The sequence below is a fragment of the Hyperolius riggenbachi genome, chromosome 2 (assembly GCF_040937935.1).
Source record: "Hyperolius riggenbachi isolate aHypRig1 chromosome 2, aHypRig1.pri, whole genome shotgun sequence".
Lineage (NCBI taxonomy): Eukaryota > Metazoa > Chordata > Amphibia > Anura > Hyperoliidae > Hyperolius > Hyperolius riggenbachi.
In genome coordinates this window covers 170,256,854-170,328,942 of record NC_090647.1, presented here as the reverse complement: position 1 = coordinate 170,328,942, position 72,089 = coordinate 170,256,854, and the positions used below count along the sequence as shown (strand labels likewise).

General features: G+C 42.9%; 1 long non-coding RNA gene across 1 annotated transcript; it reads left to right on the top strand.

Annotated features, from left to right (window-relative positions):
- The first annotated feature begins 11,876 nt into the window (after window positions 1-11,876).
- Window positions 11,877-57,321, top strand: LOC137544159 (uncharacterized). Its single transcript, XR_011025745.1, has 4 exons — window positions 11,877-11,985; window positions 20,378-20,475; window positions 44,084-44,295; window positions 57,041-57,321. It is a non-coding gene; the product is annotated as an uncharacterized lncRNA (long non-coding RNA).
- Window positions 57,322-72,089: the final 14,768 nt, after the last annotated feature.

Sequence of the window (72,089 nt, the reverse complement as noted above, 5' to 3'; positions counted from 1 at the left end):
CTTGTAATTAGGGATGGACGCAAAAATGAAAAAAATGCACCTTTATTTCCAAATAAAATATTGGCGCCAAACATTGTGATAGGGACATAATTTAAATGGTTTTATAACCGGGACAAAAGGGCAAATACGTTTCATGGGTTTTAATTACAGTAGCATGCATTATTTAAAAACTATAATGGCCGAAAACTGAAAAATAATTATTTTTTTCCCCACATTTTTCCTATTTTCCCATTAACACACATTTAGAAAAAAATAATTCTTGGCATAATGTCCCACCTAAAGAAAGCCTAATTGGTGGCGGAAAAAACAAGATATAGTTCATTTCATTGCGATAAGTAATGATAAAGTTATAGATGAATGAATGGAAGGAGCGCTGAAAGGTGAAAATTGCTCTGGTGCTCAGGGGGTAAAACCCCTCAGTGGTGAAGTGGTTAAGGCCTAGGTGACAGTCAAGCAGACAAGCATGCAGATCAGATGTCTCTTACTCAAACTGACTGGATTAGCTGCATGCTTGTTTCAGGTGTATGATTTAGACACTAGTTATCCAAAAGATGAGGAGGACTGCCAGGCAACTGGTATTGTTTAAAAGTGAATAAGTGTGTCAAGTCATGCCAGGCAACTGGTATTAAAAGCGAAGACGTGTGTCAACCTCCATATGTCTCTCACCCCGGGTTCCTTTTAAGACTACCTAGCAAAATGTATACTACCACACTATTAATTCAGTATTAATCTGCTATAGAACTACCCAAAGATCTGGTGCTTGTCTGCGTATTATCGGGCTGCCGGTGAGCTTGGGCGCAGGGTGAGCCAAGTGATTGCCCACCCTGCTGCCGCTAAAATCCCTTGGCGGTGTTAAATACTATTCCCCCCTCCCCCCTTTTTTGCAAAGCTTCAGCAATACTTACCGGATTAATTCTCCATTTCAGTATTGTCTATATAACACACCTGAAACGGAGGCAGATGGGCAGCCAGGCAAGCATTGTTTAAAATAAACATGACAGCCTCTATATCCCTCTCACTTCAGGTGTCCTTTAAATTTACCACATATGACGGCAGTTTTACTACTAGCAAGGTACATCACTGTGGAATGTTTGTTGTTAAAGGGAGCCCGAGGTGGGTTAAAAAAAAAATAGACTACCTGATCCAGGGGGCAGAGCGGAGCAGGCAGCCGCAAAAACTGCTGCTCCTGTGGGCCGCAATGACCCTCTTTCACTTTTGTGACCTATAGGTTATGACGTTGCTAGGAAAGACTTTGTGTCTCTTGCAGTGTGCAGGGAGACAGGGGAGCAGCAGGGGGCGTGGCCAGGGAGAGAGAGCTGCCTAATGGCAGCTCTGGAAATCCTGAAGGAACACCCCTGGTGGGCATTATGAACAGGGAATCCCTCTCCCTGTGTTTACCTCCAAGATAGCGACAAATATTGTCTCTAATCTTGGAGGGCTATAGCGTGGTGGAGGTGGGGGGGGGGCAGAGAGCGGCAGTGTGGGGACACAAAGGCATGTTATGAAGCAGAGAACATGCCTCTGTGTCCCATCTGCCCCCTCCTCGGGTTCTGTTTAAGTGAGCAGAAACACCTGGTCTCCCAGAGTCCTCTGGGTTAGATGCTGCCACTGGGAGGATGATGCTACATACCAATATACAGCAATATAAACAGAAGAAGTGCTTCTGATTCCAAGGACAGGATAATTAATGTAAAACTGGGTCTCTTGAATAATGTATTACATTCTACTATATGTCATTACAGTGCCATTATTGCTTCCTGTGAGTTTGAAAAAAAAAAAGCTGTTTTATCGATAATGAGTGAAAAGAATAGTAAATGTAATCATTATGTGCTTAAGTGTTATAAGGAGTTTTAGTGATATTGTTTACACAGAAAAACCGACTGGAATAGGGCAATTGTCTTATTTTCCAATGTGTGGGATGCATCCTGTTAAATAAATCATACTGGCTACATATGTGCATACGGCTCTGTCATGCTCAATGTACTCCTGCCATACATTATGTTGCCTTCTGCATGCTGGGAATGAACTGTACTTTGTAGTGCAGGAAATTGTTTTGCATTTTGTACAGTGTGTAGTATGGCTAAAGGCAAGATGTACAGATTTATTAAAAAAAAAACGGTTTTACTCCAGTTTAAATTGCTGCTTGGCTAAAACTCCTCTTCTGCTTTCCCTTTCGGGCTGGAAGGTAGTTATTGTGATTTCCACTCTTCCTTCAGTGGTCTGGTGACCTCCCAGCTCAGTATAATTGGCATGGCATGTTCCCGGGATTTGATAAGCCTGCACACTTCTGTTTAATACTTTTTGGTGAATATACAGATTAAAGTTTTATGTATAGCTTGATAGAACATCGTTTGTTAAATGAGTGGGCATTAGGCCACCCAACAAAAGCTATCGGACATCAATCATCACACTTCACAGCCTTGACTCCAGATGGGCTCTGGACTTTATTCAGGAAACGGACCAAATTGCCTGGCAGGATGACACAGATGAAAATGATATATCCATAGCTGAGTTGTCAATAGGCAAGGCCTTCTGCTACGAGTGCTGTATCCTTTCATCCATCACAAGCTCAGATCTCCAAACTAATTACCGAGTCAGCCAAGTTTGCTTTTTTATGCTATTTGTTATATATTTTTTTTCTTTAAGAGGACATAAGCCCTTCTATTTATATTAAGCACACTGCATATTTTCCAACTGGCAAGCCCCCCAGGCACGCTAGTAAGTAATGCGCTATTCATGCTTGGAGAGAAGAAGGAAGAAATTGAACTCATCTCCGCTCTCAAGTGCTGTAAATAAGAAATAAATATATAAGTATGGCACATTTTGTCCGTTGAGCCTGTCAGTGTGGGGGAAATGGCTCTAATTTACATGAGTTAGTGAAGTGTCAGTGCCATTGTCTCCTCTGTTAATCTCCCATGGGTTCCTATTATACAATATCACATTTGATCAGTTTTGGACGGCTCGATAGCATATGAAGCGCAGCACTTTAAATCACACGAGCTGGGTTTCGGCGTAGCCCTGATTAAACACTTTCTTAATAGGTAAGCAAATGTTGTTAGCTATAAAAAAGAGTGTTTAATGGATATGGCGCGTAGTAAATGGTTGAGATTGGTTGGCAGTAATATCTGGTAGCAGATAAGTTCACATTTAAGCTCAGTTGCAAATCTAATTTAAATTCAATATAGTTAATTACATTTCAGGTGTCATAAAGGATTTGGCTTGTGTCTATTAAGCTACAGTTTGCACAGAATGTTAACTTTATAAATGACTACAAACTAAGCTGGACATGTCTGCTGGAGGATTTTTGTAGTTATATTAAGCTGTTCTGGGTTTATATATACTGTGCACACACTAGAAACAGGTCATGGTGGCAATCAGGCCCTCTTCCATCTCCCCCTTCTTGTTTTGTAAACAGAGTGGCTGTAAATCGTCACATCATTTCTAGCTAAAATTGTAAATGTGTATTTTTTGTAAGTATTAGTTTAATCTTTATTTATACCTGAATGGCTCCTAATGACAGAACCATTTCATGTAATTTTGCTGCTCCAAGCAAGAACCCAATAACATTGTCCCTATATCCCTACAGTGGCTTGCAAAAGTATTCCGCCCCCTTGAAGTTTTCCACATTTTGTCACATTACTGCCACAAACTTGAATCAATTTTATTGGAATTCCACGTGAAAGACCAATACAAAGTGGTGTACATGTGAGAAGTGGAACAAAAATCATTCAGGATTCCAAACATTTTTTAAAAACCAATAACTGCAAAGTGGGGTGTGCATAATGATTCAGCCCCCTTTGGTCTGAGTACAGTCAGTTGCCCATAGACATTGCCTGATGAGTGCTAATGACTAAATAGAGTACACCTGTGTGTAATCTAATGTCAGTACAAATACAGCTGCTCTGTGACGGCCTCGGAGGTTGTCTAAGAGAATATTGGGAGCAACAACACCATGAAGTCCAAAGAACACACCAGACAGGTCAGGGATAAAGTTATTGAGAAATTTAAAGCAGGCTTAGGCTACAAAAAGATTTCCAAAGCCTTGAACATCCCACGGAGCACTGTTCAAGCGATCATTCAGAAATGGAAGGAGTATGGCACAACTGTAAACCTACCAAGACAAGGCCGTCCACCTAAACTCACAGGCCAAACAAGAAGAACGCTGATCAGAAATGCAGTCAAGAGGCCCGTGGTGAGTCTGGACGAGCTGCAGAGATCTACAGCTCAGGTGGGGGAATCTGTCCATAGGACAATTATTAGTCGTGCACTGCACAAAGTTGGCCTTTATGGAAGGGTGGCAAGAAGAAAGCCATTGTAAACAGAAAAGCATAGGAAATCCCGTTTGCAGTTTGCCACAAGATATGCGGAGGACACAGCAAACATGTGGAAGAAGGCTCTCTGGTCAGATGAGACCAAAATGCAAAACGCTATGTGTGATGGAAAACTAACACTGCACATCACACTGAACACACCATCCCCACTGTCAAATATGGTGGTAGCAGCATCATGCTCTGGGGGTGCTTCTTTTCAGCAGGGACAGGGAAGCTGGTCAGAGTTGATGTGAATATGTATGTAGCCAAATACAGGGCAATCTTGGAAAACCTCTTGGAGTCTGCAAAAGACTTGAGACTGGGGTGGAGGTTCACCTTCCAGCAGGACAACGACCCTAAACATAAAGCCAGGGCAACAATGGAATGGTTTAAAACAAAACATATCCATGTGTTAGAATGGCCCAGTCAAAGTCCAGATCTAAACCCAATCGAGAATCTGTGGCAAGATCTGAAAACTGCTGTTCACAAACGCTGTCCATCTAATCTGACTGAGCTGGAGCTGTTTTGCAAAGAAGAATGGGCAAGGATTTCAGTCTCTAGATGTGCAAAGCTGGTAGAGACATACCCTAAAAGACTGGCAGCTGTAATTGCAGCAAAAGGTGGTTCTACAAAGTATTGACTCGGGGGCTGAATAATTATGCACACCCCACTTTGCAGTTATTTATTTGTAAAAAATGTTTGGAATTATGTATGATTTTCGTTCCTCTTCTCACGTGTACACCACTTTGTATTGGTCTTTCACGTGGAATTCCAATAAAATTGATTCATGTTTGTGGCAGCAATGTGACAAAATGTGGAAAACTTCAAGGAGGCCGAATACTTTTGCAAGCCACTGTATATCCATGCTAATTTACCTATTTATGGAAATAATAATGGTCATCTTGTGGTCGGTAGCCTCCTGTGCACTACCACTGCACAGGCGCAGAATGCTCCCAGCTATGGGAGTGCAATGGGTATGCGCATGCGTGACTGACAGAAGTATCGAGCCATTTAGTGGGGGAGGGGGGGGGGGGGGAAGAGACGATGATGGAGCCCACGGCCTGAAGGGGGCTGGAGGAAGCCCCAGGTAAACAGAAATGTTTATTATTCATCTCAGGTACACTTGAGGGCCCTTTTACACTTGCGACAATTTGTTTTGCATTGCATCCCATTTGCTAAAAAAGGACGCAATTAATGGAGCCCTTAATGTTCACAACAGGTGTCCTATATAAGTATTCAGTGGAGGGCACAGCCGACAGTTGGCCCTGTGAAACTGACCTCTTCCTAACCTACTTTACCCCTTTACACATGAACCACACCACTTACAATAATAATCAAGTAGGCTGTAGATAAATATAACAATATCAATAACAATAATATTTATATAGCGCTTTTCTCCCTGGGGACTCAAAGCGCTGTGACACTGCATTATGCAGTCTCAAAGGCTAGGGAAAAGAGATGAGTTTTTAGCCTTTTTTTAAGCTGTCCAGAGAGGGAGCCTCTCGTACTGATTGTGGAAGTGAGTTCCATAGATGAGGGGCTGCGTAGGAAAAGGCCCGAGCACCAAATGTTAAGTGTATCCTGGGAATAATCAGCTTAATCTTGTTGGCAGAGCGGAGGGTGCGTGGAGGGGAATAAAGTTCCAATAGATCCGCTATGTATTTGGGTCCCATGTGGTGTAGAGCCTTGAATGTCAGCAGGCAGATCTTAAAATTGATTCTCCATTTTACTGGCAACCAGTGAAGAGTTTGCAGTACTGGGGTTATGTGTGAGCTGCGGGGGGCATTGGCTAGGAGTCTGGCTGCAGCATTCTCTACTAGCTGTAAGGGGCGCAGAACCTTTTCTGTAGATCCGATGAACAGGGCATTGCAGTAGTCTAGGCGGGAGGATACAAATGCATGAACCAGGGCAGGTAGGTCTTCAGCTGGGATAAGGTGTTTGATTTTCGCTATATTTCTTAGATGGAAGAAGGAAGACTTGACGACAGCTGATATCTGCTGTTTGAGTTTTAGATTTCCATCCAGGATCACCCCAAGGTTTCGCACAGAATCTTTATACTGTACAGTATCTCCCCCAATTGCTAGTTTGAGGTGGTGAACGTTTTGAACTTTATCCATCATGTGTCGACCACCTACCACCAACACCTCTGTTTTGTCAGAGTTCAGCCTCAGCCAGCTGGTGTTCATCCAATTTTGTAAATCCACTAGACAGGCATTTATGGATGCTGATGGGTCTTGGGTGCCAGGCTTGAAGGACAGATACAGTTGTGTGTCATCTGCATAACAATGGTATCCTAGGCCATAGTTCTGGATTATTTTGCCCAGTGGGAGCATGTAGACTGCAAAGAGTAATGGTGATAGTACAGAACCCTGTGGAACTCCATAAGGAAGTGGCACTGGATTAGAGTAGTGTGTGCCCAGACATACTTGCTGTGTCCTGCCAGATAGGAAGGTCTGAAACCAGCTAAGAACAGTACCCTTTAGGCCACAGTAATTCTTCAGTCGCTGGATTAGTATTTCATGATCCACAGTATCAAATGCTGCAGACAAGTCAAGAAGAATCAAAATTGAGCAATCACCCTTGTCCCTTGCAGTAAGTAGATCATTCATTACTCGGACTAATGCCGTTTCAGTGCTGTGCCTTTTCCTGAATCCTGACTAAAAAGTATCAAAGATGTTGTTATCTGTAAGCCTGGCTTCCAGCTGGTTGGCGACTACTTTCTCGATAACTTTTGATAGGAATGGTAAGTTTGCCACAGGTCTGTAGTTGGTTACAGAATCAGGATCTAGTGATGGTTTCTTCAAGAGGGGTTTTATGATTGCTTTCTTTAGTTCTTCTGGGAAAAGTCCACTTTGCAAGGAGCACTGAGTGATTTTGTGAAGTGCTGGCCTGATCAGCTCTGGGCACTGCATTAAGGATCCAGTTGGGCCAGGATCCAGGTCGCAGGTAGTGGGGCGGAGACTTTGAATGAGAATTCCAAAATCTTCTTCACTCAGAGTGTCAAAGAATTGCCATGGTGGTACGGTAGTAGGCAGATGCAAAGTCCAGTGGCCAATTGATGTTGGTAGATGATGGTAGACACCTTGTTTGTGAAGAAGGCAGAGAATTCTTCACACCTTTCCCTGGAGAATGTGGTTGGGGCTTTTAGGCAGGAAGGGTTGCAGAGTGATTCCACTGTGTGGAAGAGTTGACCAGATCTGTTGTTGGCTGTAGATATTTTGTGCGAGATAAAGTCTGATTTTTTCTTGGTTATTGCTTGTTGGTATTGTCTGAGGTGTTGAATTAGGCTAGATTTGTGCTCCTCAGACCCTGATTTACGCCACTGTCTTTCAAGTCTGCGCCCTTTCTTTTTTAGATCCATGATGGTTTTGTCAAACCAATTAGCGTTCTGCTTTTTGATTGCTGATTTGGTGCGCCATGGGGCAATACTGTCAAGTGTTTCATATATCGTGTTGTTGTACTGGGTTACTAGAGTGTTTGGGTCCATTTGACTGTGGAGCAGATTTGTAAAATCCAGGTTGGCAGTTATCCTCTCTGGTGTTAATTTATTCAGGGGACGGATTTTGATTGTTTCTTTAGGAAGCTGCTTGATAGGGTGATGTTCAATAGTAAACTGTATTATGTGATGGTCTGACCACACCACTGGGGTTACTGTTATGTTACTAATGTCCATTCCAAGGTGGAACAGTAAGTCTAGCGAATGCCCTCCTCTGTGGGTAGCAAATTTTACAACTTGTGTGAAGCCTAGTCCACCCATGTGATTTATTAGTTCATTTGCATTTTGTGGTTGAGTGTTATCAGCCCAGACGTTGAAGTCACCAAGGATGATCCATCTCGGATAAGACAGAGTTAGCATTGCCAGAAGTTCTGAGAATTCCTGTAGGAATGGGGGACAATAAACCACTAAAATTTTGAAGCCTTTACCAGCTGAGATCTGGGCACCTATACATTCAAAGGACTTTGTTGAGCCAACATTCAGGGCTTTGAGCTGCAGAGTTGTTTTGCCACAAATTGCTACACCCCCTCCTCTGCGGTCTCGTCTTCCCTCACTTAGGACTGAATGTAATTAACTATTTTTTTCTTTTCTTTTTCTTTTTTTTCTTTTTTTGCTCAAACTTAGAGACTCTGAAGCGAGAATAAATCTCGCTTCAGAGCTCATAGTTAGCGGGGGCATGTGTGCCCCTGCTAAACCGCCGCTATTGCGCCGCTAAACAGGCGTCCCTTACCTCACAAATCCCCTCCGAGCAGCCGGGGTTCTCTTCCTGGTTGAGGCAGGGCTAACCGCCGCAGCCCTGCCCCACGCGCGTCTGTCAGCGCGTATCTCCGCCTCTCCCCCGCCCCTCTGTCTACCTTCACTGAGAGGGGCGGGGGAGAGGTGGCGATGCGCCGCTGATAGACGCGACTAGAGGCAGGGCTGCAGCCGTTAGCCCTGCCTCTAGGAGCAGCAAAATCTACGACCAATTGGGTCGTTGATTTTGCGGGGGGGGGGGGTTTGGGGGTGAAGGGACCCCCGTTTAGCCGCGGGATAGCGGCGTTTTAGCAGGGGCACACGTGCCTCTGCTAACTATGAGCTCTGAAGTGAGAATTATTCACGCTTCAGTGTCTCTTTAATACTGTGACTGCTGAAAAAAACTGATTTTCCTTAGTGTTTACTCTGGAGTCCTGAATCATTCAGCTGCTCTCAGCAAAAGCCAGCAAGCATGTTTCAATTGATGATAAATCCTTTCAATAACTCATAAACAAGTCTTCAAACTGAGGATGTGTTGTGCTTTTTCCTAGTGAATGCCAGATTCCTCTGCTAGTTTGTATTGCCTAGTTACAGGCAAAAGGTGAAACTTGAAAGTATAAAAGGCTTGTGTTGTCAGAGTACTGAGGAAATAACAAGGAAGGAGTGGATTCATATCACTGCCATAGAAATATTTTGACCTGTAGCAGCAGTCTTGGCTTTATCAGAGACTCAGACACCACTGGACTTTTAAAAAAGTTACATTGATTCATGTGGGCCTCAGAATACCGTATTATGTAAAATAGCTGGATAGTTGTCTATTACTAAATCAGAGTAAAGTACAGAGAGGCTGTCATTAGTGATTATTGATCTAGTTGTGCTCCAATTTATCAAGGCACCTTTAACCAAAGTAACATATCAATCTCCAGTAGTTGAGTGCGTTAACTAAATTAGTGTTTTTATTAAAGGGATACTTAAGTGTATAAACAGCCAGTTTTACTTACCTGGGGGTTCTACCAGCCCCCTGCAGTCGAACAGTGCCTGCGCCAGTACTCTTTAAACCTCTGTTCCCCGCCGTAGCTCAGTTTTGGTTTCGGCGACTGAGCATGGCGCCGGCCACTGTGCATGCGCGGCCCTGGTAATGCGTATCTTCGTCCGTGTTCACATTGGCGAGAGGCGCAGTAAGAGGAAATCCTGTCTGCGCAGGACACTTTGGCCAATGATGATAAATCCTTTCAATAACTCATAAATAAGTCTTCAAACTGAGGATGTGTTGTGCTTTTTCCTAGTGAATGCCAGATTCCTCTGCTAGTTTGTATTGCCTAGTTACAGGCAAAAGGTGAAACTTGAAAGTATAAAAGGCTTGTGTTGTCAGAGTACTGAGGAAATAACAAGGAAGGAGTGGATTCATATCACTGCCATAGAAATATTTTGACCTGTAGCAGCAGTCTTGGCTTTATCAGAGACTCAGACACCACTGGACTTTTAAAACAGTTACATTGATTCATGTGGGCCTCAGAATACCGTATTATGTAAAATAGCTGGATAGTTGTCTATTAATAAATCAGAGTAAAGTACAGAGAGGCTGTCATTAGTGATTATTGATCTAGTTGTGCTCCAATTTATCAAGGCACCTTTAACCAAAGTAACATATCAATCTCCAGTAGTTGAGTGCGTTAACTAAATTAGTGTTTTTATTAAAGGGATACTTAAGTGTATAAACAGCCAGTTTTACTTACCTGGGGGTTCTACCAGCCCCCTGCAGTCGAACAGTGCCTGCGCCAGTACTCTTTAAACCTCTGTTCCCCGCCGTAGCTCAGTTTTGGTTTCGGCGACTGAGCATGGCGCCGGCCACTGTGCCTGCGCGGCCCTGGTAATGCGTATCTTCGTCCGTGTTCACATTGGCGAGAGGCGCAGTAAGAGGAAATCCTGTCTGCGCAGGACGCTTTGGCCAATGGGAACACGAACAATGATATACTTGACCATGGCTGCGCAGGTGCAGTGGCCGGCGACAGGCTCAGTCGACAAAACTGAATCACGGTGGGGCATCGAAGAGTACTGGCGCAGGCACAGGTCGACTGCAGGGGGCTGGTAGAACACCCAGATAACTAAAACTGGCTTTTTTTGATACACTTAAGTATCCCTTTAACTTTATGGGCTTTATGCACTAACTTGCAGTAATATTTCCGTGCAGAGACCGTGCACCGCAATATTACCCCTACTACTGCAGCAGTGCACCAGGAGTTACACTATTAGGATGACCCACAGTATTTGAGCCGAACTTGTGGTGCACTCCTGTCCTGTGACAGTACCAATAATTTTGCTCACTCTGTCGCTCTGTACTGCGCCTGTGCGATCTGCTCTGTCAATCACTGCCACGTGGGCCGAAGCGGACTGCGCTGAGGTATAACCGAATATGTTCTAATTCAGAGGACAGAGACAAAGACAGACAACTTATGTCACTACGTAATATATTCATAGATCAGGGATATCATCCACAATTCGTTGATGATCAAATACACAGAGCAACTTTAAAATCAAGAGAGGAACTGTTGAAGTACACCCCAAAGACTGAAAACAACAAAATCACAATTGTGGTAACTTACAACCCAAAATTAAAGACACTGAGGAAGATATAGAAAGCCCTACCACCGATACTCCACAAAGACAAACGCCTGAAGGAAGTTTTTCCTGATTTACCACTGCTTGCTTTCAGACAACCTCCCAATTTGAGACATGATTATCAAAAGTGCATTATCTACACCAGAAACTCCAGGCACATTACCTTGCAATAATACAAGATGTGAGACCTGCCCTTATATTTGGGGCACAAGACAAATACAAACAAACTCACAGAAATCTCGTCAAATACAAGACCAATTTTCCTGTGAATCATCCAATCTTGTACACATGATACGCTGCATGAAATGCCCCTCAAAAGGAATCTATACAGGAGAAACAGGACAAAAACTGCGCACAAGAATGAACCATCACCGCTTTAAAATCAATGAGAGTAAAATGGACACACCAGTGGGCCAACACTTCTGTGAACCAGGACACAGCACGCAAGATCTAAAAGTACTTGTTCTTAAGGGTAACTTCGAAAATGAACAATTAAGAAAAATTACAGTACACATTTATGAAAATGTTCAAGACATTAACAGAAGGTTTAAACTGTGGAAATGGATTTATAACTCCTTATATAACATGATTGATTTGGCTTCATGAGCTACAGAAACCTGCTGGATTTCATGTATGGTTGCACTAACTCGCTGGCTCCAGCCTGCTGATCACCTGACACCTAACGGATAAACAGTAACCAGCACAACTGTCATCTTCATGTTTACTATCAGTGTTTTACTTCAGCTAACATCTGGAAATATGCCTGAATAAGGGGACTAGATCCCAGAAAGCTTGCATAATTTAACTCTATCAGTTGGCCATTAAAAGGTATTATTTTTTACAAAATGTTGTTTTTTTCTACCTATCTACTTTCCATTAACTGACATTACATGTGAATAACACACAGGAAAAAGCAACACTGACACACGATTTTAAAAATGCAGAAAATCGCAAAATGCACAAAAAATAAGAAGCTTATCAGTTGTGATGCCATAGAAATACAATAAACAAAACAGAGACACTTGGGGAGAGCACTTCTTAAAAACAACCACAATACTGATAGTCAGACAAAGTCCTCCTCTCTGTATTGTCTGTGCTGTCCTCCTCCTGTGGTCTTCAATCCAAGTTCCCTCAAATACAAGCATGGAAATGTATCAAAGTGCAGCTTCTAAGTGTCAGGGGGATCCACCACCTCATTTTTTTATCCGCCATGATCTTTACAGGTCTTACCTGCCTTCATCCTGTGTCAGACACTCTGCCAAATAGCACAATCATCCTCTGAGATAGCTGCCCATGCAAATTCTAATTATTGTGAACTGCTCCTTACCCTTTACTCCTGTTCATGTAATAAAATAAAATTGATGTAGTAATAATAAGAAAATGGTTTCTTCTTTTTGGGTACCCGGAGTGGGAGTCATCGTCGTACAAAAATGCACCAATGCCGACTCCTAATAAATTTAAACTGTAATTAAAAGAAAAAATGTGATAAAATGTTATATTTCTCAGATAGTGCTTAGTCCATGAAAATTAATAAACCAACCAAAAAACACTTACTTGTGCTGCTGCAATAAAGCAGTCACCGTATTATTATACATATCTAATTGTGACTGTATAACTGATTGAAACTCGGGAATCTTTTATATATGTTATGGCCAAAACCAGACATCAGCCAATTCTAGAATTGGCTGGCCATTTCTAGAACTGGCCGATTTGATATCGGCCAAAGTCCAAAATGCTGGGAATTTCTGACATTGGCCGGCCAGTTCTAGAAACGGCCAAAGTCAGTCGGCCAAAGTCCAAAACGCACAAATCTCAGAACATCCTGGGTCCTGTCTGGCAGCATGAATGGCATTCAGAACTTCTTCTGTGCTCTGAAATATACTCAAAAGCATAATAACCTTTACAGAAAAATCTCTTTGTTACAGCTGATACAAATCCTACAATCTGCAGTTTGTCTACTTCCTGCTTTCATGGAAGTAGACCTATTGTTAACAATCCTGTGTTTACCAATTTACTGATCTGCTGCCATGCCTGAGAGATCAAATTACAATTTGTGCTTAGTCACAGATTAGGGTGAATTAGACAGGATAAACTATCTAAATACATACAGGGTGCCTTTCAGGGTGACATGCACCTGGATGTAGAGGCACAGCCACATGGATCGGATTATATAATGATTATTGAGGAATAATTACCGCCCTTCACACACATATTGGAGGAATCGCAATCTGCCTTTCATAGTCAACAGCTCCACCAGGCAATGATGTGCGGGCATCACTTGTGACATCTGTGAAAGTTTTGGAGAAAATTGTGCTGTCGGCGCGCGGAAACGGAGACACTCGCTCATCAGGGAGGATACAGACTAAAGAGGTGCGCGATAATTGAAGGCACCGTGTGGCGGCGGGTGATACGAATTATCGGCACTTCAGCTCCAGCCACCGATAACTTTGCACGGTCTATTTGTGAGAATGAGCCAGTGGGGACCGCTGAAGTGCAGAAGACGGAATGCAGATGAGATGGAAGCAGAAGGTGGCAGAGATGCAGCCGGCAGCATTAAGGGCAGCCCTGGGTCCTGTGACGAAGACGGTGCTTTGGGATGGGAATGTCTGGGCGGTGGTGGCAGCTGTTCGCTCACTTTCGGCACATAACAGAAGCTGCGAGCAGGGACTTCGGGACTTGATGGGCCACATCTAGTCATAATGCGTTCTGGCCGGCCAAAGTCCGATATGAACCCTCATTTTTGCACACTGGCCGGATCAGCCGGCCACTTCTAGTTTTGACCGGCCAGAACCCGAAGTGGCCAGACCCCGAAGTGGCCAGACTTCGGGTTCCGGCCGTAACATATATAACAAATAACATCTATGCTGTAAGAATAAAGCCTGATGAGTAGTTGTGTCACTAGTAGGGATGGCTTATAAACATTTTGTATGCAAATTTATGAAGCTTGAAAACAGACTAATCCAATTCCACCATTGCAGTAGTTGATTTAAGCAGCATTCATTTTCATACAAAATTTGCATGATCCTGCGTCAACTCAGAATTATTTGCATCTCAATGACATTTCATAGTCACTACTGCAACATCCAGGTGAGCTATTTTGCAAACTGACATTCATATACAATTTTAACATGTACAGTATATTAGTACATTACAAAAAAAGTAATAATTTTTATATAAATAAAGGCACTTTATTTATAATGGGAAACTATAACCTAGTAGACAACTTAGGAGAAAAAGTGAATTGTATCAGGCCCATTGTCTGTTTGATAAGATTTACTGAAACTCTGTCACGGTATCATTGAAAAGGGCTCCAAAGCAGACTGTGTAAAAGGGCTCTACCGTAGACTTCAACATTATTTGCTGTGAATCTTGTCTATAAGGAGGTGAGGGCTCCCGAGTTTTTTTTTCGGCTATAAAAGGGCATCAGATATAGCCCAGATTTTTTATGGTTATATAAATTTGGCTACAAGAAGAGCGTCTTTTGGGGGGGGGGGGGGGGGGAGCTATAAAAAGCTACTGGATACAGCTGAGATTTTTTTTACGGCTATATAAATACAGCTACAAAGTCAGTTATATCAGCAGGTCACAGATTTGGTTATATTTTAAAATAACGTATGTATTGAAATGCAGCTACAATGTTAATAAATGTGGTTATACCAGTTCAAAATAATGTATATACAGTGGCTTGCAAAAGTATTCGGCCACCTTGAAGTTTTCCACATTTTGTCACATTACTGCCACAAACATGAATCAATTTTATTGGAATTCCATGTGAAAGACCAATACAAAGTGGTGTACACGTGAGAAGTGGAACGAAAATCATACATGATTCCAAACATTTTTTACAAATAAATAACTGCAAAGTGAGGTGTGCGTAATTATTCAGCCCCTTTTGGTCTGAGTGCAGTCAGTTGCCCATAGACATTGCCTGATGAGTGCTAATGACTAAATAGAGTGCACCTGTGTGTAATCTAATGTCAGTACAAATATGGCTGCTCTGTGACGGCCTCAGAGTTTGACTAAGAGAATATTGGGGGGAGCAACAACACCATGAAGTCCAAAGAACACACCAGACAGCTCAGGGATATAGTTATTGAGAAATTTAAAGCAGGCTTAGCCTACAAAAGATTTCCAAAGCCTTGAACATCCCACAGAGCACTGTTCAGAAATGAAAGGAGTATGGTACAACTGTAAACCTACCAAGACAAGGCCGTCCACCTAAACTCACAGGCCAAACAAGGAGAGCGCTGATCAGAAATGCAATCAAGAGGCCCATGGTGAGTCTGGACGAGCTGCAGAGATCTACAGCTCAGGTGGGGGAATCTGTCCATAGGACAACTATTAGTCATGCACTGTACAAAGTTGGCCTCTATGGAAGAGTGGCAAGAAGAAAGCCATTGTTAACAGAAAAGCATAAGAAGTACCATTTGCAGTTTGCCACAAGCCATGTGGGGGACACAGCAAACATGTGGAAGAAGGTGCTCTGGTCAGATGAAACCAAAATGGAACTTTTTGACCAAAATGCAAAATGCTATGTGTGGCAGAAAACTAACACTGCACATTACTCTGAACACACCATCCCCACTGTCAAATATGGTGGTGGCAGCATCATGCTCTGGGGGTGCTTCTCTTCAGCAAGGACAGTTAAGCTGGTCAGAGTTGATGGGAAGATGAATGGAGCCAAATACAGGGCAATCTTGGAAGAAAACCACTTGGAGTCTGCAAAAGACTTGAGACTGGGGCGGAGGTTCACCTTCCAGCACGACAGCGACCCTAAACATTAAGCCAGGGCAGTAATGTGACAAAATGTGGAAAACTTCAAGGGGGCCTAATACTTTTGCAAGCCACTGTATATTTGACATGAACTGTGGCTACAATGAGCGCATCTAAAAATCTGTTATATTAGCAGGTGCCTAAATTCAGTTATATCAGTTAATTTGGTTATATCAGTGCAAAATAACATATATGTATGACATGTAATATGGCAAAGATTAGGCACCACTATGGAGGGCGCCATCAAGTGGAGTCTTAGGGTTAGGCACCACCAGGGGGGTCTTATGATTGGGCACCACCAGGGAAGGGTTCTGTGTGAGATAATGGAGAAGTTAGGTCATAGTAATCACTTTTCTCGACTATATCCAGCACCCTTTTATAACCGAATTTGTGTTTCTTGGCTATATCCAGCACCCTTTTATAATCGAATTTATATGTCTCGGCTATATCCAGCACCCCTTTATAACCGAATTTACATTACTCGGCTATATCCAGCACCCTTTTATACCCCAATTTACATTTATCGGCTATATTCAGCATCCTTTTATAACCATATTTATGTTTTTCCAGGAGCTCTTTTCAAATGAATGCCCATGTCACAGCTGGGTTTCAGTGCATATCTACACTCCCTTGCAGAAAATGGCCATGGCTTTTTCTATTTCAGATACAGTATAAAAAAAAGACAAAGGCCTTTTTCTGCCAGGTGGCAGGGCTACACACTGGAACCTGGATGATATACTGCTAGGTAAATCTTAGTTATACAGCCCAAGTGTTGGGGAATACACACAGGCACTGACAGGGTAGAGTGTCAGCTTCCTGGCCAGGAGAATTTTGTTCACAAAAGCACATACCATCTAATCTAGCTTTAAAATTCCTAGGTTTTGGAAGTGAAGAAGTGCCTTTTATTGTAATTTTTTTTCAATCAACAAGATTGTTATATGAAAATTAGAGGAGTCTGAGTCAAGGAGTCAGTCAGTGGAATCATAAGGGATTTTGAGAAATAACTTTGATAGCGACATCAGCCTATTTCTCTTAGGAATAACAATGGACAACAAAAGCACATCACAATATACAAACCTGTTTAAAGAGAACCCGAGGTGGGGATCTTAGAACGAAATCTATACACAGAGGCTGGGTCTGGCTATAGTGCCCAGCCTCTGTTGCTATTTGAATCCCCCCTAAGTCCCCCCTGCGCTCCGCTCTCCCCCATAAATTACAGCCGCGCTGGCGACACGCAGCGTGTCGCAGCGAGCTGTATTTACCTCCCTAGTGTCACTCACGCCGCTCCCCCGACCTCCTGCAGAGCGCCGGTCCCTGCCCACGTCCCTTCCCTCGTCGCTGATTGGAGGGAACGGACGCGGGCGGGGACCGGCGCTCTGCTGGAGGCGGGGGGAGCGGTGTGAGTGACATTAGCTAGGTAAACATTGTCCGACAGCGCGGCTGTAATTTATGGGCTAGAACAGAGCGCAGGGGGGACTTAGGGGGGATTCAAATAGCAACAGAGGCTGGGCACTATAGACAGATCCAGCCTCTGTGTATAGATTTAACTCTAAGATCCCCACCTCGGGTTCTCTTTAAAGGGGAACTTCAGCCTAAACAAACATACTGTCATTAAGTTATATTAGTTATGTTAATTAGAATAGATAGGTAATATAATCTCTTACCCACCCTGTTTTAAAAGAACAGGCAAATGTTTGTGATTCATGGGGACTGCCATCTTTGTCATGGGGGAAGCCATATTTTTGGTTTAAAGGAGGTGACAGGGAGCAGGAGACACAGTTCCAACTGTCCTGTGTCCTGATCACCCCTCCCAGCTGCACACACTAGGCTTCAAATGTCAAATTCAAAATGTAAAAAAAAAAAATTGCACCAAAACAGCAGAACGAGAACAACAACATCAGAAATCCCATCATGCTTTGCAGAGCATCAGGGGAAAAATGCCCGGGCAGTTTTTTTCTGTGCAGCTAAAAATGAGGCTTGTATAAGAGAAACAAAGTTCTAATGCTGTGAAACTGTTAAAGAAACACCAGGCCTTTTCAGTGCTGCTGAGTCGATTTTTACTCTAGAGTTTCACTTTAAGGCTGACCAAGCGGAGAATGATATGGATAAGCTACATCCAATTCTCAGTTCATTGTCAATTTAAAAAATGTTCTTCTGCGGAGTGGAGAAGTTGATACCATCATGGAGAGGATGCAATAAAGTGAGGGAGGTATCCAAGAAGGAAACTAGATGGATTCACGATTTAGAATCCGCAGCACCCAAAGGTCTTAATATAGACCTGGATATAAACTGCTTTATTAATAATGGATAATGGTGGGTTTGAGGATATCTGATATATGTATGGGTAGATCTATTGGGTATGAGCTTGGTTTCAAGGCAGGTTGTAAGCAATGGCATTGAAATATGTATGGGGGGTGGGGATCGATGTAGTATAGGAGTTGTTGTATTTGTATTAGATGAGGTTGCTATTATGTGAGGGGACGCTCAGAGGTTTGAACTGAGGATCCTACGGGTTTCCGCAATGCAAAATTCCTTTTTTTACCTTTTTTTTAATATAGCTTTGCAATACGCATAGGAGGGGAGGAGTTTAGTCAGTATAACTCAGCCAGTCACCCGTGCATCAACAGCCCCTGATGAGTCAACGTATTGACGAAATGCATAGGGCGGAGCTTTGATGCACGTGACTGGACCAGGAAGCAGTGCCGGCGGGGAGACGGAGCGAGCTTGGATCTGACGCTAAAGCAGCTGAGCGGTTCCCGGGGACCCTAACTGTTTTTGATACACGCTTGTTACCCTGCGAGGCTTGTGAGTGAATCCGTTTTTAACTTTTTTAATAAATTGGCAATATTACGCTATATCCGCTGTTTTTAAGTTTTAGTTGGATGGGCAGGCTGCAACCAGGGTCTTGAGACATCTCTGGAAAAAAAACCCCATATACCTTCAATCCTACCTCCGGAGATCTAGGAGGCCAGTGCGGTGAGTGCGGGCACTTGGGGGGTGTCCTGGCACTGCTACTGGTTTAGAGGTGTCTTTCTAGCATTTGGCACATTAAGGGATCCTGGTGACGGCCTTTTTCCTTTTTTATAAGGAGTCTGCGTACTCGCAGGATTACGCTATATTTGTCTTTCTTCTTTTTTACATGTGGAAGTGTTGGTCCAAGGATAAAGATTATTAGGACATTGTCTGACAGGACCTCCTGGAAATTTCCCCAGTGCTTGGAATTGTGAGACTTTTCTGATCTTATCCGGTTTGAGACATTTGTGCGCGTTTCTCCTCAATATACAATTTAAAAAGTCTGAAAGTCATCCTTGTCGAGAATAATACTGTAAAGAAATTCAACATCCAAGGTAACTACCTAGTAGTGAATTTGATGTTAAAGTGGACCTAAACGCTTGCACAGGACAGAAGGAAAACATAGAGAAATGCACCCTGTATGCACTAAGGCCTGGTTCACATTGCGTTTGGCTTTCATTAGTGTTTGCGTTAGGCGTTTTGTGACGCGGTTTTTTTCTAAAGCATGTTCCGGCTATTTCTGTGCGGTGGGCGTTTTTTTGAGGCATTTTTGTAAGTGTTTTTTGGGGTGTTTTGCGTTTTTTAAGAGTCCTTGGCCTTATTTTTAAAGGGGAAAGGTGTCAATTATTACAATTAATGGTAAGTAATTAATTAAGCATTCCATTAGTTAGGATATATAATGGGAGTGGTACCTGCAATGCCGTGTGTGTTTGTAGTAAGGAGTTAGTGATGGCAGAGGAGTTGGCGGTTTTGTTAGCAGCATTTGGCTTCATGAGCAGGAGATCCAGGCCTCAGAGGTTCTGGGTACATCCTTTGAATTTTAACCAAGATTGGAAGGGTCAATTCCAGTTGATATACCGAGACTTGAGGGCTCATCCTGACAAGTTCTTTGAATACACCAGGATGACTATAGCAAATTAAAGTGGTTTTTTTTATTACTTCTTTCTTCCTCAAAACATGTAATACTTTGCATGTTCTCCCTTGTCAATATAAAGATATAGTCGTGTGTTTGTATAGTACATTGTCAATCTCTCACACCTTTCTGACCTTTCAAACAGCAAAGGGCAAGTAATCTGCGCCCAATGTACCCAAGTAAGCAAGTGGATGTAGGGAACTTTGTTGGGTAATAGCAATGCTCCAACATTCTTATAATCACTATATATATATATATATATATATATAATGTATATATATATATATATATATATATATATATATATATATATATGTAAAGACAAAGTGTTTTCATCAATAGCTTTTATTAGCTCGCTTTGTTTTCTCCCACATAAAAGTGCTGTAGTAAACTTTACTTATTAAAGTAATATAGTATTTTTTATGAAAAATATAGTACTCAGAAACACAAATGTGTTTTTGCAATAAAGCTATTGACATGAACATCAGATACCTTTTAACATAAAATGTCTGTTCCACACAGTATCCCCTTTTGGCACGCTTATGGAACCGACTACTTCGGAAAACAACATCTTTTTGCGTTCCAATTGGTCCAACTCAACGCCTGCTGGTAACTTTAAGGTAAATATTGTCCTACATTATGCACACTATGTGTAATGTTTAAATTACCACACCACCATTGTGAAGATTTTAGCATCAGCGTGGAACTTTAATTTTAAATGTGTACTAACTGTTCCCATGGCGTGCTGGTGTTTGTGACACTAGTCTTTCAGAAGGCACAACATTCTGTCAGCTGGCAACAATGTACTGTGTGACATGCTATGACACATATACACTCCTTATATGTGTACATGTTGGTATTGTTGTGCATGTACTGATATACTGTATAGCAATAGTATGTTTGGTATACATACAACTGGTATATGACAGTCAATTTTTTAACTGCAACGAGCATCACCATAAGAAAAGGAACTTGAAAGCTCACGATGCATTAAAGGATTGTGAGAGCTACATTCTTCAATCACAAATGCAAATGTAGAGTGTACCTTGGTGTTCCTTTTCATGTGTAGATGTTATGTTTTGTGATAATTGTCAAAAACGCATATGTATTAGCTGCAGCCATAACCCTCTTGATATGTAGAAATTGAAACAATGCACATGTGTATGATGTTTATAGAATACATAGTACACTGCAATCGCCACACAACTAATGTGTGGTGGTGTATGCTACCATGAAGAAAAAGTTCCAACAAAGTGTTAATTCTCACACTTGAAGTTACTGCAGGAACTAAGAATACCTAAGTTACATAAACTCAACAAGTAGTCTGATCAGGTTCTTTTCATACTCAGCCACAATAATGCATGTAGGCCTCACTAATGTTAAAGGACAACTGGAGTGAAAAATATATGGAGGCTGCCATATTTAGTCCTTTTATACAATACCAGTTGCCTGGCAGCCCTGCTGGACTATTATGATGTAGTAGTGTCTGAATACAGTCAGAAACATCTGTTTGCCGGCATGCTTGTCCAGGGGCTATGGCCAAAAGTATTAGAGGCAGAGGATTAGCAGGATAGCCAGGCAACTGGTGTTGCTTAAAAGCCAATAATTATGGCTGCCTCCATATCTCTCTCGCTGCAGTTGGCCTTTCACTTTTATCTTGTCATGTGCTATGTTTGGGGCCTTCAATGGGATTTCAAAACTGTGTGAAACATTACCTAAAATAACCATATAATGGTAACATAAAATCTTTTTGCAAGTAAATAATCTTGGCAATGTGTTTGTTGCCTTAATAAAAATGTTCATTAACACAAACAATATTAACCCTTATATCATAAGGCTCCAGAAATGTCATTCATTAAAAATCAGGCGTAAGCAGAAACTGTGACATGCTTTGTGGGTCACTTGAGAAAGCGCTAGTTCCCCCACTCGGTTGTATGCTTAGGTCGGTTCAGGGGTCTTGTCTATTGGGCTAGGAGCTCTTTGACTTCTTGGTTGTGACATTTGTTCATAGTATTGGCTTTGGGGCCTATGAGGAGGGGGCTGTATTGGTGGCAATGAATAATTTTGGTGTTCATACAGATGGTTACTGTAATAGGTTTGCTGAACTAGGGGCCTATATGCATCCTGATATGATGGCATACGCTGGTAGAATGGGTCTGGGGGAGGAGGAGCTGTATCTTGCCTTTTAAATCTTTCAATCGTCTCAATGATACTACGCTGAAGAGCTGAATTGTTCTCTTCTGGAACTGTGCGTAAAGTAGGTAGTAAGCTCATAATGAACTGTACCCATGGCTCTTTCAATACCCCTGGGTCTCTATCCCTTTTTTCCATGTGAGAAACTGCCTTCTCAATGGAAGTCACCATCTTTTGGTCTCATTCTGCCCTTGATAAACCTCTACCTGCTCTTGCCTCTGCATCGGTATGACTCATTATGGTGAGATGATGGGTTAAACTGCATGGTAGGACTGTTTGGAGAGTGCAGTGGTACGTTTTCTTCTAATGCTGCAGCCGATGTTGAAGGTTTCTGCTCTGTTGCTTGGTCTGTAATGTCTGCCTTACATGGTGTTGATTGTGTATTTTCATCAGGAGGTAGATTATCTTCAGTACTGCGGTTGAAAAAAAAACCCAATATAAGACATATGTATACTAATTTAAAATCTCAGTTGAAAAGGAAAAAAGAGCTTCTGGGCACCAAAATGCATAAAGACGTCACCTTTAATTCATCCTCCCAACACCCTCAAAACATACATGCAATGGAAATCAGCCTCTTAGCCTTTAGGCTGATTTCCATTGCATGTATGTTTTACGCAGTTCTCCTTTTCAACTGATAATTTATCTACTGGAGGCACAACTTGCTTCATGCACCTGCATCCCCTGACCTGCCAGGACTGCATCTAGTGCCGATTTTTCTATTTTTGCTTGTGCACCAATACTAATTTAAAACCAGCCTAGAGCAATTGTGAAGTACAGTATAATCTACATGGTGTGCACCTTTCATTCATACATGAGGGATTTATAATGTAATGTTATTAAATTCAATTTATACACGCAACGTACTTAAAATATGTCTGATTTTCCAAACTTGTTTGGTGTGAGAGAACAATCTTTTGGAAGTTGTGCTTTTGAGTGAAAAGCATGCACCATGTATTCTCGTACAGCAAAATGAACACCCACATATGGTTTGTTATTATTGGATGCTGTGTTCTCATGACGACGACATTACATGTACATTAGAAAATATGTTTTTATACTTACATTCCTGTATCCGTATGTGGTTTGAGAAACGACATGATGTCTGTAAACTTATACTTTTTTCGGTTTCTGGCACTGGCAGCGGCACCACTTTGTTCCTCATTTCTCCGCTTCTCAAGCTCTTTCTTGTAATTGTCACAAACTGATTTCCACCTTCTTTTCAGTTGGTCACCTAGAAAAAAACAATGCATACATGATGTTCTTTTGTGTTTTTCAGATTTCTGGCGACAGGGCAAAGTTATGCTGCTTTGCATTATGAGTTTTGCCTGGGCGAGTCTACCATCCAGAATATTGTGCTGGATACCTGTTGGAGCATCTGGAGTGAGCTTCAGCAAGAATGTATGCCTTGTTCTGACCATGCCAAGTGGGAAAGGAACATTGCTTTATTTTGGAAGTTACACAATTTCCCTAATTGCATTGGGGCTGTGGACGGCAAGCATGTGAGGATGATCATGCCTGCCTTGTCTGGATCACAGTACTATAATTATAGGATTTTTTTTTTTTATAGTCCTGATGGCTGTGGTTGATCCTAAATATAAGTTTGATTATATAGACGTTTGGGCCTATGGCAGCAGTAGTGACTCTGCGGTGTTTCGCCACAGCTGCTTTGGCATGCGACTGCAACTGGGCCAACTCCACATTCCAGGACCACGGCCCAACACCACCTCACCTCCTTATCCCTGCAACTTCATTGGGGATGAGGCCTTTACCCTTTCCCCAAATGTGATGAGGCCTTTCTCCAGAAGGAGCTCCGCTGCAGACAGAAACATTTTTAATATCCACCTCAGCACAGCCAGGAAGGTGGTAGAGTGCGCCTTTGACATTCTCGCCAATAAGTGGCGCATATACCACACGGCTGTACAGATGCTGCTTGGAAATGCTGTGACAGTGGTGAAGGCCACATGCATTCTCCACAATTTTATCAGGCGCATGGAAGGCCATATTGTGCAGGAAGAGGAGGCTATCCCACCTACCTTGCCAGGGTGTATGCTAAGGGGCACCAACACTGCTCTGACCATCAGAGAGCAAATGGCTCGGTACTTTGAGGCCAGGGGGTTCAAACCAGCATTAATTTTATTTTTATGGCCTTTCCCTATGTTTCCAATGTTGTCTACTAGTTAACTTTGCTTCCCCTTTAAGAAATAAATGTGTCTGAGTTGATTTTTCAAAAGAATCTATGCTTTGTTGGCACTAAAGTATTAACATTCATATATGCTTGGGTACAAACTACTGCCATTGCTAAGCTTTTATCATTGCATTAATAACATGCACTAGATAAACACATATTCTAACTACACAGTACACACCATGCCATTCGATCATGTGCAGTGTCAGCATTATAGGCTACTTACATCTTTCTGCCTTTTCTCTGTCAGATAATTCAGCCCAACTTCTTCCAGAAACTCTTCTGCAATGCCAGCCCGGCCACAACACATCAGTTTTGCCGGTCTCTTTGTCCCCTGGATACCTCTTGTCATAGAACTCTGGGTGCTCCTGCACCTTGATGATGAGGTCTGCAGTGTTAAACCACTTTGCCCTGGCCATGCTGCCGGTTTTCTTTCACAATCTCCCTTCAAACAAACAGGCAGCAGCATCTAACCTGGAAACACTTCAGACTTAAATACTCCGGGGGAAAAAAACGCTCCAAAAACCGTGGAGAAAAGCACTTTTCAAAGCGTTTTGCACTTTTCCTATACCTCGCATTATAGCAAAAACACCCCAAAAACGGCTCATGCACCGCTTTTTAAACCTGACAGTGCATAGAACGCTTTAGTCTGAACTACACCATAGCGCAGCATGGTGTAACCGCTTTCTGTGCGTTTCGGAAAAACCGCCGGCGCTTCCATTTTTCAAAAAATGCCTCTAATGTGAACAAAGCCTCAGAGTGTTTAGCCTGTTTAATTCCTCCTCATGTGTGTAATCACAAGTTGTAATTTGATCTCTACCCTCTACCCACGGCAGAGATGGCAGATAAGCTCATTTGAAAGCACAGGATGTTAACAATATGTCTGCTTCCATAAATTAGGAAGTAGAAACAGTGCAGATTTATTTTAGGATTTGTATCAGTTGTAACAAAGAAATGTTTTTTATTTAAAAATTATTATGCTGTTGCGTATCGTTTACAGCAGAGAGGACGTTCTGAGTTCAGGTCCACTTTAACTTATAAATATTATGTAGATTGCCTAAAAATAATTTGTACCCTGCAGAAAATGAACAGTACATATCTCTGGCTAGTGGTTTCAAGATATTTTCTCCAAGACCAGATATTTGTTCCCTGGGAGCGGTCATACCTGTCATACTCGGCTTGCCTTTTTTTCTTTGGCTGTATATAGAAGCCACCAATTTAGGGGTTATTGGATAATGCACTGTTAAATTCTAAATTTATTTGGGCTGCTGATGTGTTGATAAAATCCTTGAAATGTTGAGAAAAATAATGGGTACAATGATAACACAGTTTAGTCTTGTATATTTGGTTATTGCATGTTCTGTGTTGCTTGGTGGATAATGCTGTAGTTGACTGTGTAAGCTGTTAATGTAAGTATCACGTTCTATGTTTTACCTTAACCGTTGAGTACTGTTGCTTTACTTTTTCTTTTCTTTTTTTTGTTTACATTGCTGCAGAGTACCTAGATAACCCTCCTGGCGGTCTATTAAAAACCGCCAGGGGGCAGTGCAGCAATTTATTTATTTATTTTTTAAATCATGTAGCGAGCCTAGGGCTCGCTACATGACAGCCGCTGTGCAGCAGCATCCCCCCACCCTCTTCGATCGTCTCCGGCGATCAAGGCCGTCAGGAAATCCTGTTCTGAACGGGATTTCCAGTAGGGCTTCCCCCGTCGCCATGGCAACAGGCGGGATGACGTCATCGATTTCGTGACGTCAAAGGGAGTCCCGATCCACCCCTCAGCGCTGCCTGGCACTGATTGGCCAGGCAGCGCACGGGGTCGGAGGGGGGGGGGGGGCGCGGAGCAGCGAATGGCGTCTAATCAGCGCAGAGCGGCGGCGATCAGAGTGCACACGCAGCCAGCAAAGTGCTAACTGCGTGTTGCAAAAAGAAAAATAGGCAAATCGGCACAGCAGGGCCTGAGAAATCCTCCTGCGCGGCTTACCCCTTACTCCCAGGAGGGTTAAGTCACATAACCAGAATCCCCAGGCCAAAAGGAACCAAAACATACCTCTACTGTAAAAGCTATACTAAGAACATTTTTGGCTTCTTAAAACTGAAGGTATTTGCAAATGCTTAGCTGCACATGAACAAGAACTTCCTTCCATAAACTAGTTTAGGAGATTGAGGGAATACGCAAAACCTACTTGGTCTCTGGTTCAAATCTGGGCCAGGACAGTATTCTCATGGAGTTTGTATGTTCTCCCCATGTCTGTGTGGGTTTCCTCTGTGTACACTAGTCACCTCCCACATCCCCAAAAGCTACAGATACATTAATTGCTTTCCTCCCCTAAAATGGCTTTAAATTAGTAGCAATTAGATGGTATACCACTTATATGCCGATGATACCCAAATCTATCTCCACACCCCCGATCTCTCCCCCTCCACTATGGACAAGGTCTCCTTCTGCCTCTCAACCATCTCCTTCTGGATGTCAGCTAGGTTCCTGAAGCTAAACTTGGATAAAACTGAGCTCCTCATTTTCCTGCTCCGTGCTGCACCGCCGCTCCTGGATATTCACGTCACTATTAACAGCACTACCATTCTCCCTACCTTCCAGGCCCGCTGCCTGGGCATCACTCTAGATTCTACCCTCTCCTTCAGTCCCCACATCCAAAATGTTACCAGAGCCTGCAATTTCCACCTTTGCAACATCTCAAAAATCTGCCCCTCTCTGACTCCAGACACTACCAAGCTTCTCATCCATGCCCTCATCATCTCCTGCCTTGACTACTGTAATCCCCTTGAAATGCATTGCACCCCTTCGTTCAGTCATGAATGCAGTAGCTAGACTCATCCATTCTTCCCACCGCTCTGCTTTCACTTCTCCCCCTGTGAAGCCCTATTATTAATATTATTTATTTATATAGCGCCGACATATTCCGCAGCGCTTTACAAAATGCAGTAAGACAACTCAGGGAACATACGTACAACCAAAAATATACAGCAGAGTCTCAAGCAGCACAAATATTGCAACAAAAACAGTAAATGTTAGGAGGATGACCCTGCCCTTGCGAGCTTACAATCTAAAGGGTAGTGGGAGACACACTAGGTAAGGAGACGTGTGGGGGCTGGGGGAATGGATGAGGCATTGAGCCTTTGCCTCTGATTACACTGTGAACAGATAAGTAAACAGGGGCTAAAAAAATGTTATAAGCTTGTCTGAAAAGGTGTGTTTTAAGAGTGCATTTAAAAATGTCCAGGTTTGGAGCATGACGTATAGGCTGTGGAAGAGAGTTCCAAATAAGGGGTGATGCCCTACACTGGCTCCCTACCTGCTTCAGGATCAGTATTAAGATTCAGTATTAAGATGCTGTGCCTTACCTACAAATTTATGCACAAGACCTGCCCAAGCTACATTTCTGAGCTCGTCCACAGATATATACCTGCCCGCCCCCTCCGGTCCTCCAATGAACTCTGCCTGACCCCCCATGCATTTTTAAATATTATGAGAACTAAGGGAAGAAATTACATCAGGATTTAGCTTCAGCTTGTGGGAAAAAGACACGGAGACTGCCAGGAACATAATTCTCTTCATTTACTATATACAATTCACTGAAATCAAAATGTGGACCGTTCAATACATCGGTTATGTAAGTAGATCAAGTATTTATCCACTTACAGTATATATGTGGACCCTCCTGCTTTAAAATAATGTGTAAGCAGAGCATAGGTCTTTTTTTAAAGGAACCCTGAGCAGTAGGGTAAATTTAAAATTGGTACTCACCTGGGGCTTCCTCCAGCCCACCGTAGCCTGCAAGGTCCCCCGGCATCCTCCTGGCTCCATTCTGGGTCCCTCTGGCGGCTCTGTTACCGGCGACACTCCCCTGGAGTGTCGGGCCCTGGCTTCCTGATTGGTGACGCCTATGGTGGGCGGGAGGAAGCCTCAGGTGAATACCAATTTTAAATGTATCCCACTGCTCAGGGTCCCTTTAAACACAGTGCCTTAGTGTCAAAACTACAAAATAGAATGATAAAATTGTACATATCTGTGGGAGGATAAAGCCTCTGTTGATGGCCTTGTTCAGAGAAGCTCCAGGGGATGAATAATGTTAATGTATTTTCTCAAGTTGTTGCTTAGAATCATTTTATCGTGATTATTTCTATGCATACATTTTGCACAATATAATCTAATTTCGTGAGAACTCTGACATGCAGTAACGTATGCTTCAAAAATATACTTGTTTAATATGGCTTATAAACCCCGGCATCTATGAAACATATATTATACATATTACGTTGTCTTAATTCTTTTCCTAATCAATACATAGCACTTATTTTCCTGGTCAGAGATAATTGGGCTAACAAGTCTTGGAGCATTGTATGCATGCAAGGTACATCCAGCCAATTGAATCCAACTCTCCTTGGGTGACCTAACCAACCTAACCAATCAAAGTGTGACCTTGGACACTGCCAGTTGTGCAAGCATTCATTTCTTTCCACTGAAATTGTCATAGAAAGTAATCATCTTTTCATAACATTATCCCATACGAAGCATTAGAATACACAGTTTTGATTAAATCTTGAATTTGTGATATCTGATATTTATTAGTCATGTTTTTTTCTATTTACCGTGTTGTGTGTTCAAATAAAATGCGTCATATGTCTGGAGATAGCTAATATAACCCCTAAGGAGCCTTTTTACATACCTGCAAATTGAAAGATGAGGCATACAGAAAAAAGTTGGCATGTTCATTAGTTTACTCTGCTATCCTAGATCCTAGAAATTATGTTGCAGATCATACCTGTCCAACTGGCATTTATACCACTTAGTAGTGACTGACTGAGTTTTATGAGTTTCTTTTAATGATCATCAAGTGCCATAACACTGAGGGCACATTCCAGGGTCCCCATCAAAACTGGAGGCACACTCTGTGGATTATCTCAATACAAGAGACAGCCCTGCAACTCTAAAGAGCTGGAGATAATGTATAGTTCAGCAAATAGGGAATGCACACTGCCCAGAAAGTAATTGAAGATCACACCATAACTCCACCTCATTTACTTCCACTTTCTTGTTCAAAGACCAAACAGGGATGGAGGAGAGGACTTTTTGTCCTTAACATTGTGAAAATTACTGTATGCTTTTCAAGGTGGGAACATTTTCTCCACCCCCTTCTACCTCCCCAGAACCAAACTAAACTGAGGTTCTGACAGGGTTCTGAAGTTAGCAGAATCCTTAAATGAAAATTTAAACAGTTGATGCCATATTGATAAATGTCCAGTTAGCTTTAGGGGAAGGCCACAGACTAGTAAAGATGGCCCGAACCTCAGATTTTCGGTTCGTGAACCGCGAACGCGAACTTCCGCGTACTGCAATAGACTTCAATGGGGAGGCGAACTTTGAAAACTAGAAACACTTATGCTGTCCAGAAAAGTGATGGAAAAGATGTTTCAAGGGGTCTAACATCTGAGTTTTTGCATGGATGAGTGGGATAGCCAAAAGTCCCGGGGAAAAATCTGGATTTGACGCAAAGCAGCGTTTTAAGGGCAGAAATCACATTGAATGCTAAATTGCAGGCCTTAAGTGCTTTAAAACACCTTGCATGTGTATACATCAATCAGGGAGTGTAATTAGAGTACTGCTTCACACACCAAACTCACTGTGTAACGCACCGCAAACAGCTGTTTGTGTAGTGACAACTGTGCTGGACTGGTGCGCACCATGGCGAGAGTGCAGGCCGTGGCGGTTTTCAAGCCCATATGGTCGCCGGGCTGTGGTAGCTCAATGATAGAACAACAGTGACTGTCCAACTGTTCATATTTAGTCTGTCCACAATGAAGCAACTACCTCATTATCTTGGGTGTGCCCCCCCCCCAGACAGTCATATAGCCGTCGGTCATTGCTTCATTGTGATACGCAAGCCCCTTCACCGTGGCAAGGTAATGATCACGAAGGGAAATTGGCACATGTGTACATGCCTGCCTAATTTTTATGGATGCACTGCAGACATGCCTTTTGTTTTGTTGTTGCAGCTGCAGTGCAGCCAGAAAATTTAAGCAGGCATGTACACGCACCAGAAAAATTATTATAGCGACGCTGCTGCCTGGAGTACTGGACCCTGTTGGTGGTGGCGGAGAAGGCAGTCAACTGGCCTAGGGGCAGAGATGCTGTGTGGAGAGCGACTTAGTCTTGGGGCAGGCAGTCACACGGCGCACAGGCAGAGATGCTGTGTGTGGGGACTGACTTAGTCTTCGGGCAGGCCTGAGCGTGCTTTGCAGACCAGACATCTGTGGTCAGATGGACCCCTGACCCAACACAGTGTGCCAGAGATGTCACAACTTGCCATTCAACATCACGGTACAGTTTAGGTATCGCCTTTTTTGAGAAAAAAATGCGGCCTGGTATCTTCCACTGCGGTGTGTGGCTTTGCTTTTGTGTGCTGCTTTTCCTCAGGTGGTCATCCCATTGCAGTTTGTGCTTTGTAATCATGTGCCTTCGTAAGGTAGTTGTCCCTACGCGGGTCTTGGTCTTTCCACGGCTCAATTTTCAGTGGCAGAGAGTACAGATGGCATTGCTCTCATCTGAGGCAGACACACAAAATAAATTCCACATCGTTGAGCCCTGGGGTGATGGCACTTTGGTGGTGGCGCCGACTGAGTGTTAAGTGCGGTGCCAGAATCAGAGCAGGAGGAGGAAGATATGTCACGCTTCCGTGCGGAAGCTGAGAAAGATTAGGTGTTCTGTGTTAAATAGTCAACTACGTCCTGACAATATTGGGGGTTGATGGCACGTGCCTTCTTCTGAACACTGTACTTTGGTCGAGGGCCACATGAAATCACGACAGCGCGACCTCGAACAGACCTGCCAGGTGGCCTGCCTCTGCCTTTTGTTTTGTCCATATTGGGGGTGATGAAGTGAAAGGTATGCACTGACTTGACTAATACAATGTGCAGTCACACAGGTGTTAACAGGTATGCACGGAGTGGTATATCACACTGCGTGCACTCACGTAGGTAGGTGGGTGCACTGAACATAACAGCTAGGTATATGCAGTGATGGGTATTACAAATGTGCACCTGTCACACAGACGTACCGTGAACAGGTACAGTGACTGGTGGTATTGAATATCACACTGCGTGCGCTAACGTAGGTCGGTGGGTGTACTGAAGTGAACAACAGGTAGATATATGCAGTGATGGGTATTACAATGTGCACCTGTCACACATAGACAGGTACCGGACAGGCACAGTGACACTGCGTGCGCTCATGTAGGTAGGTGGGTGCACTGTGAACAACAGGTAGGTATATGCAGTTATGGGTATTACAATGTGCACCTGTCACACACACAGGTAGTCACTGAATGTGCTGGGCCTGGCAGTGGCACACACAGTAGGAATTACCAAGGCTGTCTATGTAACACAAGTGTCTGTGGGACACACACACACACACACACACACACACACACACACACACACACACAAAAATCACAAGAACAACAAGATTAGCTCTCAAAAGAGCTGTTGAGGGGTGCTTTTTTAGCAATAAGAATCAGCAAGGAGCAAGCTAAGAAGCCTACAATACAAGAGCCTAACTAAGCATCCCCTATAGGTCTCTGCACAGCAACTTTCCCTTCTCTAATTACTGCAGGCACACAAGTGAGTCCAATGCCTGACACTGCCTGCCTTTTATAAGGGGGATGGAGCTCCAGGAGGGTGTGTAGCCGGATTGGCTACATTGTGCCTGCTGACTATGATGTAGAGGGTCAAAGTTGACCCTAATGATGCACTATGGGGGCGAATCGAACTTCCGGAAAAGTTCTCGGTTCTTCGCGATTGCATACCACAGAAGTTTTCCGGGAACCGTTCGTCAGCGAACCGTTCGGGCCATCTCTACAGACTAGGGCCCATATGCAATTGACTTTTTCTACTGAGTTTTCTCCCAGGTGATATTTTCAAACTTGTCTATAAAATGCCTTTCAAGCCACCAGCAAGCAAGAAAATGCTAAAGAAAAATTGATAGCAGTTTTTCCACACACTTTTCGGTACTTTTTTCCATTGCAAAGTGCTGAAAACCTATTCTAAAATCAAGTTGAAAAATTATCTGCTAGGAGAAAACTCAGGTGAAAAAGTGAATTGCATATGGCCCTAGGTGCCTTGTTCCACCAGCTGATAAACCAATCGTTTCTTAGTATATTATTGTCCAGACGATACTGAAAGCCATCTGCTGGTGGGCAAAAACAATAAACCAAGTCAGACATGCAGTGCCACCAGCAGGTCAGAACTCTTAACACATCACCATATTTGCTTGTATAAACATATTCAACAGCCATAAAACATACCGTAATTGAGATACTCGGGGACCACTTTCCAAAATGTCTTGCCACTGGTCATTTTGTGTCTTTACATCTAATGGTACTGTGATGCTTATTAATTCTACTCCCTCCATAATTGGTTTGACCAACATAAGACAAATCCTCTATGGCAGTGATCTGCAAACTTGGTTTTTCAGCTGTTAAGGAACTACAAGTCCCACAATGCATTTGCCTGTATGAATCATGACTGTTGCTGTCAGACTCCTGCAATGCATTGTGGGACTTGTAGTTCCTTAACAGCTGGAGAACCAAGTTTGCAGATCACTGCTCTAGGGGAACATAAGTTGATAAATAACATTTTGAATGACATTTCAAAAAATATAATGTATAAGAAAATGTCTCCCTGTGCATGGGTGAACACTAGGGATGATCAAAGATATGCAAATTATTCCAAGTTGATGCAAAGTTATGCAAATTTGTATGCAAATATATGCAGCTTGAAAATGGAACAATCAATTTAAACATGGGTTTAAACTGTCTATTTTCAAACTGCATACATATACATTAAAATGTGCATAATTTCTGAAGAATTTGCATCTCATCGACCATTCCTAGTGAACTCAATGGGCTGATTTGGTAACAAAATTACATTGCTGGCCACATTGGCTCATGCCTTTTGGTGGAGTATAATCAGGTAACCAATTACTTGTGCTGGTAGAACTGGTAGAAGTCCCAAAGTGGGCATGTACCAAGACATCTTGTAAGTTTCTACTTCTCTTGGTTGCTACAATAAGCAGGTTCTTAAAGGTATGAGCCGGTATAGGGTCCACTCCATGTTGTAATGTTTTAATTATGCTGCATATAAGCTGATGAGAAATTATTTGCTTGATTTGATAATTAACCTCTTGCCGACCGGGTCACACCGACGGGTGTGGCCGCGGCGGCAGCCCCAGGACCGCCTGACGCCGATTGGCGTAAAGTACTAGGGCTCTGTTTTGCAGGAGATTGCACGCAAGCTGCACGCGCATCTCCTGCTTGGAGGACGGAGCTCCGCCCCGCCTTCAGAGACTGTTAGACGGCGTGATCGCCGTCCATTTATACTGTGCAGCGCTGCGATCAGCAGCAGCGCTGCACTGGGGACAGCCGTGTGACACGGCTGTCCCCCTGGGGGACAAGAAAGCGATCGGCTCTCATAGGCAGAAGCCTATGACAGCGGATTGCCGTAATTGGCTGGCTGTGGGGAGGGAGGGAGTTGAGGGAGGGAAGGGGTTTAAAGAAACAGTTTTTTTTTTTTAAAAAACACGAACAATAATATTTATTATACAAAAAATAAACACGGGGGAGCGATCAGACCCCACCAACAGAGAGCTCTGTTGGTGGGGAGAAAAGGGGGGGGGGGGATCACTTGTGTGCTGTGTTGTGCGGCCCTGCAGCTTGGCCTTAAAGCTGCAGTGGCCAATTTTACGAAAAATGGCCTGGTCACTAGGGGGTTTAGCCCTGCAGTCCTCAAGAGGTTAAACATAAACTATAGTATGAATTATGCAACGAGAGAAGAGCAAGATAACATGCGGCACTCCATTGCGCGTTCGGTCCGTCTAGTGCCTCCCACCCACATCCGCTCTCCTGAGATTCTTACTGCCTAATTGTATAAATTATAATTTCTGATCTTTCTTCAGATTTTATCAATAGCATTCAGTTATTTTACCTATGTAAATCCTCAGATTGCATTGTATAGGTCTGCATATAATATTTCCATGTCATGTCTGTCATGTTTTTTTATGAGCAACAAAAAGATGCTACCACTAAAAGGTGTCATTTTCATGGAAAACGTACCACTAATCAACCTTTCAAGATACAACCACCTCTACATTTTTCACCAAAAACTGAAACTGTACTGTAGACACAGCCGACAGCTATTAAAACACCAGTACTAGGATCATGCAAGGAATTCCTCAGATAATATACATGACTTTAAAGCTTTTAATCGAATAATCTTAGTGACTTTTACAAGCTTTATATCTATTTGACCTTGCCGTATGATTCGGTTTAAACGTATAGGTTGTAGCATCACTGGCACAGCAGTTAATTAGAATACTTTAAGCAGAGGAGAATATATTCTTGGCGAGCAGTTTAACAAAAGCTATAAAACTACAGATGCCAGCGAGGTATTTAATACGGTTATCAAAACTTAATAAAGCGTTGAAACTAGTTAGAGGGAACCAATACTTCTTATAGATGGTGACACTAAGTGGAGTCCCGGGCCAGAATATCACATATGAAAATTCATAAGGTTTAGTAAATAAATTGCATGACACAACTTTGGGTTTCCCAGAATATATTGCATACTTTGTGATTTTTTTTAAAACTTGGCTTGACACAAACAATAAATGATTGAGAAATTCAACTAGAAAGGTTTATGAGTTTTAGACAAGACAGAAGATGATGAGACAGGGACTAAACCTACAATAATTCTAAATTAGAGACCTTTATTTTCAATGTATGGAAGGGAAATGCAATTCCTTCATGTCGCCGCAAAGCTGCCTAAGTTGCATTAGGGGATGATTTATTTATCCTTGAGGAATAGAATTAGTGTATTTGAATTAATGACAAAGAAGATAGCCTTGCCTGCAGGAGATAAGAATATTATCCTTAATGGAATTTTCATTGCTGCCTGGAACAAAACTGGAAGAGGGGAAAAAAATTAAATTTTTCAAAATCTAAACATCAAATGCATAATTACAGTAAGTACCAGCAAAGTGAGCCGTCAGCAGAACGGTAATACTGTCAGAAACACTCCAAATCACAAATGTCCGACCTTGTACCAAATCATAATGCCGTCACAGGCTGAACTTGTGTACTTTGGAGAAATCAGACTTTTAAAAATCATGCTTTTTAAAAAATAAATAAAATTATATATTATTTACAATTTTATTATGAATAAAGAATCCGAGAAGGCTGTAGGAGAAAAATGGACATAGGCCTTGTTCACATCTTATCTAGTGCAGATGGCTGTGCGATCGGAACGCAACGTGTATGATTGCACACCATCTGCGCCACTACCTGCTGCGCTGCTGATCCCATTCATTACAGGGAATGGGTCAGCTCTGCACTTCCGGGCCTAATGCATGCAGCAGTACGCAAGCGCGTCATAGTGCACCGTACTGCTGCGCAGCGCATATGATGTGAACAGCAGAAGGGCTGTCTATGCCCTTCTGCTGTTCTTGAGTGTCGCACATTATATGCGCTTCCAAATGTGCACGGAAGCGTGTATGATGTGAACAAGCCCTTAATTCAAAGGCTTTGCAAAGGTTTAACATAATTCTAAATTATCCAAAACTGCCTCCGGAGCAATACTGCAATTATAGTGCATTATTTTTAACATTCCCTCCAAGAGAGATTTTGGGACCTACTGGCTGCCTATTGTTTACACATTATCATTAATTTATACATAACATGTCTGTGCAGCTACGTGCTGGTCTGACAGCTTCCCCTTGCTCCCTGCAAACTCTTCAGATGCTTCCCATCTTGTGTGTTCCATCATAACTTTCATACAGTATGAGATCTGAATCTTATACTCAGGTCTGGGAGGAAAGGGATTGGATGGATTACAAAACGAGTGATCAGCCCTGACATCACAGATAATTAGGAAAGCCTGTCACTGCTACCCATCAGATCAGACCCTAATCTGCCCCTTGCGGGCACCCAATTACCTGCCCACACCCTCAGATCGCCCTCAGACCCCCCTAATCACCTCGCCAGTGCATTGCTTGCATCCATTCCCCCCTCTAATCACACCCTGATCACCTATCAATCACCCCGTCACCCCCTGTCACCACTTGTCACTGCTACCCATCAGATCAGAACCTAATCTGCCCTTACGACCACCCAAACACCCGCCCACACCCTCAGATCGCCCTGAGACCCCCCCTGATCACCTTCCCAGTGCATTATTTACATCTGTTCTCCCCTCTAATCACCCACTGATCACCCATCAATCACCCCCTGTCACCACCTGTCACTGCTATTCATCATACCCATCAGATCAGACCCTCATCTGCCCCTTGCGGGCACCCAATAACCCGCCCACACCCTCAGATCGCCCTCAGACCCCCATAATCACCTCCCCAGTGCATTGATTTCATCTATTCCCCCCTCTGATTACACCCTGAGACACCCAACAATCACCTCCTGTCACCACCTGTCACCCCCTAGCACACCTATCCATCAGATCAGGCCCTAATTTGCCCCGTGTGGGCTCCTGATCACTCGGCCAAACCTTCAGATCCCCCTCAAACCCCCTTCCGATCACCTCTCCAGTGCATTGATTGCATCTATTCTCCCTTCTAATCACCCCCTGAGACACCCATCAATCACCTCCTGTTACCACCTGTCACCCCCTAGCACTCCTATCCTTCAGATCAGGCCCTAATCTGCTCCCTGCGGGCTTCTGATTACCCGGCCAAACCCTCACCCGCCCCACCGCAGTGACAGAATTTTTTTTCCTGATCACTGCTGGTCTCTACAACTTAATTGTGGCTGAAACCAACCGTTATGCCACACAATACGCAACCGCCAATCCAAGAAGCTACCATGCCCAGCCTTTTCGGTGGAAACCACTCCAAGTTTCCGAATGTAACATTTTTTGGGGCCTTCTCCTTAACATGGGTCTAGTCAAAAAGAATGTATTGCAGTCTTATTGGTCTACGCACCCAATACATCACATGCCCATGTTCTATGCTGCCATGTCCAGGTCACGATTTGAGAACATCCTGCGCTTCCTGCACTTCAGTGCCAATACAACCTGTCATCTAAGAGGCCACCCTGCTTATGACCGGTTCCACAAAATTCAGCCCCTCATAGACCACCTGTCATCAAAATTTGCAGATGCTTATACCCCTGAACAGTCATTTTGAGGCATTTGGTTTCCAGACTACTCCTCACGGTTTTTGGCCCCTAAAATGCCATGGCGGTATAGGAACCCCACAAGTGACCCCATTTTAGAAAGAAGACACCCCAAGGTATTCCTTTAGGTGTATGATGAATTCATAGAAGATTTTATTTTTTGCTTTTTTGGTTGCTCAAGTTTTTGTTACAGGAAGGAGTAGGAAAATCTGTTAGGAAGGCAGCCGCTAGAGCACAGCCCCCCCCCCCTACCCCCCACATTTACATATTGGTAAAGGAGAATCTGGGTTGCAGTCCAGGGTTCATTTCTTGGTTTAGACATTATCTGGGTGGAGTTTGTATTTTCTCCCCATGTTTGTGAGGGTAAGTGATAAGTTAATTAGTTCACCCTCAAAATTGGTGTAAGACTATAGAAAGACCATTAGACTAGAACTATGGAGGGGTTAGGCTGTGAGCTCCTCTTCAAGGACCACTATCGCAAAAAAAGTAGGCAGTTAAAATCTGACAGAACCAACAGGTTTTGGGCCAGTCCATCTCCTCATAAGGAATTCTCAGGCAGGGGTCACACTTGTCTTTCAGTTTCTACACTTTTCAGAAAACTGAAAGACAAATGTGACCTCTACCTTACAACAGCTAATGTAATTTATAGAGAAAACTGATAAATTGCGCAAGATGTCAGTTTTTTTTCTGCATGCGAAATCTGCATTAAAGTGTGACCTAACTCATTGATTAACATGAGTTCTCAGTTGAAGTCAGTTTTTCTGTGCAGAAAACGCGTACGAAAGCCGGTAAGTGTGACCCCTGCCTTATGGTGGCCACTAATGATCCAATCTTTTTCATCCAATCTTACCAATTCTATGTAGTATAAGGGTAAATTGAGTGAAAATACTAAATGGATACATCAGGCAGTTACCTTATATTACCTAGAAATGGTAAGATTGGATGAAAAAGATTGGATCATTAGTGGCCACCTTTAGGGATTTTCTTTGTTTTTAACAGAATTTCCTAAACAGCAGTTTAACTGCCCAAATAGTAAGATACCAGCCAGCCTCCCTACTCACTTGCACACTATTTGGTCAGTTACACTTAGCAACTGCTGTTCAGGAGATGCTGTTAAAAACAAAGAAAACCCCGAGAATACCCCATGAGAGGATGGACTGGCCCAAAACCTGTCGGTTCTGTCAGATTTTAACTGCCTACTTTTTTGCGATAGTGGTCCTTTAAGTGTTTGCCAGTGACAGTTAATCAAGCATTTCAGCACCACCCAAATGCCCCATGGTTTGTATGTGTATACAGGGGTGGTTGTGCAGGCACAGGAAGCCTGGAGCACTACATGACCTCCAGGAGCCACCAAAAGATCAAATACCTGAAGAGTGGGGTGATGGCTAAAATGTTTGCGTATCAGAAATTGAACTTATGCATCCAGATCAGTCATTTTGCATGCAGAAGTAGTCAGAAATGTTAATAAACTATTTAAAAGTAAACAGGGCCTCGTTTACAAAATGAAGATTACAATATACAGGCACATTATATTCATGCTGAAGGTCTGATAGTAAAAAGCAGGTCTTGTACACTGTTACTTTTCTCACTGTATTCATTATTCATTTGTTTAGCCAGTTTTAAGTTCAGAGATTTTTCATTTTTCAGGGTTCAGAGTTGTAAGCTGCTCATGTAACTGTAATTCTGCTGCGCAAATCCGAGCTGCCGAAATGACTGTTGCTGTTCTGCGTTGTGCATGAAGAAGTAAACTTGCTTGATTTACTGTCTTTACATTTTAAGTCACTGAAATAAAATAGCACCTCACATTAGGTTTACGCATGTGCTGTTTGGCTACTATTGAGAGGCTCCCTGTGCTGTACTGTTCATTTAGTTTGGCACTTTTATTGGCCTGAGGAAGTGGGCTCAGACCCGCAAAACACGTTGCCTGTGCTATCACTAATAAAAATCTTTTGTTACTACAACGATTTTTTTCGTCATTGAGGTAAGCTACCTCATTTCCTTGTCATTTTTAAACTGTTCTTAAATGCTTTTATCACACACCAGGGCGCCTCTTTTACCCAAATAGTGCTTAGTATACCCCCACACGCCACCCGTCTGAGGGGTGGAAGCAGAGCATCCGTGGTTCACATCAGTTCGGATCTGCTTCCTGTGTTTCTTCAAGTAGAGCGACCGCACCCAGGTCCCCGGTGTCCTGCCTGAGTGGAGTCGGGTTAACTGTTTCCACCTGCTTCTCATGGTCGGTTGCCCCTCTGCAAACCCCCTTTTGTGAGTAGTTCTTATTACCATTTTTCATCCATCTACTTGATGTGATATACTACACCATTGGGCTCCCTTTTTTGTCTCCTGTGCCTCTTCTAGAGGGTGCTTTGACACTTACACTCCAAAGCTACCATTGAGATATTGTTTATTTAAAGTGTACCTGAAGTGGAGAAAAGTTCCCCAAATGGCTGCTTACATAAGTAGAAGGAAGCCTCTGGGAAATCCAGAGGCATCCCCTGTCCCCCTACTCCTTGCTATTCCAGCGCCGGAACCCAGAGGGGGATAAAGATGTAATGGGTCCCTAGGCAAGGTAGTAGATTCAGCGCCCCCTTGTGGTCTTTTTGGCTAGCTGTAGTGGGGAGAGGCATAGGCCATTAAAAGGCCCTAAACGGGCAAGAAGTCTTAATCCGCCCTTGACATGTAAATTAATGAGAATGCACAATCAGCAACCAGTGCTAGCAGCAATACCAGGGCATACATTTGAAGATGGAAGCCACAAGTTTAAAAGGGTGCAGGATAGAGGTAGTAGAATATTGATAGTTTTACCAATACTCTACAACATTCATATAGTAAAATATTGGTAATATTTACTGATATTTTACTATGACCTAACCTATCCCTACTCTCACACAGAACCCTTCCCTGGTGGTGCCTAACCCTTAACCCCTCCCTCTCATTCCTAACCCTTGTTGCAGCTACAAACGGGCAATAAATAGCGTACACGTATACACATAGAAAATAGAAGCTACAAATAGCGGCTACAATTTGCAGTGATAAATAGTGGATACATATAGAATAGCAGATACAAAAAGTGGCTTATCGCAGTGCCAGTTAGCACCAAGACTTCTGTACAGCTGCTATAATAAATAGGGGAGATAGCCGCGCCCTTTAAACCACTTCCCCGCCCCGTACCATGTATATACTTTAAACTTTACTTCCCCGCTCAGGGCGTAGATATAGGAACTCCCGCCGATGTCCGCGCTCCCGCTCACTCGTGTGCGCATGCTCCCATCGCCACCCGCTAGCCCAGAGATCAATGAATGAGAATTCATTGATCTAAGTCCCCCGAAGCAATGATCAACGGCTTCTATGAGAAATCGCACGATTGTTGTGAACAAAAAAAGTTTCCCATTCATAGTACACTTCATGTCAACTTTGACCCTCTACATCACAGTCAGCAGGCACACTGTAGCCAATCAGGCTACACTCCCTCCTGGAGCCACTCCCCCCCTTATAAACGGCAGGCATTGCCGGCCATTTTACTCACTCGTGTGCCTGCAGTAAATAGAGAAGGGACAGCTGCTGCAGACTCTCTCATAAGGAAAGATTAGTTAGGCTCTTGTAGGCTTCTTAGCTTGCTCCTTGCTGATTCTTATTGCTAAAAAAGCACCCCTCAACAGCTCTTTTGAGAGCTAATCTTGTTCTTGTGATCTAATTTGTTTTTCTGTGTGTCCTACTGACACTTTTGTTGCATAGATTGCCTTGATAATTCATACTGTGTGTGTCACTGCCAGGCCCAGCACATTCAGTGACTACCTGTGTGTGTGACACACTGTTGTTCACTGTGCACCCACCTACGTGAGCGCACGCAGTGTCTCTGTGCCTGTCCGCTACCTGTCTGTGTGTGACAGGTGCTCATTGTAATACCCATTACTGCATATACCTACCTACCTGTTGTTCACTGTGCACCCACCTACCTACGTGAGCTGAGTGCACGCAGTGTCACTGTGCCTCTACGCTACCTGTCTGTGTGTGACAGGTGCACATTGTATTACCCATCACTGCATATACCTACCTGTTGTGTTCAGTGCACCCACCTACCTACATGAGTGCACGCAGGGTGATATACCACTCAGTGCATACCTGTTAACTGCACCTGTGTGACTGCACATTGTATTAGTCAAGTCAGTGCATACCTTTTACTTCATCCCCCCCAATATGGACAAAACAAAAGGCAGAGGCAGGACACCTGTTCGAGGTCGCGCTGTAGTGATATTGCGCGGCTCTCGACCAAAGTAAATGTTCAGAAGAAGGCACGTGCCATCAACCCCCAATATTGTCAGGACATAGTTGACTATTTAACACAGAACACCTCATCTTTCTCAGCTTCCGCACGGAAGCGTGACATATCTTCCTCCTCCTCCTCTGATTCTGGCACCCCACTTAACACTCAGTCGGCCGCCACCACCAAAGTGCCATCACCCCGGGGCTCAGCAGTGTGGAACATTTTTTGTCTGTCTGCCTCAGATGAGAGCAATGCCATCTGTACTCTCTGCCACCAAAAATTGAGCCGTGGAAAGACCAAGAACCGAGTAGGGACAACTACCTTACGAAGGCACATGATTACAAAGCAGATACTGCAATGGGATGACCACCTGAGGAAAAGCAGCACACAAAAGCAAAGCCACACACCGCAGTGGAAGATACCAAGCCGCAATTTTTTCTCAAAAAAGGTGATACCTAAACTGTACCGTGATGTTGAAACACAAGTGGTGACATCTCTGGCACACAGCATTGGGTCAAGGGTCCATCTGACCACGGATGCCTGGTCTGCAAAGCACGCTTAGGCCTGCCCGAAGACTAAGTCAGTCCCCACACAGCATCTCTGCCAGCAGGCCGGTTGACTGCCTTCTCCGGCAGCGGCCACTATAATAATTTTTCTGGTGCGTGTACATGCCTGCCTAATTTTTCTGGCTGCACTGCAGCTGCAGCAACAAAACAAAAGGCATGTGCATGTGCCCATGCCCCTTCGTGATCATTTACTTGCCGCGGTGAAGGTGCTTGCGTATCACAATGACCGACGGCTATATGAGTGTGTCGGGGGGGGGGGGGGCAGGGGGGGCACACCCACGATAATAAGGTCGTTGCTTCATTGTGGACAGACCAAATTTGATCAGCTGGACAGTCACTGTTCTGTCATTCAGCTACCTCAGCGACCATATGGGCTTGAAACCCACCACGGCCTGCACTCTTGCCATGGTGCGCACCAGTCCAGCATGGCCATCACAACACAAACAGCTGTTTGTGGTGCGTTACAGTGAGTGTCAGTGTGAAGCAGTACTCTAATTACACTCCCTGATTGATGTATACATATGCAAGATGTCTTAAAAGCACTTTAGGCCTGCAATTTAGCATTCAATGTAATTTCTGCCCTTAAAACGCTGCTTTGCGTAAAAATCCAGGTTTTTCCCTGGGAATTTTGGTGTCTATCCCAGTCTGCCATTCCCCCCTCCAGGTGTTAGACACCTTGAAACATCTTTTTCATCACTTTTGTGGCCAGCATAAGTGTTTCTATTTTTCAAAGTTCGCCTCCCTATCGAAGTCTATTGTGGTTCGCGGAAGTTTGCTGAGAGGTGAAAATTGCTCTGTTGCTCAAGGGGTAAAACCCCTCAGTTGTGAAGAGGTTAAACGTGTGGCCATTTTTAGGCAAAGACATTCCAGGCCTTATTATAAGGATTATAACTCAATTATTAGACTAGGACTATAATAATGAAGAATGGACATAGGATGATATAGATTATAGGATTCATAGAATAATGGAAGTCTGTAGTCCTATTATAGTCCTAATTTTAGTCATATTAAAGTGGATCCGAGATGAACTTTTACTCCTTGCATAATTGTGTTCCTTACATATAGTTTATAGGGCATTCCTCAAGCCAAATACTTGTTTTGTTTTGTTTTAATACCCTAATTTCCTATAAACTAAACAAACCACACCCACAGCTTCTCCAGAGTGCCTTGGCGCTTGCAAAGGATTGTGGGATTTCAGTCTGGGCAGGTGAAAAAGGTGTTACTAGCTATAGATTTCAGAGGCAGAGTTTTCACAATCTGAGAGCTGCAGTGCAGATACAGATCAGTTGCCTGTGTAATGGAGGAGATAAGAGTGGAGTTTTCACAGAATATGCAGATTAGCATGCCTAGATACAGATAAGCTTGCCTGTGTGTGTAATTGTGTAATAATGACAAGCAGAAAACATGTCTGCTCCCATTGTATCACAGGAAAAAATATTAATATACTGTTGAAGCTGTTTGAAGATAGATTTGCTGTGTAAACTATCTAAACTTTAGATAAGATATATAGACAAGTCACTTGTTATATTTAGTTTTTCATCTCGGATCCGCTTTAAGTCCTATTAGTCTTATTATAGGCTATATTATAGTCCTATTATGGAATTATAGTCCATAATTATAATTATATTATAAGCACTAATTGAATCAGAAATAAAAATATTGATAAATGCGTATCTTCTGTTTGTGCACTTTCTAAGGTGTTAATTGATAAATATAAAGCTATTGATTGCACTATGTTTGAAAGCATCCTTACTTTACAAGATTTTTCACAAGTGCCTGAATCTTTTGCCAAACAATATATATAATGTTGTTTTTTTCTTCCAGTTGTGCTCCCTTTCAGTTATGTGCTATACATGAGCAGAAGGGAGCTATCGAGTCCTCTTGCCACAAAGACTGCTTGACTAAGCATGCAAATACCAAAGAGCCTTCAAGGATATTTAACTTAAAAAATCCACATTTGTTAAATTCCAGTAAAAATTTTACTCCAAGGACAAAAAACACAGAAATTCACATAAATGTTAAGGAGATGCCATCAGGTAAGCCACTATATTATTATTATTACTGTACTGTATTTTCTGGTGTATAAGACTACTTTTTAACCCTTGAAAATCTTCTGAAAAGTCAGGGGTCGTCTTATACGCCGGGTGTTATTGATGCAGGATGATACACCCTATCCTGTTACTGCTTCTCAGATCTCACTGCTGATGACTGCAGGTGCACACGTGAGAGGCAGAGAAGGAGGTAAATAGGATTCAATGGTGGGCCAGAAGGGTGAAAGAGGCATTTTTTATGGGCACAGCGTGATCCTTCGATACTGCTCTGATAAACAGGGAAAGAGGGAGAGCTGACCAATCCGCTCAGGGAGAGGGGGAGTTGACCAATACAACCAGTCAATCGACCTATATACTGTTATATACTGGGTACCACATACAGTGCAGCACCAGTATATGATATGATTTTAAAATTTTTATTTGGTGTGCGTTAGAAGAGGGATAGTCTTATACGGCGAGTATATCCAGGGCCTGCCCTAGACTTTTTGCCGCCTGAGACAAACTTAGAAAAAATTGCCGCCCCCCCCCCCCCCTCCTCAAGCTGTGGGTGGGGGGCCGCCGAGCTGGAGGGGGTAGCAGGCAGGAAGGGGGGTATTGGGTCCCCCTTCCTTGCCTGGGTACCCCGTTCTGCGCTCCCCCTCCAGCTTTTAGAAGTTAAGTAGCAGCCGCTACTAGTAAGAGACAACAGGCGAGGATCACTCACCTCTTCCTCGTTCCAGCGTGCGCTCCACTGTCGTCACTTCCTGCAACGCCGGCCACTGTATTGTAAGTGGACGGCGTTGCAGGAAGTGACGTCAGTGGAGCACATGCTGGAACGCGGAAGAGGTGAGTGATCCCCGCCCGTTGCCTCTTACTAGTAGTGGCTGCTACTTAACTTTTTAAAGCTGGAGGAGGAGCGCAGATGGGGGACTCAGGTGAGGAGGGGGGGGGGGGTCCGACCCCCCTCCCCACCGCTAGGCCCAATACCCCCTTCCTGCCCGCTACCCCTCCAGCTCGGCGGCCGGCCCCCCGCATCCACGGACAGGCGGGTGCCGCCCCCACAGAAGTGCCACCTGAGGCAAATGTTTCACCCCGCCGATGAGTGGGCCGACCCTGAGTATATCCCAAACTCTATATTTTAACTGGAAAAGTTGGGGGGGTCGTCTTATACGCCCGGTCATCTTATACGCGGGAATATACGGTATTCATTTATATAGCTCCAATATCTTTCTTACCACTGCTCATAGTACATAACAGACATTCGTGGGGAGCATGGATACATAGTAGCTCTACACTTCGCAAACAGGACATCTACTGTAACTGCACGAATACAAAAATACGTACATAGTAGATGTATAGTTTCAAACATCACCAAGACTGTTACATGTTTATTTGATTAAGTGCAACAGAAGCAAGAAACACAGTTACAGCTGCTTATATGTATTATTTTACATATTTAATTGCAAACACGCTAACATTATCATGCATTTAACTGATCAGATGACACAACATTATGAAAGAACTAGTCACCTTAGCCCGTTTAAAAACGTGCTAAGTTCGTCACCACTGCCAGCGCACGTACCCGCCCGTCCTTCTCGTGGGCGCACACGTCCGCCCGGCCGACCGGCCGACCGACCGACCAACCCTGGCTCTTCTGCTCCCTGTCCAGAGGGTGTCCCTGCGGCACATGCACAGTAGGGACACACACGGACATGGGAGGCAGAGACACGGGGGTTTTATTATAGGGGATATTTGCTACAGCTACAATTCTATGAACAAATAGTACATTGATGTGCCTTGTGAAAGCATATTTGTGCTTATTACTGGCATCTATTTGACCAATTCCTGTATTAGTCCTCATTGTTTTGCACTTATGTTTCTTTATATTGTTTGATCTTTAGCCTTAGGGATTATTTAGGCAAATGCCTAAAAGGGAATTTTTTTTAGATTACATGTTTCAAAAACGTCAGCTGCAACATTTTTAGGTCATTTTGTGGCTCATATGTTGTGCTGGATGTAATTAGGAGAGCACTCCATGCATCGCCTCGCTATACATTTGGCATTTCAAAAGTGGAAGTAAACCATAATGTACTCTGTGTATAGACAGGAGAGCTAAATATTATGTTTGAGCACATTATACTGTAGAACAAATGCATTGCAGCAAGGGTCATAGGTCAATAGGGAGCTATTGTTCAGCAGCAAGAGGAGTAAAGTGGTGGAGATGATGGGGGTTGACTAGAGCAGCAGTAGCTTGGTAGATAGCAACCCAATACTGACTGACTGTACAAGGAAAGAAGTGAAGGGAGGCCTTTCTTGTGGGGCACATATCAGACTTAACTTTATAAGGGGGTTAGTATCAGTCCATCCAACTGGTTTTCTTAGTGTTTATACAGTTTGTCAACTGTGGCATTAATCTCATTCCTTCTTTTATCTGCACTTCTCCAGCTTCTCATATGCTGTACTGTCCATCCATCCTTCCCGGGACAAGGATTTCCAGCACTTAGAGGCAGAGATTCCACAGTGTGCCCCCCATTAATTGTGCCTGTCCCAGTAAAGGTAGCAGATGTGCCCCCCAGTGTTAAGTAGGTTGCCCCCTCAGTATAGGTAGCCAAATGTGCCCCTAGTATTAGGTACTCCCCACACACACCACCACCACCAATCTTGCCTATAAGAACCCGAGACAAACACCACTCAGTACTCATAGTTCTGTTAGCTTCTATGGTTATGCATGACCTTTTTTCTGAGTATTGTGTGCTTGGTTGTACCCCCTAAAACTTCCTGTTTTAATCTCCTGTTCTTGGCCCAGCTTGTATTTGATCTGCACCTGTGGTTAGACCTGGGCCTCATAGCTTTACTTGTCTGTTACCTGCCTGCCCTTTTCTCAGCTTAGGGCTTTGTCCAAGCTTGATATTTACCTTCCCTGACCTTAGCCTGTGACCCCAAAAATGTCTAGTACCCTCCTGCCCAGATCTCAGCCTCTCTCCAGACTTCATCTGCAGGTGCCTCCTGGTGGGTCAAAGAAGCCATGACCTTGTGATGACCCGCAGCAAAGAATGTTTTGCGTACTAAGGGTGACAGTCCATTGTTCTGTGCTGGTGAAGACAGGTTGCCCACTTAGACTCCATGCCTTTGAAGAGCCCTCACTAACTGCTGATGGTAGTGTGAACACTGGCAATTTTGTTGTAGTCTACCAAAACTTATTTTGCTCCTGCTAGCACTATGGGCCTCATTCATCAAGCAGTGCTGCTAAAGCAGCGCAGCTTAATGAGCCGCAGTGCGCCCTATGCACACCTTGCAGAGCAGCGCTCACTGCCATGTAAGGAGAGTGCCTTCTTGAATCTTTAGTTACGCGCGTTGCATCCTTAGCAATGCGGGTAACAATAACTGCGGGTGGCCCTGCTTCTGTGAAGTATGGCTACCGCGATACTTCACTCGCGGCCACTACTATATTAATTTACATTGCTATGTAAATTAATACAGTAGCGGCCGCGAGTGAGGTATCGCGGTAGCGCAATACTTCACAGAAGCAGGCCCACCCGCAATTAATGTTACGCGCATTGCTAATGAAGCAATGCATGTAACTCAGGAAGGCACACTCCTTACATGGCAGCGAGTACTGCTATGTAAGGTGTGCATAGGGCGCACTAGGGCTCATTAGGCTGCGCTGCTTTAGTAGCGCTGCTTGATGAATCAGGTCCTATGTTTTATCAGAATCGTCTGATAGGAAACAAATAGGCAAAAGGAAATGGTGGGACAGAATTTTACCTCTTCTATTCTCACCTCCGTTCATTTGGAATCATCCCAGCCTCCAGAACTGTAGTGTATGAGAATGAATAGAGATGAGGCCAGATCATGTGCTTTACAGTGCTTAACTGTTTGCTTTTTATAATGAATATTGGCTACGTAATTTTCGCTTCCAACATTTTATTCTAAATAGGAAGGTTGACAAAAATGACCCCTTTACCTGTTTACCTAGATGTAAATGGGTTCCCTTATTGTTAAATGGGCTACCAGACTCCAACATGAGACCCTACTGGACCTATCTCCACATTCATGGGGTAATTACCTCCACCTCCTCCAGCATGAGCTGGGAATGAGCCCCATGTCCTTGACATCAACAAGGGGGCTTTGCAAGAGGCGAGTGCTGTAATAACAGTGCAGGAGATTTGGACGCAGCTAGAGCCACCATAGACTGTAATAGGAATTACGGCTGTGAGTAACTTCAGCACCATCAGAAGACGGAGCTGAAGTTGCTCTTAAAACACAATAATTCGTCCTCCAGCAATAGCTAGAAGCCGAATTATATCATTCCCCACCATCCACGTGGATGTGGAGGGGGAATAGTATTTATGCCGCTGGGAACTTGTGCAGGAGCAGGGTTAGCCATACAAAAGACAAACACTTATATAGCGCTTTTCTCCTGGCGGACTGAAAGCACCAGAGCTACAGCCACTAGAACGCGCTCTATAGGCAGTAGCAGTGTTAGGGAGACTTGCCTAAGGTCTCCAGCTGAATAGGTGCAGGCTTACTGAACAGGCAGAGCCGAGATTCGAACCCTGGTCTCCCATGTCAGAGGCAGAGCCCTAACCTTAATATACTGGCTATGTCCTGCGCTCAAGTCTCCCAGTTGCCAATTCATGCGCACGCGCAAGAGGGGGTATTCTTTCTGTACTTGTGCAGAGTATCACCATGTCATAGAGCATGTGGGCTGCTATTGTCCAGACCAAGGAGCCCAATGATGTTCAGCTCAGCCATTTTTGCAACACCATCTAGCATGTGGCAAAATAGGTTTGGGATAGGCCATGCCATTTTTTTTTTAATTTTCTGAAAATGTTTACAAAAAATGACAAAAAAACAATAAAAATAAGTTATGCGTGCTGCTGAATAGAGCTCTATCACAAAAGTAATATAAATAATCCAGCATCTTGTCTCCAGCTGCGCAGGTAATGCTGAACTGATCTGCTATAAACATTCCTCTTCCCCTATCCCTCAACTGTAAGGATCCATCCGTTGCAGTGGAGCTGCAAACGGCCAGTTCTGGCTTATCTGCTTGCATTCGGTTGTGCATTCGCAATAGGTCTCATTGTCACTTGCAACTGCTCTGCAGTTCTGGGCAGTTCAGGATGCTCTCATCAATCCACTAATTGCTTGTTGCAGCTGAGCTGCGGCCAGATAGCCCTGGATTTCCTGCATGCATATTGTTACATAATACTGCATGTATTTCTTATGGTAGTCCTTTGCATTCACGTCCAGCTAGCAAATGGTAATCAAGCCAGCTGAGGATTGAGTGATTACTATTCAGCTGTGTGGAAATTTGCATGCTTGCATCCATTGGCTGATGCCAGCATAAAAGTCTGCCTCCCATTTCTGACTCCACCCGACATAGCGTTCAGCTCTCTGAGTTGTCGTTGGGTCTATGCTGTGAAAGTTGTTATTGTAAATGTATAATGCCTTGCTCTGTATTGTCATGTCTGCTGGACGTTTGCTGACCTGCGGGGGTCAGTGAAGTCTGATCCTGATAGTTAGATTCTGCCAGCACCACGTTGGTGGCCAGTAGTATTCCTTCTAGCCTTGTTCTTGAGGATGAACTATAGCAGTGGTTGCCATTAGTTTGCTCCTACCTGTTAGTCTTGTCTATCTCAGTGTAAATGTTGCCGTCGCTGAAACAGCGACTAGATTGGCTGAGCATTCCGTCTGTCTGTCTGTTGTCTGTCTTGTTAACTGTCATTACTTGTGCTTCAGCTAGTGAGTTATTTGAGTGCTACATTTCATATATTGCGCACCAGCACGATATATATGTACTCTAGTCAGCCAGTATTGTATTATTGTAATATTGTATTGTGTACCGACCTTTGCCTACTTCTCGACTAAGTATCTGCCTAATCCTTCCAATACGGCTGACATCTGAATTAACGTGTATGATCCAAGCCTGTTACCGACTACATCTGTTGTGTATTGTATCACATAGCATCTAGCCTGATAGGCGTCCCAGAGCTGCAGCTGCTCTGGGCAATCTTGCTCCCTTGTTCATTGCTCCTGTGTCCATCTGTGGAACCTCTTCCATTATCCAGCTACTTAGCCTTGTTGCGCTGGGTGGTCAGAAAGTATGACCCCCCAGCTACATTATGTCGGGTCAAAAACAAACCCACATGGAGGAGGGCTCTGACATAGTGAATTATGGTTCTTTGTTTTTTAAAAGATTTGAAAAGCTTGACCCTGAAACAGCAGACACATTTTTGCATGAATGTATTAGATTTTTGTCAAACCCAGACTTCCAAGCTACACCTGTCTCTACCTGGGCTGATCAGATAGTTTGCACTCTCTTCAAGGGCAAGCTTTTTGATTGGGCAGTTGATGTTTTGAATCACACTACTCTGAGAGAAAAGCCTCTAGAATTCATAGCTTTTGTGATCCATAACTGGTTAAGAATATCCCCAGCTACATTATGTCGGGTCAAAAACAAACCCACATGGAGGAGGGCTCTGACATAGTGAATTATGGTTCTTTGTTTTTTAAAAGATTTGAAAAGCTTGACCCTGAAACAGCAGACACATTTTTGCATGAATGTATTAGATTTTTGTCAAACCCAGACTTCCAAGCTACACCTGTCTCTACCTGGGCTGATCAGATAGTTTGCACTCTCTTCAAGGGCAAGCTTTTTGATTGGGCAGTTGATGTTTTGAATCACACTACTCTGAGAGAAAAGCCTCTAGAATTCATAGCTTTTGTGATCCATAACTGGTTAAGAATATCCCCATTACCATATCCCCTTAATGAACTCCTGGCAGCTAGCCAGTCAGCTGTATCCAAAAACAATCAGGATGCAGGTGATTCCAATCAGCTTTCTCAACCTGCAGTGTCATTGCCCATAGCAACCAGTCATTTGTGTAGTCGCACTAATTTAAGACATTCCATTTTTGATCCTGTGATGCTGAGAATCCCTAATCAATTACCTTCTGTAAAGAAAAATGCTCATTCTGTTTTGTTATTGCCCTTAGCAACCATGCATCAGGTTCCTAGTAATGATCCAGTTACTCAAGTTGATTCTCTGTCAGGAGTAAACCAAGCCAAGTCCACTCCAGCTAGCTTCCTGCAGACTGGTCCAACTGTAAATTATGCCCAGAATAATTTAGTTTCTGTCAAGAATTAATGGGATCCTCCATTTGAAAAATGGGAAATTGAAGCTTTGATTTATGAATTGGAGAATGATCGAGAATATTTCTATGAATTTTACACTGCTAAGAGTAACATAACTTTGCATGCATGCATTGAGTCTGCTGTTTCTTTGATTGAAATGAATCTGTGTGTGCATGATTTTGCATGATTTTGTGACTCCTTTAATTGATGCATGGAATGAGATCTTGAATGACCGCTCTGGGAGTCAGTGTGAGCAACACTCAGTAACTAATGTCAATTCTGTCTCTCCGTTGCCCCTAGCAACGACATCACCTGCTAGTCTTGTTCCAGATGCACACCTTACTTCTCTTGCCCATTGTAATGGTGGCAATAAGTCTTTTTTGAATTTCTTGCAGAATTGCAAAATTTTGAATTCCTGTTCTTTCTTCAGATCAGCTACAACATTCCAGCAGTCCAGGTTTATGATCTTATACCTGCTTGATAGCAAGATGAGAACCTGGGCTGAGGAAGTTTCTGATGAAAATGAGGTTTTTGATAACCCCCTGGAATTTGTTAAATTGATCGCAAAACGTTTTGCGAAAAAATACCAACAAACTCCTACTGATTTGTTTTCTGCATCCTGCAAACCATATGATCCAGCAGACACCAATAGATGCACTACATAGTTCCTGAGTCTCAGCAATCATGTTTAGTAACCTTAGAACCCCAAGCATCTGAATTTTCCAACTTCACATTTGAAGAACTGTGGTTCAGATTCACAAACTCTGTGTTCTGATACTTCTGTTTCAACACCTTGCTCTAGTTCCGCGAATGGTTCAGAGCATCTGTTATGGGAACCTGAAATCACAGAATTCTTATCCAGAATATCCCCTGGTCTGCTGTGAAAGTTGTTATTGTAAATGTATAATGCCTTGCTCTGTATAGTCACCTCTGCTGGACGTTTGCTGACCTGCAGGGGTCAGTGAAGTCCTTCTGATCCTGATAGTTAGATTCTCCATCTGTGGAACCTCTTTCATTATCCAGCTACTTAGCCTTGTTGCGCTGGGTGGTCAGAAAGTATGACCCCCCCCCCCCCCCCCCAGCATTACACCAACACTAAGCATTCTAAAATGCCCCCTAATCTCTCATTTTAACGAACACTCCCTTTTCCATTATCTTTGGATTATAATTAAACACAGTTGCTGTCAATCACCTCAGCCGAATTGCGTGGGAGTGGGCCTTAAGCACAGGCTGTTTTGTTATGCAGAATTGAGCCCCTCAGAGCACTTTGGGAAACCAAATATTATTTGTACTTGCTTTAGAACATGTAACCATTCCAAAGTGATGCACCTGACAGAACGAAGGATGCTGCCACCTATGATACATTTCAGAATCTAAATCAGGGTGAGGAAAGATTTTACAAAGGACAAACACAGACTAAATAATTTATTAATGAATATTGTAAAAAAATAAACAAATTTGCTCATTACATTATTTTCACAACAGTTCCTCTGTAAGGTTCAGCCTCACTGGTGCTATATAGAGATATGACATACTGGTACTATTTAATAAACTTTATCATCAACTATAAAAGGCACATCCTTTTATAGGTTTAACCACTTCACAACTGAGGGGTTTTACCCCTGAAACACCAGTGCGATTTTTACCTTTCAGCGCTGCTTCCATTCCTGTATTTATGTAATATGATTGGTTATTGGGGACTGGGGTCCCCATAACCAATCATTGGACTGCAGAGCCGGGGTGTGTGTGCGTGCGCTCGGGTCGCGGGGGCGCACGATCGCGCGCTGCACGTTTGTTTATGTTACATTGTTATGAATGAAGACTGCTTCTGTATAAAGCAGTCTTCATTCTATTCGCAATCGGCGAGTCTAATTGGATTTAGGAACGCTTGTTCCTAACGTCCAATTAGTCACCTGCTGTGCGGGCTGGCTGGAGTGTGCGCGTGAGTTCCCCGCCCACTCCCAGCCAGTAAACAAACAAGTGTGCCTTTCTCCGTCCCTGAGGGTGAAGCGGTGCGCAGAGGGACGGAGAAACTTAGCACTGGGGGGGGGGGGGGATGAAGTGGTTAATTATATAAAATAACTGAAACCTTTCAGCATGACTTCCAGTCACTATACTTATGGTTGATAAGTACTTTATATTTGTTTCTTTTTTATAGTTTTAAAGTTGCACATTTTTGACTACTGTTCATAATGTTGTCTCCTGTTATTAGAGATAAGTTCTCCTGCATTATTCTGTGGATCCTTGAAGTAACATAATTATCCTGTGGGACATTAGTCATTGATTTAGGTTGTGGGATTGTATTTTGGATTAGCTAAAATTGAGTGAAGGTGGCCTATAATTCCCATAAAAACCATTCAAGAAACTCTGTGGCACCTAACGGTGAAATAACTGTAAAAATGATTCTCACATAAGAACCTGCGTCTCAGCTTACACAGTGTAGCACATCCTTGTTCTGTTATAGTGATAATAGCATTTCCATTGATCTCCAGTTACAATAAACACATGGCACCAGGCCAGAGGTCTGTGAAAAAAAATCTGCTGTCCTAGTATTGAAAGCGTAGCATTCTCTGCTTTATCACAGGTGTCATTTAAACACACATTGTCAGTCATATCTGGCAGATTTTTGCTGGATATAGAGATATAACACTCAGCTGTTATGATAATTGGAAACAGTTGGCTGTATAAATTATTTGCTGGTATACTTAACCAATCTTGAATGTAATCACAAATGCTTTCTTGTCAGGACTGACACTTTTAAGCATTGGATTTCCAGTGTGGTCATCAATACTTAAAATGGGATTTAGTACAGTAGAAGTACCGTAGTTAGTAAGGTTAGTGTGAAAACACTGCTAATCAAGGAATTGGAGCTCTTATATTAGTGATACAGAAACTTACCAGAGGTTAAACTAATGACCAAACAAAAATAGCATGCGTGCTCTAACATTAACTCGCGCTAACAAGCGTGATACTCTAGTTAACCCCTAGATATGGCAAAAACATAAATAAAAGGATATAAGATTCACATCCTTATTTTCTGAATAACCTGATTGTGATTGCATGAACGTATTATTGATCCAGTGCCTACAACTCTATTTTACTTCTACGTATTAGGTAAATATATAAAAAATATATGTCCTTTCTGGCAAAATGTGGGCCTGTGGACTAAATGTAAGCGGACTATGAAGGAGTCAGTGTTTTGTTTGGGGTAGTGTTAGACTATGGTGGAGTAGCTACGGGATGGGACATTTGGGATTATATCGGAACAGCAAAGTGATACAATAACAAGGGCTGTAACAAGGCAGATTCGGTGCACCTCACAGTGATTCAGTATTACATGAGGCCAGATCACAGCACTATAGAGCAAGGTGAAGCAAATTAAATGTTTTACATTATAGATTCATTCTTCTCAATAATCAGTAGTGACCACCATAGCTTGGCTACAGTAAGTATATAAAATATAAGCAGCTTGCCTTTTGTTTACACTGAAAAAACTGTCATTGACAAAACATCTTTCATTTCACTGAAAATATACTGAACAATGAACTGAAGGAAATAACAGCAGTTCCCCATTTTTATATGTATGATTGTCCGAAAGAGTGAATTTCATCTAGAGCACATGTTGCTCTAAGAAAGAAACACTTATGAGAAATATCGATAGATATCATGTCCTTCACAGTAACAAATAAAATGCTACTTTTCCAGATTTGCAGTCTGTGAACCTTTTACAAGCTTCTTCTATCCAAGTAGAGGAGAATATGTCAGTTTAGCCTCTATACTGCTGTATTGTGTCTCCCAGACCCTGTGAGTTTGCAGGATAATGTTTGATCACTGAGCACTAGGAGAGGCTTCCCCAACTTCAGCTTCCATTGCCAGGGTTTGTTCCTGCAACTTCTACTGTGACTCATTGTGGCAGCTCAGACAGTGCATAAGATGCTGCATTACTGTTGTTAAATCAGGCTACAGTGTACATGTTTGCAATAAAATATGCATGTATTCACTCACAGCATTGTCTCCGCTTATACCTCCTCAGGTACATTCTAAATGTTCAGATATCAACAATTTGCCATAGATTTCAGGAGTCCTACCACTAGGCTATATCTTCATATGACTTATCCTAAATAAAAGTCAAGAAATGTAGCAAATTTTAAATAGCTGGCTTTCCAAACGATAAACATATTGCCATTGTTCTTCATTCACAAAACAATATGGATGAGGTCAACTGAAGAAGTTTGTAAAAACGACTTGTCCACTGTGCATAGTACCCGACTTGTCCAGTGTGCATAGTACCAGACCCTCCACGTGTAAGTCAATAACTCCAGGTTAGTTAGAAAAGCAATTGTAACCTTGCTATGTACTGGCAAGTTCATGACAAGAGGTTGTTATTTAAACGTAATGTACAGTGCCAGAGGCTGTGTAACTAGTTCCTTACTGCCACAAACTCTTGTGCACATTTCAGTGTACAACCTTATGAATGCCAAATCATTTATATTTGAAGAAGATAGCGGCAGACAGAACCAGGTACTGGAATATTAAGATTATGTCCTGAGGGATATTGGGTTTCTGAGATGCTGAATGACAGGATGAATCCAAACCATTTGGAATTGTGCTGTGTTCATATCACATAGAGGTGTAGTGAAAAGGTTCAGGATAGCTGGTTTATTAACCACAACAAAACACCAGTTGGCCTTGGATGTGTAGGTTAATGCACCTTTCCTGTTGTCCGGGACATCTGTTTTTGATTTCAGAAGGCTAATGTTATCAGCCTGGTCATCAATAAGTGTCTTACCAGAGTCTAATGATGTCATCCTTAATTTTCCAGTACGGACACACCGTCCCATCAAGAGTGAATCTGCTTCATGAAATCAATTACGCAGGGGAACAGAAGCGCCAAAAGAATAAAAGGAAGCTGAATGAGCTTAAAAAACACATTCTTGGTAAATAGAGGAGGTAGTGATGGACTTACCGCCTCCAAGTAGACCCACAACGACTGTAATAAAGACAGTCAATATATTTTATTTATGAACTCCAAATATGCAACGCGTTTCGCATGTTTGATCCTGCTTCATCAGGCAATAACAACGGAGCAATAGCATATGTGGTCAGTATAAGAGCCAGGCACCTCTGTCTCAATTACGGCCTCCTTCAACTCCGATATGAACATTTGCTGTATTGTTGAAAGAAGCCTCTCATTGCAAAGCTGAAGTTCTTAAGGAGTATAGGCATTTGAATCTTGGGAATTACCAGGTAGGTAGAAACAGAAGGATCGGCACCAGATGACTGAGCAGACTACTGAGGGAAACAGGTGGGATGGTTATGCCTCCAATGTATAGCAGTATTACAAAACAACAAAATAGAAGCTTGAAAGGAGGATGCAATTGACGTATACTGGACTTTTTGGCTTCAGTGCAAGGATCCTTTCAACTTCTATTTTGATGAATCCTGGTTATAAATATGGTCAAAACATATCCAAAAAACATGCATCCTCATGAGATCAATACAGTAATACGTTGGAGTGATCAAGATACATTTTCAAGGCAATGACACTAGTTTGTTTAAGACAAATGCCCTTCGTCAGGCCTATAGTTATTAAAAAGCTTTCTGTTTCTCCTAGAACTAATATAAATTCTCCAAACAAGGCTCAATCAATAAGAAAAAAGTACAAAGGACCATCTGTGCCAACCAGGTATTTTCCTGAACCATCCCACCAGTACAGCGAGGATAATCGATGCGTCTAGCCAAGAGAGTACTTTTATACACACCCACTTACTACACGCAAACAGATCATAGGTAAATATGGTTAACCATTAAAACTTGTTTGTGTCAAGTTGTGTGCATGTTATCAGACCAATTCACCAGGTTATGCAAACACTTGATTAAGGTCATTCGGGTACTTTGTGTAGTGATTATGATTTAAAAAGTGTAAAAACACTTGTTTGACAATAAATGGCTTCAGCCAACCACTAACCATGAGTTAAAGAAAAGTTATTGTGTTATCTTTCATATTCTATGAAAAACTAGAAATTCTGCTAAGGTATTCAAGCTTATGAGCAAAACTGTATGCTTTAGCGGGGTGGGGGTGGGGGGGAGTCTACTCCGTTGTCAGCCCTCATCTCCTTCCGTCTCAATCGCAGACTAATGTGCATGTGCGGCTCTGGCTGCACACCTTCTCCAACTGCATTTTGCACAGTTGCAAGTTTTATAAACTGTGCATGCACAGAACACTCCCAGGCACAAGAGTGTGATCAAGGAGGCACAGTACATGGGGTGACCATGGCACAACTGAAGGGATCAGGCCGACATCAAGGCACCTCAAATACTATGGGACGCTGGAAGAAGCCCCGGGTAAGTAACACTCAACTTTTTTCACTCACTTAAGGTTTACTTTAAGTGCAAAACAAGCCTTCCTTGTGAATACCGAATGCACTTGATACAATATTTTAAACGTGTACTGAATGTCACAATGATAACAAATTACTTTAAATTTGTAGTTTCAGAGCCCTTTAAACCTTTGTACCTGTATAAGAATTGTTTTATTCATGGATGTGAATACCGCCCCACACAATAGATTTAGGGGTCAAGAACATGAGTCATAAAATTATGTGTTTATGACCTTGTTCAATGCGTAATTGCTGATAACCATCGTGCTGTAACCTTGTGAAAGCATTTTGACGTACAGAATCACTGCTTTCACACAGATTTTTTATGTGCAGATGAAAACACCTGATGTGCAAAAGCAAGCTCTTATTTGTCATTTTAAATGTCTTCTGCAGCACTGAGTACAGCTGAAAACAGGTTTACCTTTTAAAGCTAATGGCTCAAAGTTTTTGGAATGGTCTCCTTTAAAAAGGAACTCTAGCTTGCTGGCTTTTTACTGCTGTCTATAGATTTTTACTCATGACTAGACCAGGCATACCTTGACAGCCACTTCTTTGTTTTGATGCTGTGATCTGACCTTCCTGGTACCTTTCCCTAGAATCTATTCCTTGGGCATGATTTTCTTTTTCTCATTTTTATTTCATTTTAAAGATTTCTGATTTAATTACAACGTGGTCAATAGAAAGAAGATATATCTCCTTACACATAATAAATAAATTATTATTTCTTAGTATTTATATAGTGCCGACATCTGCCACAGTGCTGTACAGACTATATCTAATATAATAACATGACATATAATAATAATTAAAAAATATTTTAACAATGCTGACAATAAAAAGAACATGGAGTAATGGTAGATTATGGAACCGTAGCATTCCTATCTGTAAACATTAAAGCAGATCCGAGATTAAAAACTAACTATAACAAGTAACTTGTCTATATATCTTATCTAAAGTTTAGATAGTTTACACAGCAAATCTAGCTGCAAACAGCTTCAACAGTTTATGATTATTTCTTCCTGTGATACAATGAGAGCAGCCATGTTCTGTTTGTCACATTACACAAAGGCAAGCTGATCTGTATCTCCAGCCCTCAGACGGTGAAAACCTCCACCTCTCTCCTCCTTCCTCCTCCCCTCTGCCTCTGAAATCTCTGGTTAGTAACACCTCCTCCTCCTCCTGCCCAGACTGAGCTCCCATAAGCCCTTGCTACATCTGTCTCAAAGTGCCAAGGCACTGGAGAAGATGTGGGCGAGGCTTGTTTAGTTTATAGGGAATTAGAGTATTAAAACAAAAAAAGAAAATTATTTGGCTCGAGGAATGCCCTATAAACTATATGAAAGTAACACAATTATGCAATGAGTAATAGTTTATCTCGGATCCACTTTAAAGTAATAGTAATTTATCTATGTACTAACAACACCTAACATATAGCTGGGAGACATAAATTGTAAAACCCACTATAGTGACTTCTGCAGGAATATGTACTGCAATTTGGAAGCTTACAGTCTATGCACAGATAACTATCCATTCCCTAAAATATACAGAAGGTACGTACATACGGTACTCTTGATAGTCAGCTAACTGTATATTGAACATTAATTTATCTACTAGTCCAGTTCATCTACTACTATCTAGTTTATTAGAAACATGAGATCTCACTATCCATATGCGGTGTACATTCCACTTACATTTCTAATACCTTTAACCACTTGCCGACCGCCCACAGCCCATGGGCGGCGGCAAAGTGGACGCCTAAAGGACCGCAATACGCCTTCAGGCGGCGCGTCCTTTAGGCATGCCGGGGGAGCGATCGCGTCATTGATGACGCGCGCTTCCCCCGGCAACTGGCTCCGCCCACCCGCCGTAACATCCCGCCGGCCGTACGGAAGCGCCGGCGGGATGTTAACCCCGCGATCGCCGCATACAAAGTGTATAATACACTTTGTAATGTATACAAAGTGTATTATACAGGCTGCCTCCTGCCCTGGTGGTCCCAGTGTCCGAGGGACCACCAGGGCAGGCTGCAGCCACCCTAGTCTGCACCCAAACACACTGATCTGCCCCCCCCCGCCCACTGATCGCCCACAGCACCCCTCAGACCCCCCCCTGCCCACCCCCCAGACCCCTGTTTGCACCCAATCACCCCCCTAATAACCCATCAATCACTCCCTGTCACTATCTGTCAACGCTATTTTTTTTTTATATCCCCCCCTGCCCCCTGCATCCTCCTGATCACCCCCCCACCCCTCAGATTCTCCCCAGACCCCCCCCCCCCCAGACCCCCCCCCCCCTGTGTACTGTATGCATCTATCTTCCCTGATAACCTGTCAATCACCCGTCAATCACCCATCAATCACCCATCAATCACCCCCTGTCACTGCCACCCAACAATCAGCCCCTAACCTGCCCCTTGCGGGCAATCTGATCACCCACCCACACCAATAGATCGCCCGCAGATCCGACATCAGATCACCTCCCAAATCCATTGTTTACATCTATTCTCTCCTCTAAACACCCACTAATTACCCATCAATCACCCATCAATCACCCCCTATCACCACCTGTCACTTTTACCTATCAGATGAGACCCTAATCTGCCCCTTGCGGGCACCCAATCACCCGCCAACACGCTCAGATTGCCCTCTGACCCCCCCTTATCAATTCGCCAGTGCATTAATTACATCTGTTCTTCCCTGTAATAACCCACTGATCACCTGTCAATCACCTGCCAATCACCTATCACCCATCAATCACCCCCTGTCACTGCCACCCATCAATCAGCCCCTAACCTGCCCCTTGCGGGCAATCTGATCTCCCACCCACACCATTAGATCGCCCGCAAACCCGCCGTCAGATTACCTCCCAAATGTATTGTTTACATCTGTTATCTTCTCTAAACACCCACTAATTACCCATCAATCACCCATCAATCACCCCCTATCACCACCTGTCACTGTTACCTATCAGATCAGACCCTAAGCTGCCCCTTGCGGGCACCCAATCACCCGCCCACACGCTCAGATTGCCCTCAGACCCCCCCCCCCCTTATCAATTCACCAGTGCATTAATTACATCTGTCCTTCCATGTAATAACCCACTGATCACCTGTCAATCACCTGCCAATCACCTATCACCCATCAATCACCCCCTGTCACTGCCACCCAACAATCAGCCCCTAACCTGCCCCTTGCGGGCAAACTGATCACCCACCCACACCAATAGATCGCCCGCAGATCCGACATCAGATCACCTCCCAAATCCATTGTTTACATCTATTCTCTCCTCTAAACACCCACTAATTACCCATCAATCACCCATCAATCACCCCCTATCACCACCTGTCACTTTTACCTATCAGATCAGACCCTAATCTGCCCCTTGCGGGCACCCAATCACCCGCCAACACGCTCAGATTGCCCTCTGACCCCCCCTTATCAATTCGCCAGTGCATTAATTACATCTGTTCTTCCCTGTAATAACCCACTGATCACCTGTCAATCACCTGCCAATCACCTATCACCCATCAATCACCCCCTGTCACTGCCACCCATCAATCAGCCCCTAACCTGCCCCTTGCGGGCAATCTGATCTCCCACCCACACCATTAGATCGCCCGCAAACCCGCCGTCAGATTACCTCCCAAATGTATTGTTTACATCTGTTCTCTACCCTAAACACCCACTAATTACCCATCAATCACCCCCTGTCACTGCTACCTATCAGATTAGACCCCTATCTGCCCCTAGGGCACTCAATCACCCGCCCACACCCTCAGAATGCCCTCAGACCCCAGCCCTGATCACCTCGCCAGTGCATTGCTTGCATCTATTCCCCCCTCTAATCACACCTTGAGACACCCATCAATCACCTCCTGTCACCCCCTAGCACACCTACCCATCAGATCAGGCCCTAATTTGCCCCGTGTGGGCTCCTGATCACTCGGCCAAACCCTCAGATCCCCCTCAGACCCCCTTCCGATCACCTCCCCAGTGCATTGATTGCATCTATTTTCCCCTCTAACCACCCCCTGAGACACCCATCAATCACCTCCTGTCACCCCCCTAGCACTCCTATCCATCAGATCAGGCCCAATACAACCTGTCATCTAAAAGGCCACCCTGCTTATGACCGGTTCCACAAAATTCGCCCCCTCATAGACCACCTGTCATCAAAATTTGCAGATGCTTATACCCCTGAACAGTCATTTTGAGACATTTGGTTTCCAGACTACTCACGGTTTTGGGCCCGTAAAATGCCAGGGCGGTATAGGAACCCCACAAGTGACCCCATTTTAGAAAAAAAGACACCCCAAGGTATTCTGTTAGGTGTATGACGAGTTCATAGAAGATTTTATTTTTTGTCAAAAGTTAGCGGAAATTGATTTTTTATTGGTTTTTTTTCACAAAGTGTCATTTTCCGCTAACTTGTGACAAAAAATAAAATCTTCTATGAACTCACCATACACCTAACGGAATACCTTGGGGTGTCTTCTTTCTAAAATGGGGTCACTTGTGGGGTTCCTATACTGCCCTGGCATTTTAGGGGCCCTAAACCGCGAGGAGTAGTCTAGAAAACAAATGCCTCAAAATGACCCGTGAATAGGACGTTGGGCCCCTTAGCGCACCTAGGCTGCAAAAAAGTGTCACACATGTGGTACCGCCGTACTCAGGAAAAGTAGTATAATGTGTTTTGGGGTGTATTTTTACACATACCCATGCTGGGTGGGAGAAATTTCTATGTAAATGGTCAATTGTGTGTAAAACAAATCAAACAATTGTCATTTACAGAGATATTTCTCCCACTTAGCATGGGTATGTGTAAAAATACACCCCAAAACACATTATACTACTTCTCCTGAGTACGGCGGTACCACATGTGTGGCACTTTTTTACACCCTAAGTACGCTAAGGGGCCCAAAGTCCAATGAGTACCTTTAGGATTTCACAGGTCATTTTGCGACATTTGGTTTCAAGACTACTCCTCACGGTTTAGGGCCCCTAAAATGCCAGGGCAGTATAGTAACCCCACAAATGACCCCATTCTAGAAAGAAGACACCCAAAGGTATTCCGTTAGGAGTATGGTGAGTTCATAGAAGATTTTATTTTTTGTCAAAAGTTAGCGGAAAATTGATTTTTATTGTTTTTTTCACAAAGTGTCATTTTCCACTAACTTGTGACAAAAAATAAAATCTTCTATGAACTCACCATACTCCTAACGGAATACCTTGGGGTGTCTTCTTTCTAAAATGGGGTCATTTGTGGGGTTCCTATACTGAACTGGCATTTTAGGGGCCCTAAACCGTGAGGAGTAGTCTGGAAATCAAATTTCGCAAAATGACCTGTGAAATCCTAAAGGTACTCATTGGACTTTGGGCCCTTTAGCGCAGTTAGGGTGCAAAAAAGTGCCACACATGTGGTATTGCCATACTCGGGAGAAGTAGTACAATGTGTTTTGGGGTGTATTTTTACACATACCCATGCTGGGTGGGAGAAATACCTCTGTAAATGACAATCTTTTGATTTTTTTACACACAATTGTCCATTTACAGAGTTATTTCTCCCACCCAGCATGGGTATGTGTAAAAATACACCCCAAAACACATTGTACTACTTCTCCCGAGTACGGCGATACCACATGTGTGGCACTTTTTTGCACCCTAACTGCGCTAAAGGGCCCAAAGTCCAATGAGTACCTTTAGGATTTCACAAGTCATTTTGCGGAATTTGATTTCCAGACTACTCCTCACGGTTTAGGGCCCCTAAAATGCCAGGGCAGTATAGGAACCCCACAAATGACCCCATTTTAGAAAGAAGACACCTCAAGGTATTCCGTTAGGAGTATGGTGAGTTCATAGAAGATTTTATTTTTTGTCACAAGTTAGTGGAAAATGACACTTTGTGAAAAAAACAATAAAAATCAATTTTCCGCTAACTTTTGACAAAAAATAAAATCTTCTATGAACTCACCATACTCCTAACGGAATACCTTGGGGTGTCTTCTTTCTAAAATGGGGTCATTTGTGGGGTTCCTATACTGCCCTGGCATTTTAGGGGCCCTAAACCGTGAGGAGTAGTCTGGAAATCAAATTCCGCAAAATGACTTGTGAAATCCTAAAGGTACTCATTGGACTTTGGGCCCTTTAGCGCAGTTAGGGTGCAAAAAAGTGCCACACATGTGGTATCGCCGTACTCGGGAGAAGTAGTACAATGTGTTTTGGGGTGTATTTTTACACATACCCATGCTGGGTGGGAGAAATAACTCTGTAAATGGACAATTGTGTGTAAAAAAAATGAAAAAATTGTCATTTACAGAGAGATTTCTCCCACCCAGCATGGGTATGTGTAAAAATACACCCTAAAACACATTCTACTACTTCTCTTGAGTACGGCAATACCACATGTGTGGCACTTTTTTGCAGCCTAACTGCGCTAAGGGGCCCAAAGTCCAATGAGCACTTTTAGGCTTTACAGGGGTGCTTACAAATTAGCACCCCCCAAAATGCGGGGACAGTAAACACACCCCACAAATGACCCCATTTTGGAAAGTAGACACTTCAAGGTATTCAGAGAGGGGCATGGTGAGTCCGTGGCAGATTTCATTTTTTTTTGTCGCAAGTTAGAAGAAATGGATTCTTTTTTTTTTTTCTTTTTTTTGTCACAAAGTGTCATTTTCCGCTTACTTGTGACAAAAAATAATATCTTCTATGAACTCACTATGCCTCTCAGTGAATACTTTGGGATGTCTTCTTTCCAAAATGGGGTCATTTGGGGGGTATTTATACTATCCTGGAATTCTAGCCCCTCATGAAACATGACAGGGGGTCAGAAAAGTCAGAGATGCTTGAAAATGGGAAAATTCACTTTTTGCACCATAGTTTGTAAACGCTATAACTTTTACCCAAACCAATAAATATACACTGAATGGGTTTTTTTTTATCAAAAACATGTTTGTCCACATTTTTCGCGCTGCATGTATACAGAAATTTTACTTTATTTGAAAATTGTCAGCACAGAAAGTTAAAAAAATCATTTTTTTGCCAAAATTCATGTCTTTTTTGATGAATATAATAAAAAGTAAAAATCGCAGGAGCAATCAAATAGCACCAAAAGAAAGCTTTATTAGTGACAAGAAAAGGAGCCAAAATTCATTTAGGTGGTAGGTTGTATGAGCGAGCAATAAACCGTGAAAGCTGCAGTGGTCTGAGTGGAAAAAAAGTGCCTGGTCCTTAAGGGTTAGAAAGACTGTAGTCCTCAAGTGGTTAAAGTGACACTGAAGCGAAAAAAAATGATGATATTATGATTTGTACGTGTAGTACAGCTAAGAAAAAAACATTAAGATCAGATGCATCAGTCTAATTGTTTCCAGTACAGGAAGAGTTGAGAAACTCCAGTTGTTATCTCTATGCAAACAAGCTATTAAGCTCTCCGACTAACTTAGTCGTGGAGAGGGCTGTTATCTGACTTTTATTATCTCAACTGTAATTGAACTGTTTACTTTTCCTCTGCTAGAGGAGAGTTCATTACTTCACAGACTGCTCTGAAAGACTCATTTTGAATGCTGAGTGTTGTGTAATCTGCACATATTATAGAGTGATGCAATGTTAGAAAAAACACTATATACCTGAAAATAAAAATATGAGAATATTTTCTTTGCTGCTAATCTTCTAGTAATTATTCATAGTACACAACCAATTCATTATATCATATGTTTTTTTTCGCTTCAGTGTCTCTTTAAAGCAGAGCTCTGGGCTCATTTCCTCTGACACCACCACCGCTATTCTATCTATCTATCTATCTATCTATCTATCTATCTATCTATATATATATATATATATATATACATACATTATGACACATTTACCTTGTTTCCAGTCTTGGAGCATCTATTTAGTAAAAACTGACTCCGTTATATTCTTATCATGGGTGATGAGTGAACATGTTCCAGTTGCTTGCTCCTTTTGTCACAAAAATGCTCTTCATGACAAAAATGAGCTTTCAGAAATAGAACGGTCATCCCTATTTAACAAGCTTAAATTAAATTTGTTCTATAAAGGTCTAGGGAAACGACACAGTTTAAACAAAAGCTGCCCTGAACTATCAGCAGGGGACAGTATTAGGAAAGAAATATTAGTCATTTTTCTTTGATGGGACTCAGTAGAAGCTGAGTCAGTCAGCCCAGGAAAGAAAGGTCCATCATTAGAGACAGTGGCATAGGCATATTCAGCAACAGTTTAACGAGAAATATCTAAATAACTATGTAATTTTAAAAGGTAGAATTTAAAGCGATCGTGGGGTGTTGCTAAAATATATACTGTGCTGGTAAAATCCATATTGTTATGGTAAGTTTGCTTTTTAGGTGGTCTTGTTACTTCCTAATACCATGCGCAGGGTAAGTTCCATGCAGGTAGGTCTATCAATGACAAACCCACCTCCTGCCACATTATAAATAACATCTTAAACAGAGTCGGAGCAACCACAAATAAATTTATATTTATAGGCAAATATTCTTCACTTAAAGCAGACCTTAACCAAGCATTTTTTAAATTCAAAATATTTAGTTACACCACTCTGACACATACGAAGATAAATAAACACTCCTTCAAGCCTATGAGCATTTCAGTGCATGCTTTTCACCCTTCTCTTTTCATAACTAGGGTTATACAGGTGGCAGCCATTACTTCTGAGCTTAGTAGGAGGTTTTAGATCATGGGTGTGTTTGTCATCAGCTACCCTCCCTCACAGGGGCGTTGTCCATGTGAAATCTCACACAAGCTGAGATCACCTTCCCTGTGACATCATCAGTAGCAGCCTGTGTTTTGTTTTTTGTTTTTTTGTCTCCTCCAACAGTGTGGCGGATTCTGTCCTGGCAATATGAAAGGAAGGGAGGGGTTCCTCCAATAAATGTCAAATATTTTATATTTGTCATCATGCAGCTCAAAAAAGGCTGCTATTTATTATTATAATTTAGAAAATAGATTTTATTTCTGAAATCTTGTTTTTTTTTAATTTGGGTCCACTTTAACATTATCCCCAATCCATATCTATTTCAGTCTCCACTTTTCATATTATTTGCAGTAGTTACCTGAAAGTGAGGGAGTAGTCTGTATTACAACTTGGAGATAACTCTAGTCAGGGATGGAGCTGCCATAGAACCCTAGAGCACGAAGGACCCGGCTTCTGTGTACTCTGTTCTTTATTTCCCTTTCCTATTCCTCCACTCTTTGATCTCCAGGAAGGAACTTAAAGAGGAACTAAAAACAAGAAGTGTTGACTATATTGCACCCACAGTATTACCAATAGAAAATACAACAATACTACCTAGCTAAAATTGTTTAGTTTGATAAATGGATTGCTTGCTGCATCAAATTCAGGCTACCACCATCTTTAAAAACGCAAACGAATGAAAAATGCAAACACAAAATGCAAAGGCCGGAAAAACTCAAAACCCAAATGCAGCAGTATAACTAGAGGGGAGCAGCCTTTGTGATTGCATTGGGGCCCAGAGCTTTGGTGAGCCTCAAATACTAACCTTGCCTTCCTTACAATACAGGGGACTATACTTTAGACCTGTTTTTTGGGTGTGAAGATCATGATGACTGCACTTGTTTTATGAAATTTGTGAGATGAGCCACAAGGCCATGAAGGGCACCAAGGGGAGGCGAGGGGAGAGGTGTTAGCATGAAGGGGGGTCATCAAAATTTCGCTGGGGGGGCGCCATGAATTGTAGCTACGCTACTGCGCAAATGCATACCTTTTTTTTTGCAATTTTGTTTGCATTTGCAATTCTGGGAGCCCGTGTAGTAGTTATCCTGGCATGCAACACAATCCTGACTCGGCAGGATTCCCTGGAGGAGAGAGGCTTCATTAGTTCAATGAATGGTTATACTTACAACAACAAAAAATCTCGATTTTATATCAAAATGTAATGTTCGTTATTGCGCAAGGCATGATCAGGATATTAAGAGCACATGATAAAAATACACATATAAATGTGTTAGTGAATCAATTCCAATGGGGTTGAATAGTGCTTGAACAGTGCGTGTTATATCCCCTTGAGCGCGCTAATAAACTAGCGCAACTTAATGACATCGCTGTGCATGCTATGAGCGCTAGTGGCAGTGTAGCGTGTGTAACTAAGCAACGGCTGATGCTTACAATAGCTGCGTGGTAGTGATGTAGTGGTACTGCGATACTTCACTAGCGCACCCGCTACTATGTTAATTAACAGTAGCGGGAGCACTACTATCAAGTATCGCGGTAGCAATATATCACTACTGCACGGCTATTGTAAACATTGACCATTGCTTAGTTATGCACGCTACACTGCCACTAGCGCACGTAGTGTGCACAGTGATGTCATTAAGTTGCACAACTTTATTAGCACGCACAAGGGAAATAACGTGCACTGTTCAAGCGAGTTTAAGTTACTGAATCAACCCCATTGTATTTATTGTTTTGTTGGAATATCTGTTTAAGCTGAATGGTTTGTGCAAACTAAGCGTGAAGTAAGAAGTTAAATAAGTGACAGGAGTGCCTAAACAAATGTGGTGTTACAGAAAATATGGCTTGTAAGTATTGCAGTCCATTACTGTCTTTACAGATATATTGAATTTTAAAGCCGACCAGAATCCGCTGAGCTGCTTTGTCATAATCCCAGCATAATATGTTACCTCTCAGGTATATTTGGGAGATGGTTGAACTGAATGACAATATAAGCATTTCATGATTAAGTGTTTTAATATGATGTTTATAGGGAATATAAACCAGCCCATGTTTTTATATTAGCCCATAAACTGCTTTCAAACCAACATTATATTTACTATTATAAAAAATAGCCACACGCATAAACCTTTTATATGGCCAGATCAATGAAAAATCAACAAATTATTTGTCTGACCTTCACATACTCTGCTATAGAGCTGTTGTCTAGCATGAAAATGCACCAGAACACAACGGCCAGGAGAAAATGTCAGCAAACATAAGAATGTGCATAAATTGCTTTGTAATGTAAAATTTAACTAGAAGGTATCAGCACATGCATCTTCGTAAGCTGGCTCAAAGGTAGTTTAAATAAACTTTGCTTGGGCAATGTGCATTTTCAAATGCTGAAAGTTTTAGAAATTAGTATAGGTATTTAAATAATACTACGGAGAACTCACAGATAGACAGTCATCAATTTGTTGCATAACACTAAGTGCATGGCACACTTTAAGGACCACTGAAGTCAGAAGTATATGGAGGCTGCCATATTTTTGTTTTTTCAAGCAATACCAATTGCCTGGCACCCTGCTGATCTATTTGGCTGCAGTAGTGTCTAACTCACACCAGAAATAAGCATGCAGCTAACCTTGTCAGATTTGACAATAATGTCAGAAACACCTGACCTGCTGCATGCTTGTTCAGGGTCTATGGCTAAAAGAATTAGCGGCAGAGGATCAGCAGGGCTGCCTGGCAACTAGTATTGCTTAAAAGGACATCAATATGGCAGCCTTCATATCCCTCTCACTGCAGTTGCCCTTTAAGCCAAGAACTTCAGAAACAAGTGTGAGTGTGCGTTAGTGCATAGACAGCACTGTCTGATGGGCACAAAACGGGTACTGACAGTGCACTGCTTCATGCAGCTTTGTGTGCAACACAGTGCTGTCCCATTCAATAAAATTGAGGCCTCTTTTCCAGGGCCAGTACAACTGTTGAGCAGTTCAGCCTCCCGACTCCTGGCTACAAGGACCGTTTGGCTGCAATTACATGCAGCCAAATGGCAGTGTTTGGTAACACCACATGCATAACGTTTGACATGCGGTGATGTTACACGATGGTGAAAAAGTCTCATGTTACATATAAGGATGGCAACCGCATGCTGAAATGCAACTCGGGGCCGGGGGGCGCCTGTCCACCACTAGCAAGTACTGGTCCAGTTAGTAGGAGCAGCTGACAGGCAGTTACTTCACCCCCTTCAGCTGCGGCGGGAGCAGAGGCTGCAGGCCCAATTGTTACGCCCATGGTGTGGAGTGGAACTACAGGAGGATTGAGTACCGACTACTTGAGCCTGACCAGGCTTAAAGACACAGGTTACCCCCAGTCATCTTTCTACTCAACTTTCTACTAAATGTATTCATCACTACAACACTAAGCAAAGCAGGTGCAGTGCCTTTCTGTTTTTCATTCACTGGAATTGCATAACAAGGCAAAGGTCTGCCCGAACACTCAGTGCTAAACTTGCTGTCTACCACATACTGGCGGATGCGCGCATCGGCGATGGGTTGAAATCTATGTCCCGACAGCCAGAGACCCATCAAAACAGGGCGTACATTTTAACTACATCGGTCCTTAAGTAGTTAAAGTGTACCCGAGCTGAAGCTCCAATTGAGGCTTTCCTCTGTGCTCTGATGTCCCCCGTAGTTGAGTGTGGCTCCCTGGAAGATTAGCGACAAGGCATTGTTGCTTATCATACCGGGGCCATGCAGCTCCTCTTCTTGTGGTGGCCACATGAGCCCTCCCACTCACACCCGTGGCTGCAAGAAGAGGAGGTCTCCTACTACTCAGCGACGGGGGACATTGGACCACCAAGGAAAGCCTCAATAGGATCCTGTGGCTTCCCTCTCTTCAGGTTAGTATCTTATTTTGATCCTAAGCTTCAGCTCTGGATCGCTTTAATTTAACGATCTCATCAGCATCATATTTATATGGCATCTAACTTTCAACAGAGCACCTGATCTGCATGCTTGTTCAGGATCTATGGCTAAACGTATTACGTATTAGAGGCAAATGATCAGCTGGACAACCAGGCAATTTACATTGTTTTAAAGGAAATAAATATGGCAGACTCTTACTTCAGGTGTCATTTAATGAGCTTACCCAGCCCTTGCTTGCAGATTCAACATTTATCTACTCATAGGAGTCCCTAATATAAACAGAAATGAGAGGAAAAGAAAATATGTATTTTCATTTCCCAACACATGTTTAGTTAGCCACAATGTCATGGTTTGTCATGTTACACATACAGTTCTCAGCTCTTATATAGATTCCATAAATTATGCACCCTGTATCCTACTGATTAAGTGTGTCTGCAAGAGTGGGCCTATTTGCTTCCATCTAAATGCTATTAGACATTTGGCTGCTGTAACTATATGTAGGAGTAGTCTTTAATAATGTCTTGATAGATCAATGGGTGGTAATTGGGAAATAAATATTTCCGAGTTTAGTGCTATGTAATGCTCTAGGATTGTAGCTATTACATTTTTCAATTGATTCCAGTAGAGAATGATGTCTTGGCAGCTCCAATAAACATGGAAGCGGGTTCCCACTGTGTTCTCTCATCTACAACATACTGTATATTTGGTAAGAGTGGAGCATAGTATATGGCATTCAGAGTTGGATACCAGGAATACAAAATGTATTGATTTTCCTTATAAACTAAGCAAATTGAGCTTTTATTCACTCACATTTGTTACAGTTTCACAAGTGGAAGGGATTTCCCAATTTCTTCATATATTCGCACTTTGTACCATTCATGTCTGGAATCTCAAACACTTTCTGCATATCGGATAGGCTGTTTCTAGAGGAACTATCCCATTAGGTTACAGAACACTGATGCTTTATCTATTGATTGAGCTATATTTTTAGATATTTATACAATTTTTTATTTTTATCCATTACAAAGCAAAGTAAGCATTGTCAAGATTTATATAATGCCAGCATCCTCTTTAGCATTGTAGAATGGACAATATATAAGCCTTGTTCACATACTAGGCTGAACTCAGCTGCCCATTTGAGTCCTCCTTGGCCAAGATTCTAGTGTGTGTAGTGGTGTCCCCAATGTCATTTTAATAGCCGGATCTTTAACCGCTTGAGGATCCTGGGCTTAAACCCCCCTAGTGACCAGGCTATCTTTCCCTAATTAGGCCACTGCAGCTTTAAGGACTTGCTGCAGGGGTGTACAACTCAGCACTCAAGTGATCCCCCCTTTTCTTCCCACCAACAGAGCTTTCTGCTGGTGGGGTCTGATCCCTCCCCCAATGTTTATTTTTTTTGTAAATATTTATTCTTTTTTTTAAATAAATAAACATATTTTTGTTTTATTTTTCCTAACCCTCCCTCCCTCCCACCCCTAGCCAGCCTATGACAGCAATGGGCTGTCATAGGCTTAAGCCGTGTCACACGGCATTAGACGGTCCTGGGGCTGCCGCCTTGGTCACGCCCATTGGCGTTAGGCGGTCTTAGACAGGTTAAGTGATGGCAATAATTGAGCACATTGTTTCCTTTGTTACCCTGCTGCCAGAA